General features: G+C 52.0%; 2 protein-coding genes across 4 annotated transcripts in view; one reads left to right on the forward strand and one right to left on the reverse strand.

The window, feature by feature from the left end:
- The window catches only part of Fam110a (family with sequence similarity 110 member A), a 10,436-nt gene extending 5,951 nt beyond the window's left edge, over positions 1–4,485 (forward strand). For 2 of the 3 annotated variants that reach the window (XM_057781894.1, XM_057781895.1), the window contains one exon: positions 2,987–4,485. In XM_057781894.1, coding sequence (XP_057637877.1) covers positions 3,063–3,953 — 891 coding nt within the window. In that variant the 5' untranslated portion in view covers positions 2,987–3,062 and the 3' untranslated portion in view covers positions 3,954–4,485. Of the gene's footprint in view, positions 1–105; positions 146–2,986 lie in introns of those variants that run through there. The other variant, XM_057781896.1, reaches the window with a different exon arrangement.
- A 20,944-nt stretch (positions 4,486–25,429) lies between these two features.
- On the reverse strand, positions 25,430–58,893 carry Angpt4 (angiopoietin 4). The gene is made up of 9 exons (XM_057781893.1): positions 58,582–58,893; positions 42,516–42,674; positions 40,860–40,972; positions 38,989–39,227; positions 35,379–35,494; positions 32,607–32,708; positions 30,816–30,982; positions 26,748–26,878; positions 25,430–25,590 (listed from the first exon to the last, which is right to left on the reverse strand). Exons 1-9 carry the CDS (start codon positions 58,891–58,893, stop codon positions 25,430–25,432), a joined length of 1,500 nt encoding a protein of 499 aa, XP_057637876.1.
- Between the last annotated feature and the right edge of the window lie 11,456 nt (positions 58,894–70,349).

Genomic DNA, 70,349 nt, shown 5'->3' on the forward strand with positions numbered 1-70,349 from the left:
TGCCTGGCCCTCCTTCCCACTCCTCGAACACTCCGGGCCGGCGGGTTCACCTACCAGGCCCCGGAAGTTGCGCAAATACCGGCTACCTGAGCCAGGTGGGCGGGAGGCGCGCAGGCTGCTGGCAGGAGGCGGCTTGCGCAGCCAGGTATGTTGCGGTGCTGGGGAGTGGGGAGCGCGGCAGGGATTGTGCCTTCAGTCCCCGCATGATCTGCTGCTCAGAGAGGGACAGCAGATCATGGGGGACTCACACAGCCTCTGCTCACCTCAAGGCTTGCCGCCTTAGTCTCCAGGATTTCTTCTAAGTGAGAAAGGGCCGAAACCAAACTGGGGCCTTCCTGGCGTCCTGATCAGTTCTTTGGGAGCCTGAAGGGAGGGACAAAATCCGACTATGGGCCTGGAACAGTGACCAGAAAGGCTCGAGGTTGCTGCATTTAGGGCCATTTGCGGCAGGATTTGAAAGCCCATCGTGAGAAAAGTCCCCAGAGGAGACTTTTAATCTCACTTGGCGACCCGGACCCAGGCTTCCTCTTGGAGGGGCCCCTGTGACGTGAGTTGGTGCCGGTCTGCTGGCTCATTGTGATCAGCCCCTACCAGATGTCTCCTTTGTCCCTGCTGGAGCCTAGATCCGCCCTTCTGGATGGGGCTTAGAGACCCTCGGAAGGGGCGGGTCTGCTCGCTCCTGTAATCAGAGCCTGAGTATCTGACAGAGAGCCTGGTTTATGGAGCGCTGGCCATTTTCCAGGTGCTGCAAACCCGTTTGATCTTTCCAGCGGTGACCCGAAGGCACAGGGAGGTCTATTTTTAACTGCCTTTAGCAGATAAGGGATCAGTCTGTTAAGAGCTTGTGCAAGGTGCAAGGCAGGGGCTGGTGGGAGAGTGGGGACCCGGATGGTCTGTCGCATCTGTTCCTGCCCCCATTTTAATCTAGGGTTAGGTGGTGGGTATAGAAGCAAGGTGGTGGTGGTGGGGGGGAGCTTCTGCCTTGGCCCTGCCCCTCTGACCTCCTTCCTCTTTCCCAGGTGATGTTTGGGAGGGAACTGCCTCAGCCACCACCAACGGGTTGGACTGGTTTGGGTGGCAGAGCAGATGTGGGGGTTAAGGAGGTGGGGCAGAGTCTGGCTACCTAGGCAGGGCTCTGTAGCAGCTTTAATGGCCAGACCTTTCCTGCCCAAGGTCACCTGGGGGTCTACTTGAGTGGGGCCAGCCCTCCTTTCCTGCCTATTAGGCCCCTGAGTCTAGAGAGCAGCCCTGCCCCCAACCCCCATCACTGTTCTGGGGGCTGGGGGAAGCTGAGGGAAGTGCAGATATATCTGCAGATAGGCTATGCTTGCCCAGTGCATGCAGTCTTTAAAACATGATGATGGAATTTGCTCACAGTTACAAACCTAGAGAGCACCTGCCCCTCTGGATTGCCAGCCCTGGGAACACTACCCCCTTTACCTTGGACTCACCTATCCGCGGTGGGCGGGGCTTCTCTAGTTCACTGGTGTGCTGGTTCTCAGCTAACCCTCCTAGGCATTTCAGTTCAGGACACACTTGTGGAATATCTAGCATGTATTGAGAGCCACATCATGAAGCTGAGACCCAGTGAACAAAGCAGCCGAAACCTCTGCCTTCCTGGAGCTAGTATTTTAGGGAGTGGGGGACAGCAAAGAATGAAAGAACCATATCCACAGTAAGTTCTATGCCACCCAGGACTATAACGAGAAGAGAAGCAGGGTGTGCGTGTGTGCGTGTGTGTGTGTGTAGAAGCAGTGCCACAGGAGTGGGCTCAAATTGCCTTTTTAATTTCCTCTGGGATCTAGGGAAGTCTCAGTTTCAGAGTCTCAGTTTTCCCTGCTACAAAATGGTGACAGTGGCTTCTGGGCTGTTTGAGGTGGATCAAGAGAGCGTGGCTTTGAGTGTCTGGCACACTGTGGGGAGTCCCTGTCTTGGGATGTCTGGATGTCTCAGTGACGTTTTTACTGTGTTTGGACATGCTCGGTCTCGGTGCAGCCATGGAGAACTTGAAGCATGGCTGGAGCTAGTGTTGTTGAGTGACTGAATTGCCAGAGTCCGTAGCCCCTGGGCTCAGCCCCCCCCCCCTTAGAGACAAGAAGGTTTGACATGGGTTTCGCATTGCTGCATATCTGAGGGGCCGAGGTGGTGGGGAGAACTGTGGCCCTTTCTGACCATGTTTCCTTGATCTGACTGTCGGACAACTATGGGGCCACTTGAGCACCCAGGCCTGGGCCTTACAGCCCATGAGCACTGTCATGGTGGTCGGTCAGCAGCATACCTTTGGGTGGGGCTGTGACCTCGACAGTTCCCTGCAGCTAGCTCTGGGCTGGTACTCCTGTCTGTGCGCCTTGATCTCTGTGGTCTTGGCCTTGGAGCCATATCCTGGATGCTACTCTAGTCTGGGCTCTGCGAGGGTGGGGGTGTGGGCTTTCTTTCTGCTCCTCCCCTGCAGCCTCTGCTTTTGTGCCCTTTGTGGGCCTGGCAGGCCCAGGCAGGTGGTTGGCACTGCACATCTTCCTGCCTGGACTAGTTGTGGGATGTTGGTGGTATCTGGCTCCTCTGGGCAGTTCAGGTGGGATGTGGGTGGTGGCCATTCAAGCCCAACTCTCCTGTCTCTAGTATCCTCTATCTTGGGAGCAAGGGAAGGCTTAAGCAAGTTCATTGCCTCCCTGAGCTTCAGTTTCCCCATCCATAAATGGGTCTGTTCAGAGGACCCTGAGGCCGAGCCTGGAGCCTGCTTTGCTCTCTTTAAAATGGACCTGCTGTCTCTGCCTCTTCCCTCTCACCCGCAGCTGCGCTGGTCCTCGCCCAGTATTGGAGGGAAAGGGTGTGGGTGGGGCCACAGGCCTTCCAATGGTACATTCTGCCTGATGATTGGCTCTTCGTGAGGCAGGGGCGTGTCCTCTACCTTATAATAGCGCAGGCTTCGCAGCCAGCCGAGCCTTTGTCTGAACGTGCTCAGCCTGTCTTCTTTTCTTGCTTGTAGCCGAGCCCGGCATCCAGCTGCCAACTTTGTGCCTGTATCTGTCTCCTCGCCTCTGCCCTCGGGGTATGTAACCGCCATGCCCGTGGACACTCTGAGCCCTGCAGCCCCCGCCGCTCCTGCCCTACCTTTTCGCCTGCGAACCAAGGTCCCCAGCTACCTGCTACCAAGGCCAGCGGATGGGGGAGCCCGGAAGCTGAGTGCCGTGGAACGCTTGGAGGCTGACAAGGCCAAGTATGTCAAGAGCCTCCATGTGGCCAACACCCGCCAGGAGCCTGTGCAACCCCCGCTGGCCCGACAGCCCCTCTTCAGCCCTGGTCCTAGGGGGCCAGTGCTCACTCCCAGCCGCCGAGTCTTGCCCTGTCCTGGTCGGCGGCCCCAATTGGACATTGACATCCTTAGCAGTCTCATCAACCTGTGTGATAGTCCTGTGACCCCAGCTGAGGCCAGCCGAACTCCTGTACGGGCAGAAGGATCTGCCCACAAGGTCCCACCAGCCACCCCTCCTCGTCCACCGCCTACTACGGTCGCTGTGCGCCGAGTGGATGTTCGTCCCCTACCTGCTTCACCTGCTCGTCCTTGTCCATCGCCTGGCACCACTGCCACCTCCAGCCCGGGTCGGCCACCTGGCCTGCAACGCTCCAAGTCGGACCTGAGCGAGCGCTTTTCCAGGGCAGCAGCCGACCTCGAGCGCTTTTTTAACTTCTGCGGCCTGGATCCCGAGGAAGCACGAGGATTGGGGGTGGCCCACCTAGCAAGGGCCAGCTCGGACATCGTGTCTCTAGCCGGCCCGAGTGCTGGACCTTGCAGCTCCGAAGGGGGCTGTTCACGCCGCAGCTCTGCTACAGTGGAGGAGCGGGCCCTGGAGCGTGTCCCCTACGGGGTGTCTGTGATTGAGCGCAATGCCCGCGTGATCAAGTGGCTGTATGGGTTGCGGCAGGCACGGGACCCTCCGGCTACTGAGGGCTAGGTCTCCTGGACTCAGGCTTCCCGGAAGGACATCGTGAAGAGGCAATTGGCACCTTGTCCTTTCTTGTTTTCATTGGCAGCTCCCTTGGTTGTACTTGGTGTAGAGGCCAAGACTTAGTCCTAGACCAGCATCCTCTGGCAAGCAAGGACTGACCTACAGAGGCTTGCTGTTGCCCTTGGCCTCCCCTACCCCTAAACAAGGTTTGTGACAGTGTGCTTCTGCCTGGTTCCTCTGGTAAGGCTGGATTTGGGCTGCTTCCCCTCCAATGAGTTGGGAACCAAGTACTTTGCCAAGCCTGTCTGCCCCGAGGGGCCGTTTCCTCCTTCCTTCTCTGTCCTCCTTTGCTGACTTCCTCTTCCTTACCGAATGGGCCCTGGCTTCCGGGGAACTCGCTCTGTGGAGGAGGTTGAGAGGTTGGGATCTGTCTACTGCTCTTCCTGGTCTTTGGCAGGTGGTCTGGGCGGGTAAAACTATCCCAGGAGGGACTGGCCAGGAGCTGCTGCTCAGACTTCTCTGTGGTTAATAAACACAAATGTCTGTTTCTCAAAGTCTGGTGCTTCAGACTCTTCTGTGTTCACAGCGGGAGGAGTGGGAGAAGGCTTGGGATAGGGCCTGCAAAATGGGATGACTGTTGACCCCCGATATTCAGGAGGCCAGTGACTAACCTGTGTCAGTGCAGGCAGGCCTCACCTGAGACTCGCCTGCGGGATCCTCCACAGGTGAGGAGACGGTCAGCCAGTGAGTAGGATCAGAGCTGAGAGTGGGTTCTTTTCCCCTCCAAAAGGAAGGCACAAGGAAAAGGCATGGAGCCACTCACCCTGAAAGCAGCCAGCCCTGCTGAGTTCCCAATGGAGAAGGCCGTTCAGCAAGAGAAAGCTCTGATTGTAGGTTGCCAGGACTCAGCAGGGGCTGGAGGTGAGAGTTTTGGAGGAAGAGGGACTTGGGGGAGAACAACCCAGAGTGACCCTGGACAGGCCAGTCTTACTTCTGGGCCTCAGCAGAGCGCTTGGTGGTACGGGTCTTTGGTTGTGACCTTAAATTCTGGGGCTTTTGAATTGCTCTATATCCCAGAGCAGCTAACTATGGAGCTATGGCCTCACATCTGACCAGTCTCCCAAGTTAGTATTCCCCATGTGGTGGAGTAACTGGACTCCTGGGTGCATGAAGGGTGACCTGGGGGATGGCCTGACTGTCTCCCACGGGGAGGGGGACTGGGTGGTGTTTCCTCATTGCAGGCTGCCTTGGCTCCAGTCTTCAGAAACAGGAAACATCAGGGGAGGCATGGTGTCAGGTTCGATGCTAGTTTTATTTTAAGCACAGAGAGATTTCCGTTGGGCTATTGACAAACATCTGGGTCAGCACAGCTGTCTGTTTGCCACCAACCCCCAAAGTCCTGGGTGGTTTAGAGAAAGAAGGGGAAACTGAGGACACGCTCTGCCCACTGGGGATACAGATTGAGAAAGGCACAGGAGGGCAGTCACCTGCCACTGGTGGGTTTTCATGGTCCCCATGCTGAAAAAGGAATGGGACTGTAGAGAGATCCAGGCCAGCCTTGCATAGTGATGCCTCAAGATGCTAAAGACCACTCTGCCTCTCTGGGTACCCTGTTGGCCTTGAGTCAGGGTCCCTTTCTGACTGTGATCCTCAGTGCCCTGGCCACCGAGGAGGATAGATGAGCTGGCTGCATCTGTGAAGAAATTAAGGTTCTGGCTGAGTGGCGGTGGTGCACGCCTTTAATTCCAGCACTTGGGAGGCAGAGGCAGGTGTATCTCTGAGTTTGAGGCCAGCCTGTTCTACAGAGCGAGTTACAGGTCAACCAAGGCAAAAAGAAAAAAAAATTAGAGACATTAGGGTTCTGATTCCAGGAACAGTGGGTGAACTCTGTTCCTGGAGGAGGGGTTAGTGCTGGCCACACCTCTCATTGATACTCAAGGTGATGCTTGGAGAGGCAGGTGTGTGGTCTTAGGGCAGAAAATGGAACATGAAGTGGTGGAGACTCGTGAGCCATCGCAGGGCAGGACTGCAAGACAGCCTGGGCCACAGTCTGTCCTTCCAGACACTCCACCGCCAGCATCCCCTCGCCCTCCTCCCTTGGCATGTGCCCAAGCTCTCTTCCTCACCAGTCTTATGGTTGAGCATCACCTGGGTACCTATGTCAGACACAATCCCCATGTCAGTGTGTGGAGAGGATGAGAAATCTGGTGGAATCTAAAGCAGGTATGTCCAGGAACCTCAGTTCTGGAAAGTATTACTGGACGTGGCAATGGGGCTGGACCAGGCTTGATTTCTCCCACAGGTGCTCCCTGATTTTGGGAGAGGCCCCCCAGTCTTTTAAGAGTCTGTGGGAGCAGCAGGCTCTAAGGGGCCCCTCTTCCCGGCAGCTGTAGGATCTGGGGTAGCAGCTCCTCCATTGTTCTGCCTCCATTGTAGTGTGAGAATCAGGAGTCTAAGCCCAAGTGCTACTCCTATTCCGCCCTACAGAGGCCGCAGCTGCTGTCCTGGCTGCTGGCGCTCCCAGCCAGCCTGGCCCCAGCTGCCGGTCCCTTATTAGGCAGAGATGAGCCCTCCTTTCTGGTCCTCCCATCAGCTGACATGACAGCTTGGGAGAATGCAATTTGGTGATCCACTCCAGTACTGGAGATGTAAGCAGCCCCTGGGAAAAGCCCCATAGACCGGCCTCAGTTTACCCTTTGGCAGAGAGTGGAATGTAGCTGACTGTAGGGGCTGTCTCTGGTGAAATCGTTATTTCTTCAAGCAAGGCCTCCCAGGAGATTCAGGGCAGACCTTCCCATCTGTCCTGGCATCTTTGGTGTAGGGGAGCACGGAGCAGTGAGGAGTTAGGCGATTGGCCCTTGACCTCTTGGGTTCTCAGAGTACAGTGGGGACATAGGCAGCTACCCCTCATACCCAGAATGTAGGCGGCCTATCCAGGTGTGGACAGCTCTCCCGCTAGCTTGGTATTTTGTCTTGTTTTCTTAGCTTTGTCTTTAGATTGATTTTATTTTGTATATATGAATGTTTTGCTTGCCTGTGTGTATGTGTCCTACATGGGTTCCTGGTGACTGTGGAGGTCAGAAGAGGGTACTGGATTCATTTGAAATGGAATTATAGATGGTTGTGTGTCACCATGTGGTTGCTAGGAATTGAACCCGGGGCCTCTGCAAGAGCAACAAGTACTCTATACTGCAGAGCCATATAGCTCCCGGCTAGGTTTTTAACAATATTATATATTTCAAGTAATGCAATGGCCCATTCCTCCAGTTTGTTATTAGAAAACCTTGGTATATGAAGAAATTAAACGATGAACTCACCCACCTCCACAAATGCACATCAATGTTACCCTGTACCCACCTATCCATTAAATCAACACTTCTTAACAAACTTCTCAAATTAAAGTGTGAGTATCAACACACTTCCTTCCAGGGTATGACATATTATTGTATATGATGTTTGTGTGCATGCGTTTGTACAGGTAAACTTGCCTACACATGTACACATGGAGGCCAGAGGTTCACATCTGTTGTCTGCCTCTGTTGTTCTCCGTGGTGGATTTTTTTGTTTTGTTGTTTTGTTTTTTGAGATAGGGTTTCACACTGGACCTGGAGTTCCCCATGTTCAGGTGTGCTGGCTACCCAGCGAGCCCTGGAGATTCACCTGTGTGTGTCCCTGCCATACTGGGGCTACAGACACTCATCGCCACACCCAGTGTATGTCCCCAACCACCTGTGCGTGTCCCTGCACTGCCGAGGATCCGAACTCAGGTCCTCATGCTTGTTCAGCATACACTGTACACAATCCCAAGCCAGCTCCTCAGCCCTCATGTCATTTGTGTGTTTGTTTGTTGTTTGTTTTTAATGACAGTGAAACACACAGCTCTTAAAAGGCCACCACTTTGTGAATTTAGCCAAGTGTGTCTTGTGCCCCAAGTCCTACCACCATCACCATGGAAAGTTACCTGTGTCCCCCCCCCACATCCTGCTCCCACCTGCATACTCCTCTCTGCTTATAAATGGGTTAAACAGGCACCATGAAAGCATCCTTCCCCTCCCAGCCTGGATCCTCCTGAGCAACCACTTCAGTTCTTTCATTATTTTTTTTTTTTTTTTAATTTTTTGGTATCTGCCTTTGTATTGCTAAGGAGCTTTCCCCCCTTGCTGCTGGTTGATTTGGGGCAAATAACGATTGGCTTTGCCATCTGGTGCCTTTATAGTGAGGGCAGCAGCCTGCTGGCCTGGCATGGCTCAACCCTTCCCCTCACTGGCCATGGGGTCAGTTTTCTCATTCGAAAGCAGTCCTGTTCTTTCAGGTGACTGAGCTGCTGGGAAGACCTGCATTCATGTGCTTAGCATGATGCACGAGCCTGGCAGCCGTTCAAACTTCCTTTTGATTAATACCAAGGAAGTTGGCTTTTATTTGCGTACTTCTCTAACCTGGTGTGCCCCAGTTTTTCATTGTGATTATACAATGTTTCGGTCACAGCTCTACAAAGGCTGTCTCACATCGCGTATCTCCTTCGTATTTCCTTCCATTGTTTTCCCACCAGTTTCTGTTTGCTTGGCTTTTCTTGTTTTGCCTGGTGCCTCCTAACCCGGCCACAATTCCCTCAGTTTTCCCAGAGTTGTGTGACAGACAGCTGCTCATTTATTGTTTTCAGTCTCCCTTCGGAAACTCTTCAAATGCTTTTGAACAAACCGTCCTCGTGTCCTTTAAATCGGAGCCACTCTTAAAAATAGAACCTGTAGAATACTTGTAAGAAAAGCAGCCGTGAGAGCCCACAAGTGCTAGGTGCCGAGCTGGGGACCAAGCAGATGGGTGACCATGGCCTTGGCCAGGGCATCTCCAAGATGGGTAAAGACTGACGTTGTGGCCCCTGCCCTGCTCCTCCCCATCCACCTGGAATCCCAAGTCCCCAGGGAACCCAGACACATTCATATGTACAATGGGGATTATTTAGTCGCTGTGCAAACATTCCTTGATCTCAGGATTTGGGGCTGTGTTTTGGGTGTTACATGTGTAATGATTGCCCTGTCTTTTGGGGGACCTCAGAGAGGGATGTGGGATAGAGAGGAGGCTATAAAAGGCAAGTGAGCAGGAATAGGTGGGGAATGGGTACAGGAGAACCCTGAGAAGAGGCAGACCAGATAGGCCTGAGGATTTGTTTCCATGCTAGAAGGATGGACCGACTGCTTCTTCCTAGGGTTGGAATGGGGAAGCCTGAGATATTTGAGCTAAGATGTGAAGCTAAGGTTAGGTAGGAGCTAACCGTGATGAAGGGTAGAAACAGAAAAGGATTCCAGATGCCACGTGCGAGGGCCCTGTAGCTGGAGTATAGAGGAAAGGTGGGTTTGGACCTGGAGCACCAAGCCGGGTTCTAAGGAGCTTTGGGAGCCTCTGAATAATGGGAGAGCTCATCCTGCTGGACAGCCTGGACTACACCCTCAAGTTCACCCTGTGCTTGACAAGGCCGTCATGACCTGGGTCCTGTTTCTCCTCCATATCCCATGCTACCGCCTTGCTGTTCTAGGAGCACACCAGACATTTCTGCCCAGGCCTTCGCACATGCTGTTTTCTGACCAGTGCTGGGGACCCACAAGACTCATTTTCTCCGCTGTTCAGCATCTGTCTGTGATACCTCCGCTGAGAGCCCTTCCCTGTCCACGCCTGAGTTCACAGCAGAGCTGTCAGCTGAGGCCTCTGGGCCCCTCTCCTGCTTCAGTTCTGCACAGGCCACATGCTATGGTGTGTTACACACAGGCCACATGCTGTGGTGTGTTACACACAGGCCACATGCTGTGGTGTGTTACACACAGGCCACATGCTGTGACTTCACTAGAACAGAAGCTCCATGAGACAGGGGCTTGCTCTGCTCTGGGGTCCCCAGCCTCTGGGGTTCAGATTCTATCTGGATCTTTCCTGTTTCTTCTTTTCCCAGTTGTGTCTTGAGGCGAGAGAGCAGCTCTGGACTGGGATGCTTAGCCCAACTCTGAGAAGCAGAACCAGTGGCAGAGCAGAGCTGGCTTTCTGCCTGGCCTCTGGGAGTTGAAAATAGCATGGCACGGCCCCTGGTGAGGCCCCTACCCTTCTATGGTGTCCTGCTGGAGCAGGGGAAAGGGCAGCTCTGTATGGAGCCTCCTGCCTGGCGTCGAACTGGAGCCTGCTGGAGCCGGGTCGCCTGACAGCTGCCATGTTCTGAGGCTCTGCCCAGCAAGCTGGCCTCCTCCCCACCTGACCACCTTCCCTCTGTGTCCATGAGGGGTGAGATAATCCCTCAGTCCTGAAGTTTGAAAAGTTTGCTCTTGCCTGGGGCCTGACTTCACTCCTATACTGCTTGGCTGGTGGAGACATGGGATTAGCTAGGATGTCTGCCTTATTGAAGTGGCATTCTGGGACAGAGCATTGCTACCACGGGAGCCCAGGCAGGCCTGCTCACCCCTGCCAGTGGGTGGGTATGTGTGCATGTGTCTGTGTCTTGCTTCCAAATAATGCCCTCTTCTCTGTGGTACTTGGGATTGGTGAGGTTGGGGACCAAGAGCACACGGAGTCATGGGTAGTTCAGGCTCCAATCCCATCTTGGTCTCTTCCCAGAGGGTGCACTGGCCACCCCTGCTGTCCAGCCCAGCAAAGGAGAGGTGCCACCGTCCCTGGCATTGCCAGGATGCGCATCCTAGTGCTACTCAGGGGTTTCCAACCTTGATTTGTCGTCAACATTTAATCACTTGAATTATTGGAAAGAAAACCATATATCCACTCAGTAATAAATCCCTCTGTAGTCACAGACACCCACAGAGCAGGGTAGGGACAGGATCAGCACGAAGCAGATATGGCTCCATTATGGTCTCAGAAGGGGAAGTCACAGGTAGGGCAAAGGCTCACACACACCCTGCCTCAGTTGGTCCCTCTATCTGGGTATCTGTGATCCCTCCACAGACATGGGTGTATGACGGCGGTTAATGAAGAGGCCTACCCCAGCCCACCATCTCCACCCGAGAGCACTCAGTCTCCTGAGAAGTGGGGCTTTAGAGCAGGCTCAGAGCCTGGTGTCCCCTCACAGTTTCAGAGCGGGCAAGCAGCTGAGCACAAACAGACTACAGATATCCCACCAGCAACTGTGGGCTGTTCTTCCTCACACCACCGCTGTGCTAGCAATGAAAAATGGCCGTCTCTGAGAAAATGCTAAATTCAGGCCCAGCTGTACATGAAGCCGTATGCAGCAGTCAAAAGTGCTCTCTGCACATTCGGTCTGCAACCACAGAAGACTGTTCAGGGGCAGTGTTGGATGTCTGTGGGGACAGGAACACGGCTGCAAAGGCATGGGGGGGACTCCAATAAATGCTCTCCCCCGACCCTTGGAGATGGAATTCACTGGCTGACTGGGGTCAGTGGTAGGAGGGAGACTTCTCCCTTTTGTGCCTTTGGAATCCAAATTTATATAAATTGTATATAAGTTTATTATCTACGCAGAAAAAGTAAATAGATTTCAAAGGAAGTAGCCAAGAAGCCCAACACAGACAGGCCCAGCTGGACGCCTGGGCTGCCTTTTGGGTTTGGCCCAGCTTGGCTACGCGGTTCCACTTCTAGAGTAATATTTTGGTTTTCACACCCACGGGAAAACCCAGCCAATAGGCATCAGGTTCTGTGCTGGGTGCCCGCCAAGCCTGGTTGTGGGTATGACGAAGTCCCAGGAATGGCGTGGTCTACATACCTGAGGGATGATGCAGTTTGAGCCAGAGGGATGGAGAGATGCCACTTTTCACAGGCTCCCAACTTGCCACTGTAGCTCTGTGTATGCCAGTCCTTCCTTCCTTCCTTCCTTCCTTCCTTCCTTCCTTCCTTCCTTCCTTCCTTCCTTCCTTCCTTCCTTCTTTCCTCCCTCCCTCCCTCCCCCTCCCTCTCCCCTCCCTCCCACCTCCCTTCCTCCCTCCCTCCATTTTTCCTGTCCTCAGTAAGGTACTCTCTCAAATAGGCCCCGAGGGTATAAAGCAGTGACAATCCCTGCCTGTGGAGCTCAGGTGCTAAAACTTTTGGGAACCTACATAGATGTGTGCACCAGACTTCTCCACAAGCCCCAGTTTCTACGTTTGCTAAAGAGTTGAGTGTTCGGGGTAGGACTTACCCCCCAACAGTTGACTGTCTGAAGATTGAAATTCTGTTTCTGCCTCTTGCTTGCTGTGTGGCCTTGGAGAAGTCACCCATGCTTTCTGAGTCCCAATTTTCTTCGCTGCAACATGAGATAACACCTACCATGACAGAGAGATGCAGGTCAGATGGTACGATGTCCGAAAATGTCAGCTAGCTGTGTCATCATTATCACGCCACCAGAAGGAACAATGAGCAGAACCTCCCAGGTTGAGAGAAGTTTTGTTTCCATGGTGACAAGCACCGTGGGCCGGGCTGGACCAGACTTGGGAAAACTAAACTAACTAGTTTCCTTCCAGCCTTTTGGCTGTTTGTGCGGCTAGTCTGGGATCACAGCGCGTGGAGTCAGAGCACAGGGGCAGTATGGGGGAAGACACAGACTGTCCCTAACTCCTAGACTCATCTGCTTCCATCGAGAACACTGTGTACATGCTGAACACATGGGTGGAGGTGGATGTCACCACAAAGGTCTTGCTAACTCCAGCTGCTTCACTATGACCACAGATGCCAGCTCTCCCTTTCTTGGGCACTTGAGTCTTGAGTGAGGAAGGCAGACGTGGGGAGCCATGACATTCTGGTGCCCTGCAGAGGAAAACCACAGGCTCTGGCTGGTCTCCAAAAGGGCTCCATCCTACTCTTGCCAGAGGAGTAGCCTGCTGGACCCCTAGGGTTCACCCAGATCCGTTCTGGGAACGCTGGCCGTGTTCCTGGGTTATGCCCTCTGTCACTCAACTCCCCCTGGCCAAGGTAACCAGAGAAGCGGCACTGTTGAGGGCTAAGGGAAACCTTGGTGGCCTCTGGCCTGGGTAAGCAGTCACACACATCTCTGGGAAGAGCACTGACCTTGGAATCTGATTCCCTAGAACATACCGCTGAGTGGTTTAGGGGAATAAAAAAATCACTGTTGGTGTGGAATGGAGCAGTCTGGTGGAATGGGAAAACTCAGTGAGCAGATGCAGTGAAAGATACAGGGAGGGGTTTAGGGCAGACCCTGGAGAGCCACATCTGCCTTTGAAGACCCCCTCCTGGGTTGGGAAGCTTACTCCTCTTTATCTTCGGGGCCTGCTCTTCCCTGAACCCCCAAACCCTGGTCCCTGTGCAGTTCCTAGCTCTGGCAATTGCCTCAATGTCCCATGATCTGACTGGGCAGACGGGGCAAGGACATGTTCAATGTTAAACTGCCACTTCATGGCTGAATTAGAGTCTGAGGCAAAACCAAAAAGTAGATGCTTTTTGCTCGAAACTTAAATGGGAGTTGGGATGTGAGGGGAGCTTCGTGAACCTGACCAAAGAATTTTGAAATGGTTTGTTCTTCTGTGGCGTTGATCCCTGAAACAGTAACTCACAGAGACTGTCAAGACACACCGTCAGCTGAGTGTGGGCAGATCCCATCTGACTGGCCTTGCATTTGGATTTTGGGTCCTGCTGTGCATGTGTGTGTGTGCGTGTGTGTGGTGTGTGTGTAGTGTGTGTGTGGTGTGTGCGTGTGTGTGTGGGTTAGGCACCATGCTTTGTGCCTCTGTTCTGTTTTCACCAAAGCCTTACAACCCTCTTAGACTGTTAACATTTTCACTTCCCAGATCGGGAAGTCAAGGCCCAAAGAGGTTGAGGTGCTAACATCAAGGTTCAGTAGCCAAGATCTAAACCAGGGACTGTGATCAGGCTCAAGGGTGGGGAGGAGAGATTGGAGGTGGCTTTGCTATGCACAGATGAATTCCTACTGAGGAGAAGCTGTGTGTTGCAGAGGCTGGAGGTTGGAAGACATTTCTCTGTGGGTGAGATAGAGCCGTATGGTGGAAGGACAGAGTCATCGGCACAGTTGGGTGGAAGGTGGAATGACCTGGGATAATGACCTGGGATGGAATGGCATCTTGTTGACTGTCCCACATTCACGCTACGGGTGGCAGTTCAGGTTCAGCAAAGCAGCATCACCATGGCATTGGCTAACCCTGTCACAGAGAAGATAGGGCAGCATGGTCCAATGGTCAGGGTCATGTGCTCAGGAGTTGGGACCAGTGTGTGGTGTATGTATGTGCGCTATGGAAATCAGAGGTTAATGTTGAATGCCTTTCTCGGTTGCTCTTCACTCTATTTTAATTAAGTAATTAATAATTAATTTAAATTAATAATTTAATTAATCTATTATTAAATGTGTGTGTGTGCATGTGCATGTGGGTGTGTGGATGTGGGTATGTGCCACAGTGCACGTATGGAGAGTGTCTCTGTGTAGCTTTGGCTGTCCTGGAATTCACTCTGCAAACTCAGAGGTTCAACTGCCTCTGCCTCCTGAGTGCTGGTATTAAAAGGGTGTCCCACCATACCTGGCACCCACCTTAGTTTTTGAGGTAGGTCTCCCTCTGAACTTGAAGCTTACTGTTTAGCGCCCCTGAAATCCACTTGTGTCTCTATCCCACAGTCCTGAGTACTGAAATTACAGATGTGCACCGAGCCCTGCCGTTTACGAGGGTGCTGGGAATCCAAACAGGTTTTTACGTATGTCTAGCAAACACTTCACCCATTGAACTCTCTCCCCAGTCTCCAGAGGGCTTTGGATGTGACATCCTCCTTGTCTGTGCCTCAGGCTATGGGAAAGTCACTCATTCTCTTGACCCTCAGTGTGTTTGTTCTAGTTTGGTTTCTGTTGCTATGGTAAAACAATGGCCAAGAACCAATTGGGGAGAAAGAGCTTTATTTGCCTGAGAGAAGTCGGGGCAGGAACTCAAGCAGGGCAGAACCTGGAGGCAGGCACTGAAACAGAAGTCACGGAGGAATGCCACTTAACAGCTTGCTCCTCCTGCCAGTTTGCTCTCTCAAACAGCTCAGCACCACCAGAGGTGGCACCACTAGCAGTGGGCTGGGCTCCCTCACATCTGTCATTAATCAAGAAAATCTCAGGTTTGCATGTAGGCCAATGGGGACAGGGGCATTTTCTCAGTTGAGGTTTCCTCTTCCCAGATGACCCGAGATTGTGTCAAGTTGACAAAAACCTCAATCAGTACAGAGTTCATCTCCGAAACAGATTTAGACCAGCCCTGAAGGGCTCCTGCTCGCCTCTGTGCTCACCCTGCTCTCTGTCTCTTTGTTTTCCCAAATCTGTCCTTTCCTTCCTCAGTAGACTATAGTGCTGGCCACTCTTGAAGCTACTGGCTGCCAGAAAAATGCAAATCAGTAGGTGAGACTTCTCTAAAATATCTCTAGGAGAGGCTTGTACTGCAGGAGAGAAAGCCCTTTGCTTCTTTCTCCTCTTGCCTAGGGCTCAGGCATTATGGCTAGAGCCCAGTTGCCATCTTGGATCAAGAAGTTAAAAATGGATCACTTAAGTCAGGCGGAAGCAACCTGAGGTTATGAAGGAACTAAGGTGTTGACAACACACCGAGATTGGATCAACAACTCTGCTCAGATTCTTTCTGTACTTTTTTTTTTTTTTAAATTAACAGCTGGGGACAAGATGGCTCATTGGTTAAGAGCACTTGTTGGTGTTGCAGAGGACCTGGGTTCAGTTTCCAGAACCTACAGGGTGGGGTGGCTCACAACCATCCATAACTCTAGTTCGGACCTCCACGGCACCAGGCATGCATATGGCGCACATACATACACGCAGACAAGAGCTTATACACACAAATCTGAAAACGGCAGCAATTCCCAGTGATGGACTAGAGACCTGATTCAGGGCTAAGAGCCCTGGATTCTCCTCCAGAAGACTGGGGCTTGATTCCCAGCCCCCGCATGGTAGCTAACAGCTGTTTGTAACTCTAGTTCTAGGGAATTTGATGGCTTCTTCGGGCCTCCGTGGACACCAGACACACATGTGGTATACAGACACTCATGCAGGTTAAACACCCACACACACAGAAACAGAAAGCTTGTTTTAGAGCAATTTTGCATTTAAGAGTTATTCCAAAAGTCAGGCCTAGTGGTGCACACCTTTAATCCCAGCACTCGGGAGGCAGAGCAGGTGGCTTTATATGAGTCTGAGGCTAGTCTGGTCTACGGAGTGAGTTCTGGGACAACCAAGACTATGTAGGAAGCCCCTGTCTCAAAGAAAGAAAGAATCCAGACAGACAACAACCAAAGAGTTATTTGAAAGCTAGTGTGGTTTCTGCCTGTTCCACAGCACTTCCCCCACCGTTAGCCTATTAGTATGTAAGGGCCCCGGCAGGGGTGAAGCGCTATTCACCCAGGGGTGAAACTATTCTAAGGAGAGACACCTGTCTCTCTCTTTTGGGCTGCTATACTATTAAATTCATGGCCCTTAAGAAATTGGGATCTCCTCAGGAGTCCCATGCTGGGAAAAGGACAAGGGTACAGGCAGAGTAGCTGAGGAGGAATTGTCTCCAGGAGAGAGATTTCACTGCTCAGTTATGCGTACCTCTGCCCAAATCTGAACATAAGCCTCATGTCGGGACCCCAAGAAGGGCTCGTGGGGAGGGGACCATAGTGGTCCCTGATGTCTTTGTTCCTCTTCCCAGTGGGAACTGAATACATCTCCTTTCTCGGCTTTTCACTATGACTTTCTCTTTAACTGGTCTGTTAAGAATGGGGGTCCACACCTGACTCGTCAGAACCCATGCTCAGACCTTAAGAACCCATATACTGTGTCCATCAGGAACATCATATCACATGTATCCCAAATAACCAATACTATCACATTATCCTTAGCTTGTAAGCTCACACCACAACACGTTTATGGCCCTGGGTCTTGGGCTGCTTCCCACCCAGCTGTCCTGTCTCCTTTGGCTCCTCTGGTATGTGGCATACTTTGTGAGCTTTCAGATTACTTCCCGGTGTTTGGGCTCTGTGATTGGTGAAGGGTACCAGTGCTGGCCACACCCTCCCCTCTTGCCGCCTTTGGGTGTGCTCTTAGAAGGACTTACTAGTCCTCTGGCAGGTTGTCTGTCACAATTGCCACTCTGTTTTCATCCTCTTCTGTCCTAAGTGCAGTCCATGTTTTGGGAGTGGGCAGTTCCAGCGGACTGGTCTGGGTAGCCCCTTGTGCACACGCAGAATGCTTCTTCATGGGAGTTTATCTCTTCTTCATATCTCATAATTGGTTTATGTAGACAATGACTCATACATATTTATCTGGAAAGTTGGAGTCCACCGCTGCCCTCAGGGCTTGTGCAAATGATGCTGTCTGGTCTTTAGGGCTTCGACTGGTTCTACAGACTCCTTGACGTGGGAGAGCAACTCTCTGAGGTGGGCATCTCCCAGCAGCCGTGTGAGAGTCCTTCCTCTCCCCTACCATGGAGGCCCCTCCAAGCCTGGCATTTTTTATCTCTTCCCTCTGACCTTCATATTATCTTGTCCTGACTAACAGGAGGGACCAATCGCCCTGACTAACAGGAGGGACCAATCGCCCTGACTAATAGGGAAGGCCAAAGCTAGACCCAGGCAAGTACCATTAAACCCAGCCAGGCTGCTGGAGGATAAGGCTACGCAGCAGCTGAGCTGGCCCATGGTCAAAACCTGCTGGCCCCTCCCCTTCAGATCCTGTCCACACAGCCAATAGGACCAGGCAAATCCAGAGGTCAGACCCTGGACCTCACACACACTCTAGCACCTTCTTTTTGTTTGTTTGTTTGTTTTAAACACCATAAACCATCTAAGTTCCAGTGAGGCAGGTGATTTTTTTCTTTTTCAAATATAGCAAAAGTGTAACTGTTAAAGGAGGGCTATTTGAATTTCCCTTTTTGTTTTGGAGACAGGGTCTCGTTATGTAGCTCTGATTAGCCTGCGCTGTGATCTTACTGCCTCAGCATCCTGAATGCTTGGGATTTCGGGTGTGTGCCGTCACCTTTGCCTTCATGCTCCATTACATGCGACCCAGCCTAATGGTAAGTGGAGGGGATTGCATTCCCCCAGGGAGGGCGAGTTCTGAGAATTGACTTCCTGAAGCAAGGAAAGTATGAGTGCAGAGGTGAGGCGAGTCAGTAATGATAATTATCCATAACTATGCATACACTTTTTTCTTTCTTTCTTTCTTTCTTTCTTTCTTTCTTTCTTTCTTTCTTTCTTCTTTTTTTTTTTGAGACAGGGTTTCTCTGTGTAACTTTGGTTCCTATCCTGGAACTTGCTCTGTAGACCAAGCTGGCCTTGAACTCCCAGAGATCCACCTACCTGCCTCTGCCTCCCGAGTGCTAGGATTAAAGGCATGTGCTACCACTGCCCGGCAATATAGTTCTTAATATATATTAATTACTTTAATTTATTTTCAGTCTAGAGAGCTCTAGCCTAAAACCCTGGGGAGCACTCTCACAGTTTTTAACAAAGATCATTGCAGCTGCAAGCGGCTGCTGTCTGGGGACCTGTCAGTGGCCATAAGACAGGTTTGTGATGGGATCTGGGCCAACTAGGTGACTGTAAAGAGGGTTTGCGGATGAGCTTTGCTCTGGGTTGGATATTGAGATTTGGGGGAATGTGGTGTCTTAATAAACCTCTGTAGGGGAGGCAGACAGGACAGGATCTAGACCAGCACTAACCCACATGGAAACAGTGGTCTCTCCTCTTCGGCACGATTTGGAGAAATTGAGCCAGGTTTGTGGCCTAGACACGGTCACGTTGGGTTTTGTACAGACACAGTGACAGAGAGGATTTGTTTCTGTCCAGTTTCATCAGTCACAAAATGGTATCTCTTTTGATGGTGTTGTGTGCCCTTGGCACTGCCCTTTTCCTTTTATGTGAGGTACAATGTGATGGTTGGAGCCTAGCACGAGGGGATCTAGAGCTACGCGGAGACAAAACGGTAGTAAAGGTTTGGGGTTCTTTTCATGGAGGAGCTGACCTGTCAACCTTCGCCCACCTTACACGAGAGATGGGTTTTTGCCTCATTTAAACTGCTCTGACGAGGCACTGTGGCGGACACACGTGCATCCTCTCTTGCCCTCCATTTTCTCGCTAGATCAGCTCTGCCAGCTGGGGGCCTCCATGATCCCTGGCCTTGCACCAGGCAGGAAGGGCCGTTCTCTTGTTTTAAGGCTCTCTTGTCATCGTGTGGAAATTCTTATATTGGAACCCGATGTCGGAAGTGAGGTCTGATCAGAAGACGTGATGTGCGCATGACACGGTAAGTGGGTGCCTGCAGCTCACAGGTGGTGTGCACGATTCCCCGCGAGCATAGAATTGTGGGGAGCTCATGTGCCTGAACACTTGGCAAGACCCAAATCAAGCACAGGGTAGTGTGTGGTGGCCACCTAGGCTGAGGTTGCTGTGCTGGAGCCCATGGGTTCTCCTTACCACGGAACCCATCAGTGGGACAGGATACAGAGTGCTTGCTCTTGCTGCTAAGACAGGAGTTCTGGGATATGCACAAACAGTATAATTTATTCATCTTGGTTGAAGCCAATCTTTTCTTACCAGAAGCACAGTGTGTCCATGAGGTTTTGGGAGGATCCTAGAAGCTGGGATACACACGTCACAGGGAAAGGCACATAGAGTGTAACTGCCTCAGAATTCCTCTACAAAATCGTGTTTTCCCCAGCACGGCTTTCTTTTCAGTTTTAGTGTGTGTGAACACATCCGGTCTCTCCTCCTCACATGCCTGCCGTCATATAGAGGCACACTTAGGGAAAAGTGTAAGCTCGCTGCGTGACCTGATGGGGGTCCCGCAAACTGATCACAGCTGCAGCCCTCATGGAGGTTGGGAGGCTAAAGTTCCCAGGACCCTGGGCGCTGCCCCAGAGCCTCCTCCCATGGGCACCCCTTCTACTGTCTGAATTGACCACCATTCACTCATTTCCTCCTGTTGCTTCTCAGCGGCTAATGTGCCTTCTGCCCTCTGGCTCCTGTGTCCCTTAGGCCCAGGGACACAGAGGTAGGGGTGTTAGATAATCTTTGACCTTTCTATTGAGCTCATTCTCAAACGGTGTTCCCATGGAGCCCTGAAGTCCTTCCCCAAAGAGCAGGAGAAGAGCAGGTTCCCGGATTGGCTTCTGTGCTTGAAATGGGCCCAAGGGCATTTGGGGACCATATCTGAGACTCAGTAGTGACAATGAGCAAGAAGAAGGAGATGATGGGGAAACACAGCTGCACCTAGACCATCCTTAGCACAGCAGTCACCAATTGCATCTCGGTGTGGGTCCTAGCGCACTGTTTTCTTAATCTACTTTATCCCAAGGCACAATGGCTCCCAGATCCTGGATGGGAACAGGGCAGGTACTGGCCACCCAGGAAAGAACTGGACCAGCCAGGAGTCATTCAGGATCCCACAACCCTCCCCTGCTCCCTGACCAGAATCAACACATAGGCTGCCCAGGGAGGGCTGGGAACATAGTGCAGTAGCAGAATTCCTGCCTGGTGTGTTCCCGTGTGTCCTGAAACCATGACAGGACAGTCAGGAAGTCAGAAATCCAAACAAGGACCCAATCTCTTGTGAGGCAAGAGGGCCCGGCAGTGAATTTTGTTTTCTGTGGCAAGTTCCAGTGCTGGTTGACAAGCGCCCAGGGAACACTCAGTGTTCAATTACGTCCCTTTCAGCAGGTCACAGGGCAGTGGAATGGAGATAGGACCTGCTCTGGAGCAGCTGGGTTGGGGCTACAGTGTCCCTGTAGCGCCTTGCATGAGGCTTTAGCCATGTGACATCACTTTCCGTGCCTCAGTTTCCCCCATCTGTGAAAGAGGGTATACTAGGCTATCACTGAGTGGTTCTAGGGCTTAGGGATACCTGAAGGCGGGTTCCTGTGAAATGTTTGACATGAAAAATGCTCTAAGATGTTGTCACAGGGAATGGGCAGTTTGTGGCTCTGTTCCCGGGCCTGATGACGCACTAGATCACAGGGTTCTTACCTGTGTTTCTTGTAGCAATGCTGTACCTGAGGCCCTGAACTGGTGCCATGAGGACATGAAAGTCAACTGGAAATGGGAAACGCTTTCAGGGTAGCAGATAGCCACCTGGACCCTTACTTCTTCACAGTAGGATTCCCTGGGTAGAGGCTGGTCACAAAGAGCCCTGGTTATAGGCCAAACATAAGAATTTCTTCTCAGAGTAGAGAATTTCTACTCTAGAGAATCACTGAGGCCTTTAGTCAGGAGGAGCATAGGGAGACAGGGTCCTGTTTGGAGGCTAGGGGATGAGGCTGGTTGGGAGGGTGGAGCTAGAGGTAGGTACATACATGTCCTGCTTCCCCTCCTGCCAGTGAGGAGAGGGGACATGTCAGTTCTTCTGCCCAGGGAAGAGAGCTCTGGCTGGGGACAGCAGAGCTACACACTAGGCATGGTGATTCTGTTCCAGGTCTATTGAATCTGCTGAATTCTGGCTCCATTAGCTTAGCCTATATCCAAAAGTCTCTGAGCTTCAGGGCTCATACCTGGAATGCAGGACAATAGACCCCACTGGGGTTGAGGTAAGTGATACCTTGATAGAGGAGGAAGAGGAGGAGGAGAAGAAGGAGAAGAAGGAGAAGAAGGAGAAGAAGGAGAAGAAGAAGGAGAAGAAGAAGGAGAAGAAGAAGGAGAAGAAGAAGAAGAAGAAGAAGAAGAAGAAGAAGAAGAAGAAGAAGAAGAAGAAGAAGAAGAAGAAGAAGAAGAAGAAGAAGAAGAAGAAGAAGAAGAAGAAGAAGAAGAAGATCATCATCTCCTTAGGGCTGGGGAGATGGCTCAGTCAGTAAGGTGCTTGATACACAAGTATAAGGGCCTGAGTTCAGATCACCACCACATTGAGAGCTTGACATGGTGGTGCACGCCTGTTATTCCAGCACTGGCAAGGCAGAGACAGAAAGATTTCTGGTGCTAATTGGCCAGGCAGTCTGGGAGCTCCAGGTTCAGTGAGAGACCCTGTCTCAAAACAGTGTGGAGAGTGATTGAGGGAGACACCTGATGTCATCCTCTGGCATTCCCAGAACACACACATGAAAGGGAACACACACACAGACGCAGACACAGACACAGACACACACACACACACACACACACACACACACACACACACACACATCCTATGTCTCCTTAGAAGTCCCTGAGTTGTTTTCTCTGTAATTCTCTCTGGTCTGTCCTATGTATTATCTACATTTGTGGTGTATTATTCACTTCATCTTGACTACGTTTAATTTGCTTCTTTGCTGTCTGCCCTAATTCTGTTCAGTTCAGCGGGGTGGGCTGTAGACATCTGTTCACACACTGCCCCAGCCCCACCACCCAGCCAGGCCTTGGTCCAGGTGGGTCTTCAGCCAATCACAGCTGTGCAAGTGAATTCACCCGTGAAAGAATGTGTGAACACTGATGAACCTACCAGGTCCAATGCTGAAAAGCTGCTCTGCTAAAGAGGCTGCTGCTGCTGCTGCTGCTGCTGCTGTTGCCAAGGCAACAATGCCTGCCTTCCAAAGCATCTTTACAAGCGAAGCAAAGGCTTACACAGCCTGTGATGGGAAGGAAAACCCAGAGAAGGCTCCATTCCTGAACCCTTCCACGAGGGCTGCCTGCTTCCTGTCCCACTCCTCCAAGGGCCACCTTAGCTGTTGCCCCTTGTTAGGTCCCTGGCACGAACACAGTGAACCCCAGTATAGAAACAGCCTTTTCTGGTCCCACACGGTGCTCTTAGGAACAGTGTGTGCTGCCTGGCTGGCTCCACCAGGACCTACCAGGACTCCCCAGGCACCAGTAAGGACAGGCTGGTCTTGGAGGTCTTTCTAGAAAGTTCCTTTAGCTCTTATGGTGGGCAGCAAGGACAGCACTTTAGCATCTTTATGGTAGGTGGCCACATGTCTCCACAGAGCTCAAAGGGCACAGCTCAGGGCTGCATGTGTGCCAGAGTGAGAGGTTATGCACCTAGACAAAGCTCTCTTCCTCCACCTCAGACATGGAAGGACTCTGAGCTGAGGCAAAAAGAGGTGACAAAGATTTTGGGTAGGAATTTCAGGAACAAATATCCCCGATCCAGTTCCGAGAAACTGCAGCCCCAGGAGATGGAGCCTGATCCCCAAGTCACCTCTGTCCCTGCGGGGTTCCTTCAGCAGCTGTGGTGAGCCAGCGCTGCCGTCCTCGGGCTGTTGGTGGGGGCTTCATGAGACACTGATGCTCAGAGAGGACCAGGGCTCTTCAGAACCACATCTGCATCTCTGAGCCGGATGCTCCGTTTGCTGGGATCAGGAATAAGTAGCACACACTGGAAAGAGGTAGCCTTCCTCTCTCTTTTGGCCTTTTGGGGAACTGGCGTGGTGTGTGTGTGTGTGTAGGGCAAGGCCAACCTCAGATGTCATTTTTTAGGAGCTACCCTTTTTGTCTTTCACTCAGATCTGGAGCTTACCCAGACTGACTCTCCAGTGAGCCCCAGGGACCCTCCTGTCTCTGCCTCCTCAGTGCTGGGATGACAGGAGCAGCCACTGTGCCCATTTTCTCATATGGGTTCTGGAGATTAAGCTCAGTTTCTCATGATGTGCCCACATGAGCACTTTACTGACAAGGCCATCTCCTCAGCTCGGAACTAACATTCTGCCAGGAGACCAGGACATGTTACGTGTGGCATCATTCCTCCATAGTACAGCACAGCTGGAAGGGAACGTTACTGGGTCCATTTCTCAGGCAGGAAAATAAAGGCCATGGGAAGCTGAACCACTGGCTTAGGGTCTCAGAGCCAGTTTGACCCTCCCCCTACCTTTCCCAGTCTCATGCAGTAGGTGCTAAGTAAAATTCTGCTGGGTAAATGTGGAGTAAGATGATTTGAGCTTTCTGTGCAGCAGCCTGTTCCTAATTCTTTTCTGGTTCTGCCAGAGATGCCCCTGCATTGTTGAACTCCAGGGAGGATGGAGCCTATGCCTGCAGGCCTAGCTTGCCCGGGAGAACTCAGAAAAGTGGTTCCTGGCTGGGCTGGGTGTCAGGGGTGTTAACAGCTCTGTGAGGACTGTGGAAGGGGGCACAGTGAAACACCAGGCAAAAGCACGCTGTGTGTCCCCCTTTTCAGTTAGAGCATCTTAGAGGCCATGGGGGCACTGTGACTGCTGAGGCCTCTCCTCCTCCAGGGACAGAGGGACAATGCTGTGTTGGACGAGGCAGGAAGGATCCCTTGGCACAGGTGTCAGGCCTGACAGTTGCCGGAGTGAGCCAGGATGGCTGAGGAGCCCCAAGGGCAGCTTCTTGGGGTCGGAAGGAACCCTGGAGGAGATGAACTCCTAGCACAGAGAGGGTCTCTGTTCTTGAACCGTCTTTAATGGCATGTGTCTATTTCAATGCAAGGTTCCTGCTAGTTGTATTTTAGGGGCTGTCTGAGGCCTCCCGATGGTCCTTGTAGCCAGCGAAGGTGGAGCAGTGAAGTGGAGGACTTGTCCCTAGGGACCCTCCCCATGTCAGGTGAGGGCCAGCTTTTCCAAGGGAACTCATGGCCCTGAGATAGAAAGAATATGACTTTATTTAAAAAAACATACATGTGGAGGTCAACTCAGGTCTTCCTCAGCCGCTTCTCCACCTTATTTTTTTCTCTCACTGGTTCAGCTAGGTTGGCTGACCAGCAAGCTCCAGAGAGTCAATGGTTTCTGCCTCCCCAGTGCTGAGTTCAGGTCCTCATGACCACACTCGGCTTTGTACATGGGTGCTGGGGGAGTCCGAACTTGGGTCCTCATATTTGCAAGGTAAGAATTTTTACCAATGGAGCCATCTTGCCAGCCCTCATTTTCAAATAAGTACATTTGAAGAGAGCTGCTTCCCCTACCCGCTTCATGGGTGGCCACAAGGCTTGGGAACACAAGATTCTGACAAGTAATGCAGTTAAGGAAACCTATTCTTTTTATTTGACCTGCTGGTTCTCTCGCTTCCTCCTACGTACTTTAGAGAGGAGCCTTGGTTATTACCTGTGGAACACACTCTAGGGCACGCTGGAGTTAAATGATTCCTCTCGTCCTTCTAGAACCTTCTGAGAAACCAGGTCTGACGGTTATCCATTGAAGTCCAGGAGTCATGGAACACTGGGAAATAATGGCTAGCACCAGGGGTGTGGATAGGGGAGTTGGAACAGTGTCTAAGCCTTGGAAAGAGTCTGCAGTCATCTCAAGGCTGGAGAAACTTGGAATTGGAGAAGGGGACTAGAGGAGGAGGGCACCTCCAGTCTGCAAGCTTTTCCTATCTGCTCTAACCCCGCCCTCTGAGGTGTCAAGTTCAGTCTTCCTCTGGTTGTGGTGAGGAGTCCCTGCAGGTGGCAGGAGGAAGTAGTGTATAGTGCCTCAGGCACCCAGCACTTTACAATGGAGGCCACAGGGAGGCAGGCGACTCTTTGTAATTTGGGGGCAAGGTAAGCTGGCTCTGACGTCCTAGAATGTCAAGGATGAGCCCTGAGCACTGATTTCTGGGCGGGGCCAAGCTTGCACAGAGCCATCTGGGTTGAGCATCCTCCGTGGCATCAGTCTCTGCAGGGCTGTGTGTCAGGCACCCATTGGCCGCAGCATCATGCGTGTGCCTTGCAATGAGTAGCTGGGGCCCCGGAAGTAGTGCCAGCGGATGCCATTGAGCTTGTGCAAGTGTTGACGAACTGGATAGTAGATGCCATTGAGGTTGGAGAGGCCACAGGCATCAAACCACCACCCTAGTGGAAGAGGGAGGATAGAGTTTGGAGGAGGTGGGATGTGTTGGCCTAGATTCTAGGAGGGTAGGGCTGGTGGACTGTCATCTTGGGGTACCAGCTTGCTGAAGGTCATGGACTGGGTATGGACAGAGGTGAAGCCGGAGCTTTGGAGGTCAGCAGAGGCTCTGGCCACAGCTCAGGCTCCTCGGTGACTTCCTGCTGTCTTCCTGACACCCTATCTCCCTCTTCTTCCCTTGATGAGCTCCTACCATGCTCTATCACACCTTTCTGTTGTTCTCTCTAGAGGTCTCTGTTTGTGGATGTCCCTCTCTGTGTCCTCTGTCTGTGTCATCCGGCTCATGTGGTTTCTGTCATTGTTGAACTGTCTTCCCCTGGGGCTCTGTCTCCAGTGCACTCTGCACACCTCCTGGCATTCCTCTCCTCCCTCAGTCGGCTGTCACCTGCACCTCTCTGCCTCTACCACTCTGTGTCACTCTTGGCCTCCTCTGGCCCTTGTCTCTATGACTTGAGTCTCTTCTGTTTTTCCCCTTCCCATCTCCGTCCTCTGATTTTTGACCCTACTAGAGCACTATCTGACATAGACGTGTGGAATGGACCTGCTGTTCCTGCCTCTAGTCTCCCCGATGCTGTCTCCATCTGGCCCGGGGAATGGGGAAATCCTCAGACAAGAGAGTGGGATTGATGGGCATTGTGCTTTCCTTGAGCTCCTCTTGGTGTCTCCCAGCTAATCTCTAAGGAATTCTAGGGGTGTTGCTACAGAAGTACCCATGGGGACTCTAATGATCTGGAAGAGGGAGGGTTGGCTAGAACCTCACCAGGAGTGCCCACCTCCAGATAGCATCTGAACATACCCTTCCCCCCCTTGAGATGTTATCTGGGTACATCTACCCCCAGGTATCATCTGGACACACCCACCTCCAGACATCATCTGGACATATCCTCCTCCACCTCCAGATGTCATCTGAGCAGACGTCATCTGGACACACCCACCCCCAGACATCGTCTGGGCACACCCACCTCCAGACATCATCTGGAAATACCCTCCTCCACCTTCAGACATCATCTGAGCACACCCACCCCCAGACATCATCTGGGCACACCACCTTCAGACATCATCTGAGCACACCCACCCCCAGACATCATCTGGGCACACCCACCTCCAGACATCATCTGAGCACATTTGCACATGCAGTTATCATTGTCCATGTCGCTGGTGCTGAACTTGGTGCCCTGCGGAGACAGGCTGTTCTTGAACCCTGATGAGCTGCTGCTTGCATTTACAGAGAGGCTAGAGGCCCGGGAGAAGGGAGTAGGGTAAGAAAGGGGTGCAGAGTCAGGTTGGTGTTCTCCAAAGGGTTTTGTTCTGGCAAAGTTTCCTTCCTGATGTTTTTGCAGGGGAAACAACCTGCTCTGATGCCCAGGCCATTGTCCCTCCTCACTTGCTACTCTGGGGTCACAGCACTTACTGCTGCTGGCTCTTCCTTATTTATTGAATTTGAGCCCTAGAGAGCTCTGGGTGAGAGGCACAGAATAAGGACAGCAGCTAGAAGCCTTTTGAGCATCCGCTCTGGGCCAGGCATTGTTACAGTGTCTTGAGAGAGCCAACTTGTTTTCATTTAAACCTCACAATACCTTGTTCTACATGAGGATGTGGGGAAGCAAGAGCCAAAGGAAGCTGTTCAGTTCTCAGAATCAGTAGCCATCAGAGCTAGACTCTTGTCTGGAGTGGCCTGGTATGGGCACAATTACATCCTTTGCCTACCAGCTGACAGCCCAGCAACCTCCGTGTACCACAGCCATTCTATCCCACACCTCTTCCTGAAAGCCTTCCCTGGACAGGACACACCAGCCCCCATGGATCAACACTCAGGAAACCCCCAGCTAGGGGACAGAGGGCTTTTGTTCGTTGCCAGACTCTCTATCCCTGGTAACTATGCCAGAGCCTACAGTGTAATAATATAGCCATGGGAATGGGGTAGGACAGAGTGCCTGGGTTCAAACCCCAGCATGGCCAGTTGGTCACTGCCTGACTTTGGGAAGGCATCTTCACCCTACTGAGACTGGGTGTCTTCACTTTTTATGGAAATGGTGACAAGAGACTTACTGTGACTTTGTTCACCTTGTGATTTAGTGACATCAGCAGGCGAAGTGTGCTGAGGGATTGGGGGGTGGTTAGTGAGAGCCCCATACATTCAGGACTGGTGATTTAGTCCTGGGGACAGGTCAGCCTGACTGAAAAATGTAGGGGAAGCTTGCTTGAGCAGCTGAGGAAGGAGCTGACTTGAGAATCACTAAGACGCTTCTGTACTAGAGGGAAGCAGATGGAGGGGCCAGCCAGGGCAGCTTGACTCAATCCATGCCTCTCACCCACAGGCTCTATCTGTCTGTGGCAAGGCAGGGTATTCATGACCAGCCATAAAGGCCCAAGTGTGCCCTTAATCATGTTACTCTAGCTCCAGGGACCAGTGTTGTACAGAGGTGTGACCGGCTAGGGGCTCAAGGGTGGAGACTCACAGGCTGCCCACCCGCTGGTAGGCTCTGGCTTCTTCCTCTGGCCATTAAACTTAGGGATGTCCCTCTTCTTTCTGGGAACCAGAATGGGAGTCAATAACTCTCTGGGTACCTCTACCTCGGGGTCTGGGAAACCTCACTTTGATCACGTGTGTCTGAAGAAACCCAGATGCTTGAGTCTCTAGTGAATCCCTAAAATGAGAGCATGAAGGGTGTCCCACTATGTTCTGAGCATTCCTGTCCCTGCATCTGACATACAAGGGCGCCTCCTGCCTGTTGCTGCTAGCCCTTTCATCCCTCTGGGCTCTCCTGCGGGCCCTCCCACCTTAGCTGCTGACCTGGGTTCCACTGCAAGTGGTCATCCTTTTCCCCTGCTCCTCCTTTGGTAGTTTCCAGGCCTCTCAGTAGTTTCTAGGACCCCCATGCCCAACCTAAGTCAGTCTTCCTGGCCCCAGAAGCCCTAGTGAACATCTTATTCGGGTTTGGGGAATGTGTAACCTAGATGGATGTCAACTCTTTGCCTTTTTCAAATGTGTGTGTGTGTGTGTGTGTGTGTGTATGTGTGTAGATGTCTCTCTCTGTGTGTACAAGCGCACATATATGTTTGTGTGCATATGGAGGCCAGAAGACAATCTCGGGTGTCCTTCCTTAGACGTTTTATTTTTGAAACAGGGTATTTATTTCATTAGCCCTGTGAGCTTCAGTGATCCTTTTGACTTTTTCTCCAGCACTGGGCATATAAGCATGTGCCATCATGCCTGTCTTTAAAAATTTGGGTTCTGGAGACTGAACTTGGGTCCTTATGCAGGAAAGGCAGGGGCTCTATTGACTGAGCTACCTCTCCATCCCTCTCTGCTGTTTTGGAGAAGATCTCATTTTCTGAGATTCCCCTCCAAAAGAGACTCTTTGAGTGTACAGGATCTCTAAGGCCCTGGATATTGTCCCTCTCTGGAGGAAGTGGGTTGCCTGTGGACATGTTTATCCCCCACCACACCATCACCACACTGGGATATGAGCAACATTGAGGAAGTCAGTCCAGGCCGGAGTCTTTCCTAAGTGACCAGCACATGCCTGGCACAGGGCAAGTTTCAATACCCTGTCATTAGGGCTCTGCAGCTATCAAGTACATGTTGCTCTTTGAGGCATGACAGAGCTAGTAGCAGGGAGCTCTCCATGGTTCAGAGGCGAAGCCGGAGATATATAAAGCACCCAGTTTACATGTAAGAACTTCAGGAGGGCGGAGACCTGAGCACAACTTTGTGTGGTAGGCGCAAACCTCCTCCACTGTTAGACAGATGTTGGGGTGGTATAGTTCTGCCTTTGAATCGAGCATTTACCCAGCACTCACTGTCTGCTAGGAGCTTTACCACAGGTTATGATGCCAGACTCTGGCTCTCACAGAGCAGGCCAATGGCACATGAAGGCTGCCAGCAGGAACAGCTGTTACAACACCATTTACCTGCCAGGTACTATGAGGGTGCTTTAGTTGGAACCCCACACTTGAGCCTGCATCCCCTGAACTGGGTAGGGAAGTAAGTTCAGAGTCACTCAAAGGGGTGCAGGTGGGACACGGCTTTTCTTTACAGGTCAGAGGCATCAGTAGGCATGCGCAGGGCATGCCAAGTTTCCTCTGGAAAGCCCTGAGGATCTGGAGCTCCTGGTTCAGCCCTGCGCAGCTCAGCCTTAGGGATGCTCCATTCAGCTCTGCCTCCTGCACCTCAAGCCTCAGGGTGGGTCCCACAAGGGAGGCTGGCAGGCCCACTTGGCTGGAGGAAGCAAGGACCTTTCATAAGAAAAGGAAAGCATGGGGGAGAGATGCCAGGGAAGGTTCTCAGAACTACATTTCCATGAAGAATCATTTAGAGATTTCCCTGGGAGGAAGTAAGAGCCTCCCCAGCTTTCTGGAAGCTGTCTGCAGCTGTTGAGGCGCCAGGTGTCAGGGGACATCCTTGTAACCCTGTGGGCGAGTCCATAAGCTTATTCTAGCCTGATCCAAAGTTAGCTAAGATACTGGCTTCATTTGAAGATCAGTGAGTGCCCCAGAGAGGCGACATCACAGTGGAGACACAGTGGGTTTGATAACAGCAAGAACTAAGTTCAAATCCCGGATCCACCTAACTTGTCACTTTAAAGATCCAGTTCCCTCATCACCAAACCATAGAAAGTAATGTCTGCCTTACTAGCTTGAGGAGAGAGCTAAACTGTGCCCAGAACACAGCAGGCGCCTGGGAAATGCCTGCTGCTCTTCCTGATCACATACCATAAACCAGGCAGAGGGAGGGGCAGGAGACTCTGATGACGACCATACCCTTGTGCTCAGCACTGCTAAGGAGCTCAGAGAATGCAGACATGGATGGGCCCAAGTTTTATTCAGAGCTGCAGATAGCAGTGCTGGGAAGTGTTCTTTCTCCCAGTGTGGGGACTTTCGCACCTCACCACAGGGCACAGACTGAGAAGTCAACCCCAGGCCTGCTGCCTGCAAGTGGGCTGACTAACCTTGGAAGATCCCTTCTTGCTCTGACAGTCTCTTCACCCCACCCAGTGGCTGAGATGTGCTGAGTGCTAAGCAGCCACCTCCAGATCCCGTGACGTGCGCCCAAATAGGGGCCAGATGGTGGAAGCAGGAGACGCCCAGGGAATGACCCGTGGTGCCGACTCTGCAGCCACTTGCCTTGGGCCCCCGAACCACCCACAAGCCTGGGCCCCAAGCCCACCTGTACCGCTGCCTCTCACTGCCCAGCTGGAAATGCTCATACTCAATGGAGGTCTGGCGGCCTTCCCAGTCACGGAGCTCCACACGCAGCAAATAAGCCTTCCTGCTGGTGAGGTGGTGCACAGCCTCGTTGCCCAGCCAGTACTCTCTAGCCACGTTACCAAAGCCCTGTGGGGGAGGAGAGGAAAGGGTGGCTGTGTGCTGAAGAGGGAGGTGGTGTCTGTGGCTGAGGAGCTGGGCCAGTCCAGGCTCCATGGCCACTTATCCGAAGTCAATGCCTAATGACCAAGTTCATAAGAACAGTGTGCACAGCCCTGGGATAGGAGATCCCTCCAGGGAACAAAGATAAAGTGTTTGTAAAATGTAAGCCCATTAAAAATAATTGAAATCACATTCCTCTAAAGCCAGAAACACCCAAAACTCATTCGTGGTGACAGAGATAGGAATGGCTGGGGGAATGGCTCAGCGGGGGAAGAGCAGATGCTGTGTAAGAATGCGGGCTTGAGTTCGAACCCCTGACACCCCTGGACAATGCAGAGACAAGAGGATCACTGTGGCTTGCTGACCACCGGTCCAGCTCTAGGCTAGTAAGAAACCCTGACATCCCCCATTGGCCTCTTAGCATGACTGGGAACACAAACCCACATGTGTGGGTACTCCACACAGGTAAACTCACACCCACAGACAATAAGATAAACGTAAGAAAGGAATAGCCACTACTTTGGGGACACACCTAGGGAGAGGAGGCACAGGGGGACTTTCCAGGAAGTTGGGTATTTAGCTGTGAATGGAGATCACATGGGTGAGCCTGTGGGAAAATTCATGGAGCTTTCTGCTTTCTAGTTGTGGACTCAGTGCATGCAGGTTAAACCTCAGCAGGAAGGAAACGGCTGAGCGGCTGAGCCAGCTGCCGGGCAGGTGTGGCAGGAGCACATTTCCCCAGAGGCAGTAGAGAGACCCGACAGTTTCAGTAACAGAGAAATGCAAGGCTACACGTTCTCAGAGTGTCTTTGTGATCTGAGCTCCAGGGTAGCAAGAAACCCATGACCCTGGCAGAGAACTCTCTCAGGACCAAGGACAGGGCACACAGTGTCCTTTGTGCCCCTGATTTGCTGGCTGCTTAATGCCAACTACTTTAAGTTCTTATCTGGAAGATGGCTGGTGGATACCGATTGCTTGAGTCCTTGTGAATATCTTTTTCTGTTTCTTTTGCTTTTGAAAACTTTAAGGGCTTTTAAGTCAGCTTGCCAAAAATCCTGTGTTCAAAATTTAGCTGAAAACATAAAATTGGAAGGCAGCTGAGCCATCCTATATAGTGTGTGTGTTCCTTGAGGCAGCAGTCCCACCTTGAGGAATTACCCCTATAAGCCTAGCATTGTGAAGGTGGAGACAGAAGGATCAGAAGCTGAAGGTCATCTTAAACTACAAAGAGACTTTGAGGTCAACTTGAAATACAGGAAATCCAGAAGAAGGTGAGGAGGAGGAGGAGGAGGAGGAGGAGGAGGAGGAGGAGGAGGAGGAGGAGGAGGAGGAGGAGGAGGAGGAGGAAGAGAAATTTGTCTTGTAGATGTGTTACAGATGTGTACAAAGATGAAGAAATTTGTAGAGTGCATGAGAAATGTCAAAAGAGGACTCAGTTTGAGGCCGGAGTTTGGAAAAACAAATGAGCCAGGACAGTTGACTTTAGGTGAGCAGGGCGTTCACCCTGGGGAGAGGTAAGGGCGTACCAGTCCCCACCCACAGCATCCCCTGCGCAAACTCTGGGCTGGGAGCCCCCGGGACAGCATATTACCTCTTTGTACTCCTCCCAGGTCTTCTGGAAACTCATGCTTCCATCCTGCCTGCGCTGGATGAGAGTCCAGCCGCCTCCATCAGTCTCCATGTCACAAAACACCTGGCGGGGAAACAACACAGCTGGAGGCTCTTGGAGGAGCTGCGAGCCAACTCTCAGCCAGCCTAAATGTAACTCAACTGAACTCTCTTCTTCAGCAGCAGTGTGATGGAGAAGTTACTTTCATTTAATAAAGAAACTGCCTTGGCCCATTTATAGGCCAGCCCTTAGGTGGGTGGAGTAAACAGAGAGAATGCTGGGAGAAAGAAGCCGAGTAAGGAGTCGCCATGATTCTCCTACTCCAGACAGACGCAGGTTAAGATCTTTCCTGGTAAGCCAGCTTGTGGTACTACACAGAATATTAGAAATGGGTTAGATCAATATGTAAGAGCTAGCCAATAAGAGACTGGAACTAATGGGCCAGGCAGTGATTAAAAGAATACAGTTTCCGTGTAATTATTTCGGGGCATAAGCTAGCCATGCGGGCGGCCGGGTGCCGGGGACGCAGCCCCGCCGCTCATTATTACAACAGCAGTGAACCTGGGGTTAAGGGCATCAGGAAAATACAGACCCAGACTCCCCACCCAACTGCCATCATCTCTCAAGGAGGCAGGTGAGGGACACCCTCTCAGAGCCTCCTCCTCGTTTGCCAAGCGGGGGTGTTAATACTGTGACCTCTTCACTTCCCTGTTCTCCACAAATGATGCAAACCATCGCAAACATTCTGAAAGAGGCTGCACATACATGGGTGCTTCTCAGTTGTTAGTACTGCAGGGGTGCAGCCAGGGTCAGAGTTCACACTAGACACCTGACAGAAGCAACTCAAGGGAGGAAGGACTTATTTTGCTCGTGGTTTAAGAGTGTTTCCAGGGACACAATTGCTTGGCATTCTGTCCTGGGACAAAATGCAACAGGTGCATGTGCTTGTGTGTACGTGTGCATGTGTGTTGTGTGTTTTATGTGCGTGTGTGTTGCTTCAATTCATGGTAGACAGGAAGCAGAGAGTGAAGAAGGACTGAGGCTTGACAGGTGTACTCCTACTGACTTCTTCCAACTAGGCTCTATTGCCTGTGCTTTTCAGAACCTTCCAGAATAGCACCACCAGCTGAAAACTAAGTACTCAACTCACGACCTCATGAGGTCAAACCATAGCAAGCAGAGGGAATTTGGATACAGGGTAGACTCCTATGGAAAGACTGGATGAAGGTCTTCTGAGCGCCTTCATGCTAACCTCTGTTTAAGGCAGGGGTGGACCTTTCTTCCAAAGGGCTTACAGCCTAGCACAGCTGACTCTTTCAAGCCTGACTTTGCTCACACACTCTTCCAATTGGTTCAGTCCATGTTCATCAAACAATGAGCATGGGTGTGCTGCCTGGTCTTGCACTAAGAGAGTTATTGGTAAATAGGAGATAGATAGATCAACTCGCAGGGTTGGCTGCTCTGAAGGAGGCTCTGACAGGGCAGGCTGACTACTGGGAGTGGGACTGCTTGAGTAGCTACAAGGAGACAGTCCCTGGAGACTCCTGGAAAGCTTCCTGGAAGAGGTGCTTCTGGAAGGGGGAAATCAGATGATGATGTACTTCTAAGTAGAGATGGATGGAGAGGGAGAGAGAGAGAGAGAGAGAGAGAGAGAGAGAGAGAGAGAGCGCAGGAGTGGGGCTCAGCAGGTCCACAGAGGGAGGGAAGGAGGGAAGGCAGGGCATGTTTTGTGGTGAGTGCGAAGGGTACAGGAAGCCCAGAGAGGTGTGCAGCTATGAGACCAAAGACACACCGAGGTCTAATCTCAGAAGGCTTCCCTCCCAGGCCAGCTCCTGTGTCTCCATCAGGGGTCCCAAATTCCAGTCATTTGCATCTGCCCACATTCCACCACAACTTACTCAACTTTACATGACACATTTACTTTCAAAGCGCTGGCATTTCTGGGCTCACACCCACAGGGTAAACGCCCATTGGAAAGGAAGACTTATCAGCATTGTAAAGGGAAAGCCAAAGACACTGGCTTTGTCTGGATGGCAGTGAACAGCGAGGAAAGCAAGAGTGTTGTGAAGAACCAGCTAGATGCTGCCAGGGCAAGATCCTTGGCTTGATCTCTGTGTGGAGAGGGGAGTGTGGCAGGTTATATAGAAACACAGAAGTCAGTCTGGGGTCAAACCAGGCTACTGCCCCCAATATATGCTGAAAAGTCAGTTTGGTACTGCAAAAGGACCACTCCCGTTCCCTCTCGCCTGCCCCGAACCTTGCTCCTGACATCTGTACTTCCTCTGACCTTCTATTGTGGATGAGTGTCAAGCTCAGGGCCACCTTGGAGCCTCTCACCAGATGGCACCCCGCCCCCAGTCAGCCCATCACCAGCTTCATAGACATAGACCCAACTCCTGCTTCTCCTGGACTGCGTAAATGGAATAACTTGCTTGGACAAAGACAAACAGGAGTGCCTAGGGCTGTCAGTTACACGAGCAGCTGGCCATCTTTACCAACAAAGAACAGTTTCCTGAGATTCTGCTTAGAAGCCTGCTTCAGGAGAAGATGGAGATAAAGGCTATACTGCCGGCTTTGTCAAGGTCTGCTTCCTCCTTTCCTCAGAAACCTGCCTGGTGAGAGTTTCCAGAAGCAGGGTTTCCTCCTTCTCTGGGCTCTCAGATGGTGATAAAGCCAAGTATTGATGGGGTGGGTGGGGCGGGAGAGTCTGTCAGAGAAGCCCTCAGTTCAGCACCATCTCTAGGAGCCCCTAACCTTGAGAGGCCTTGTCATGTTGGCCACACGGATGGTGTAGACGCCACTGGCGTTGGCTCCGGAGCGCTTGATCTCTGCACAGTCCTGGAACAGCTGCTTAGGGACCTTTAAGGAGACTGCAGCGGGACAAAGCAAACGTCAGCTGGAGGGCCAGGCATGGCAGTGCACATCTGGAACGCCAGCACGTGGGTAGCAGAGGTAGGAGCATCTTGAATTTGAGACCTACCTGGATCATAAGATCTTGTTTCAAAATAAAGAAAGGACGGAAAGGAAGAAGAGAAGGAGAGAGAAAGACTGAGAGGGAAAGAGAAGAAAACATCAGCTGGAAGCGAGCGAGGAGAGAGAGGAGACCAGGCTGCCACACCTGCCTGCTCTGTGCACACACTGGCTGGGGTGGTGTGGAGACAGGAAGATGAAGGTCTCTTCCAGCAGGGGATGGTGAGCTGGGACCATCCACGTGAGGTGGAGGGGTTTGTGGAGGGGAACAACATGTTATCAATATCCCCACATAGGAACAGCTCTCAGTGCAGGGGATGGGGCGAGGGAAAGGTTATCCGTGTCCACCGTGGGATCAGGGGACACTGGCACAGACAGGGTGAGGAAGGAATGGACAGCAAGAAGCCCGGGTTTCTGCAGGCTCAGCAACTTCAAATGCCAACCAGAGAAACCTGGCTGCAGGGCTGTGGCACAGTGCTCTGTCTGGGTGGATTGGCTGGAGCAGGATGCCCAAAGCAGGCAAATTGGAGCTGGGCTGCCAGGTTCCAGCACACAGAGAGGGCAGGTGACACCTGCCACCCACTAAGACACTTCCTACATCCCAGGGCAGGAAGCTGAAGTACACGGGCTCTCAGCCTCTCCCTCCTGTGGGGCCTGGGCTTTCCTGTGGCCCACAGACAGGCTGGATCCCCTGTAGCCCCAGTTAGAGACCACTCACTCTGCTCTTCCTGTCTTCAAGGGCCCAGTCTACTCCCTAAGCAATGTGTTCTTGAGATCAGGAGGCTATTAATTTAATGACTGCAATCTATCATGACCCTCTGGACACACAGGGAGTTAAAAATCATCTGTCTGTCTCATGTAGTAGGCTTGGAATGGGATTCTACTAGATCCCAATCTCTCTGGGAGGCAGGTACCTAAGGATGAAGTTAAAGTTGTGGAGGGGTGGTTATCAACACAAATAAAAAGACAGGATGCTACTGGGGGCGGGACTTCCCTTTTGGGCCTTACACCTGCATGGTGGCTCCCAAATTCTGGCATTGGAAGATATCCGAAGGAGGCTGTTCCATACCACAGATGAAATCCCAGAATGTTTCCTGAGCAGGGGTCTCCAGTGCCAACATGTCAGCAGCCCCCAGACCCTCACAACCCATGGGAATTGGGAGGCCAGACAAATACAGGGGAGGTATTGCCTTAGAGGTAAGCAGGGACAGGACATGCTGTACCTAACACATCAGGGCAGAGCTGGGAGCTGGTCTGGGTTCTCCAGCTATTCTCTCCAAGGTTCTGCTCACCCACCATTTCCCCAGTGAGCAAGAGCAACAAGAGCAGCCGGATGACAGTGCCTTTGCTTGGAACCATTGTGCTGGAGGGTTTCCTAGGAAGTCAGCTTCTGCAGAGAGCATCTTGGGGTCCAGAAAAAATGATTCAGGGGACAGCATAAAAATAAAATGGGACTGATATGTCAGTGAAACAGTTGGGTCGAATGTGTGCCCGGTGCTAACGCTACCCGGTTCCACCCCCTTCTGGCTCTAGGCACCATGCGAAGCCCCTGTGGCCTTTGGTGTGTTCTCTGCACAGACGTGCGGGAGGCTTCTGGAGGCTCCTGTCCTATCATGTAAGTGAGAGGTTGGGTGAGTTATGAGGTGAGGGAAGTAGTAGCCAGGCTTGAACTTTGCTCCCTCTACTGGTTAGCCCCTCCCCTCGCCACCCTTTCCTGGGGTTGGATATCTCATCTGAGTACAGGGAAGCTGGGCAGATGGATTGCTGCACTGGGGTTGCTATCACATGGACGGGGCTGTGTCCCTGTCCTCACTTTGTGACTCTGACTCTCTGAGATAGCTAGGATTTTCCCCCCTCTTCTCCACAGCCGTCACTGGCTGGGAGGAAGCTCTGCAGAGCAGGACGCTGGCTGTCCACCCAGCTTCAGCTCCTGCTGTCCCAACCTTCCCTCAGCTCCTATTCACTCAGCCTCCCATGGGTTCTCCATCCGTACAGAGGGCAAAAGCAACTCCCAGAAGTCTTTTCCTGGTGACAGTCAGACAAGTGGGCAGGTGTTTGGATGGCGAGGGATAGGTGCTTGACATACTCTCCCCCTGGGCTCAGGGAACAGACATTCAGCCACAGCGGGAGCAGCCGAGCTGTGGGCCTGCAGGGAAAGGCACCAGCCCTGGCCCTGGCCCTGGCTCTGTCTGTGAGAAACCCACACATGGGACTCATTCAGATTGTCTCGCTGCCAAGGCTGTGCACAACCCCATAATGGCTCCGGTCATTGCGTATCCTGTGGGTTAGAAGGCATCTACTTCTCCCACTCATGGCTTCCCTGGCCTGCTGGGCTTAGGGAGAAGCCACGGAGGATCCTTTGCCCCACTTCCCTACCAGCCTGGAACTCCTTCAAGTGCTTAAGCTAGTACCTTACCAAAGGCCCAGCCTCCCCCAGGGTGGTTGCTGATTGCCCTACAGCAGGAGGTCCTTTGGTACCTCGCCCGCCAAGCCAGTATCTACTCCATACAGCCTGTGCTTTCTGAAAGAAGTCCTACCCCACCCAGCCCCTCTTGGGCCCCTGCTGGCCTTAGGCTGAAGTACCCTCTTCCTGGCTCAGCCCCTTAGCCTTCTGAGCTGTGGAAGCTGTCAGTGGACAGCTTAGAGTACCTGGCATACAGTGGGCCCTCAATGGAGAAGCGCTAGTCCTCCTTCCCCTGAGACCTGCCAAGCAGTAGGAAATTTTGCAGGAGTCGGTGACCATGACAGCTGTGTGCTGCTGAGTTCCTGCCACCCAAGGCTCTGCCTGGCACACAGTGGGTGCTCAATAAATGCTTGTTGTCTGGGAGACCGCAGATGGAACTGGACGTGCTAGAGAGGACCGTGGAGCAAGGTGGGCATGCTTCTCGTTTCTGTGGCAGCCTGGGTTTGCCAAATTCTTCCCAGCTCCATATGGCTCTCCAGGCCTAGCGGCAGGAGCGCCAAGGGGAGCAAACTCTTGGGACTCATTGTGTCCAACCCCTCCATTTTATGGGGAAGCTGAGGCCTGGAGAGGCATGTATCAAGCGAAGCAAGAGGAGCTGGGTGGCAGTTATAGTGGCACATGGCTTTAATCTGACACTTGGAAGGCAGAGGCAGGTGAATCTCTGTGAGTTTGAGGTCAGCCTGGTCTGCATAACAAGTTCCAACCCAGAGCTTTCAGTTAAGAGTGATTTTAAAAGAAAAAAGAAAGAAAGAAAAGGGGGAACCGAGACACAGACTAGTCCACATAGGCTGTGGTTGTCTGTGTTGTTACCTCACTTCTATTCAGCAGATGGGGAAACTGAGGACAGGAGTGGAACAGGGGAATAGCTAAGGTCTCTTCCCTCCCGACCTTGGATCTCTATCCCAACCCATGCACACCCACTCCGCTCACCAGTGCGCTGGTTCTGGGCTACAATGCGGGCCAGGCGTCGTACTAAGTCCAGCAGCTGCTGCTGCTGCTGTTGCAGGGAGCTGGAATTGCTGCCGAGGGCCTGCAGGTTGTTCTTTAGTTTAGTCAGGGTCCCGATCTGCCGGCCGAGGAGGTTCTGCAGTTGTTCCCTCTTGTCTTGGAGGCTGTTCATCTGGGCCTGGTGCTGAGCTTCCAAAGCCTGCAGCCTGCTCTCCAGTGCCCTGCCAGGTGGGACACAGGGAGGCTCATGTCTCTTGGCAGGGATGCAAGGTCTCTTCCCCCAACGCTCATCCCACCCACTGCTTCCTTGGGGCTGAGTATGACAGCTACACACACAGCGCAGTGGCTCAGACTGCTGCAGGATGGCACAGCCCTGTAGTCTGTGTCCCCTGCAGCTCAGATCAAGGAGGAGAGAGAGGCCATGGAGTCACAGGAATAGGAGTGAGTGGAGGGACAGGGACACGTGACTGGGGGGCATCGCTAGTGTTTCTTTAGTTCTTCACTTGCAGTCAGGCCCTGGGTCATACTAAGTGAGTATTCCACTTCCGAGTTGAGCCTCATACAGCTCCATTAGCACAATAAGCCCAAGGCACATCCTGGTATAAAAAACAAAGACACATTTAAGAAAAGAAAGCTTTCCAGTCATCCCTTCCTCTCTAGGAGTTCTCTCCTGTCTGTGGGAGATGAGGTACGAGAGCACTGGTCGCATCTCTGGGCGGCTTAGTAAGAAGCTGGAAATGGGGACTGGGAAATAGACACAGAACAACTCTGGGAAGCTGGAGAAAGGAACAACATGCGCATCACTCAACTGCAGAACCACGCTCTGGGCTTTGGGCGTTGGGTTTCCCTGCCTTGTCTCTACCCCAGCGCTGTTTTTGTCTGTGTAAATTCAGGTGTCCCCAGTGCACATTAGTCCAGAGCACCAGACTGACCGTGAAGACAGATGCTGGGGACTGCTTTCTCCAGGACAGGGGCGTGGATGGTCAGGTCAGGTTGTGTACTGACAGTTATGGCAGCCAGTTGAAGTTCACAATGTGGACTGAAAGGTGTGAAAATTCTATCTTAATAAAGTAATGAAAATCTAAAATAGGCCAGATAGTAGTGGCGCAGGCCTTTAATCCCAGCACTCGGGAGGCAGAGGCAGGTGGATCTCTGTGAGTTTGAGGCCAGCCTGGTCTAGAAAAGCTAGTTCCAGGACAGCTAGAACGGTTACACAGAGAAACGCTGTCTCGAAACCAACAACAGCAATAAAAAAAAAAAAAATTAAAACAGGAAGAGAGAGATGGGTGTGGTGGCACAAGCCTATCATGCCAGTACCAGAGGCTGAGGCAGGAGCATAGTAAGTTTGAAGACAGCTGGGCTACATGGTGAGAACCCACCTCAAGCAAAACAAACTGACAACCAACCAACCAACAAACAAATAAACAAAACCAACAACAACATAAACTCCAAACAAGGGAAGTGTGTGGGGGCTGGGGGAGGAGACTGAGGGTTGAAACAGGTGGAGAGCTTGTTGGCATGTGCAAGGAACTGGGATCTATCGCCAGCACCACGACAAGAAGGAGAGTGGGAAGGGAAAGAATCAAAGGAAAATGACTGTCTCTGTCAATACCAAATCTGGGAGCCAGGCCCGCTGCCGCCTGGGCTTAGCCCCGCCCTAGCATCACCAGGGCTTGTTTGGATGCCAAACTTAGTTCTGATCCTTACTTAGCCCAACCTCACCCCAGCTTTGTCCCTCGTCCTGGCTCCATCCCACAGTGGTCCTTCACCCAAGTGCAAATCAAGGCCCCGGCCCCATCCCGATGTTGGGGAGCTCTAGATTCTCGCCTAGCTCCAGCCCCACCCTTGCTCACCTGTTGTGACTTTGTAGCCGCTGCAGCTCTTGGCTCTGCATCATCACCTGTCTTTCCAGCTTGTTGTTGGATAGTGAGTTCTCCAGCGTTGTGTGTGATGTCTGGTTTGGGACCTGTCTCAACAAGCAGGAGGATTGTGGGAGTATTGATATATAGGCCGAAGGGCCTGCTGCCACTCTTGAAACTTGCTAACCCACTGCAACCTAAGCTATGAGTTTCTATAGCTACTAGCTAACTACTATTCACAGGCTCTCCCTCATTTATCCAGTTTCTGATTTGCCCTTCCTCATTACTGCTATTGCACGCCAGTGCCAATCTTCTAGCCGTCTGGGCTCCAGAGGCATATCCTTGACCCCACATGAAATCGGTCTATCAGCCCCATCTTCCAAATGGCCCCTCACCACTTCCTTTTCACCTAAGGCCATATCGCATCTTGGCTTCTCCTAGTTAGCTTCAGCTGTCAACTTGACTGCCCAGAGTTCTCGAGGGAGTCCCAGTTAGGAGAGTGCTTCTCTCAGATTGGCCTGAGGGTATGTCTGTGGGGCATTTTCTGGATTGTTGATTGACTTAGAAGGGCCCAGCCCTCTAGGGATGATACTACTCCTGTGCAGGTGGTCCTGAGCCGAATAAGAAAGCAAACTGGGCACCGCTGTGGACAGCAAGCCATTGTGCAACCTTCATCCATGGTTCCTGCCTCTGTTCCTGCTTGAATTCCTGCCCTCATTTCCCTTGATGATGGACTACTAACTGGAAGCAAACGTTAAATAAACTCTTTCTCCCTATGTTGCTTTTAGTCATGGTGTTTATCACAGCAACAGAAAGCCAGCTAGCTCGCTGCCTGCTGCCTCTCATCCAGTGTCCTGCGCTGGCTTCACTGGGCTCCTTGCTCTTGCCTTTCCCCCTTCATCCCTTTCCTACAAAGCAGTCTGAGGCAGCCTTTCATGCTGTGGCCCCTCTGCTCAGAACCCTTCCATGGAAAGCTCATCCTCACTGGGCCCCTGACTCAGTTTCCCTCTATTGCTTCCTTGTTCTGTCTCTCAGGCCATTGCCCTCCTCCATATTCCTGGAGCAGCCCAGCCTCTACCTCTGAGCTTTTATGCATGCTGTTCTCCCTGTCTGGTATATTCTTCCTAGCATCTTGGTCCATATCTTATTAGCACTACATCCCAGTGTCCTTCTGACCTTGCTGTCTGGATTCATAGCCTCCCATGCTACCCATGCCCCCAGCACACCCCTCTTTCTCTCTGTGCCATGCTGGCGTCCTGACACAGCCACTGAGTAACACACAGGGGCAGTGTATCCCGCTTGCCTTTTTGGTACGGTCCAGGGCAACAGAAGTTTGACTGTTTTGCTTACAGCTCTAGCCTGGATCCGGGGTCTCAAGTGGTATCTACCACACACGAGGGCTTTAGCAAGCAGTTGCTCCTTCCTCCCCACTCCCTTGCTCCCTCCTTTGCTCCCCAGTGCCCAGTCCAGTCTTGTCACTGAGCTTTCACAGAGAAGTCGGACCCAGGACTGCAGTCTAGAGCAAGATGACTGGCTCTGTGGATGTGTCATCAGAGAGAGGAGGCCAGGGGATCTCAGGCCCAGGGAAGGCCCCTGACCTCACTGGGACAGTGGCAGAGAAAGGAAGCCCTCTGGTGGTTCTCCTGTTACCTGGGCTTCCACAGCAGTCAACTTGTGGGTCTGAGCCATGGTCTGGTTCACGACTTCGGCACCCAGTGCTGCTAGCATGGTGCTTGTCTGGTTCGGGACTGTGTGCTGTTTGGCCTGCACCAGGTTTGACCTCAAACTCTTCAGGATGGACTTCTCCAGCTGTAGGGAGACAGAGGGCTGCAGTGACAGGGCAGGGGCTGGGAGGAGCCTCCTGTCGCTCCCTCCCACAAAGCTCCATGGCAGAGTATGGATCAGCAGCTAGGGTAGACCCCTGGCTGAGACTGTGCCCTGTCAGGCCAGTGTTTCCCTTCCCTAGGTTTCCCCCACTGGCCTCTGTCTTTATTCTTGTTGCAAACCATCTGTCCCCCACTGGGCAGCCAGAAGGGTCCTGTTGAAACTAGGTGAGCCACCCCTCCTTTGCTCTACGTTACCCCAGGGTTCCCATCTTACAGGAAAAGCTAAAAAATCTGGATTTGCTGTTTCCTCCAGAGCCAGTCCACTCCCTCCTCCATCCTTCCCTTCATCTCTCGTTCTACTCCAGAGGCTGTGCTCCACACATCCCTCCTAGACAGCCATGCGCCCACCTTAGGCCTTTTCACATGCTACGTCCCCTGTACTCTCTCCAGAACCTCTCCACACACACGGTCACTCCCTCATGTCATCTCACTGACGTCACACTTACCAGTCGTTAGTTTCATGACAAGCATTTCTTTTGATCTCTCTCACCCTCCAGAGTGTCAGTTACAGGAAGCCAGGGATACAGTCTTGCTCAATATTTCATCTCCTACATCTAACACACCACCAGGTGTACAGTGGCTACTCAATAACTGTGTTCGAGGAAATGATAGGAAAAGGGGTTCAGCAAGGATCAGAGTGTAGCCCTTATGTCTTGCCTTTCCCCAGCTTCCTAGGGGAGAACTGGCCTATGGCAGAGGAGGGATGGGGTGGGCTCACATCTTTTCTTTGTACAGGTTTCCGTGTCCATCTGCCAAACCGAACTTTCTTTTAGCCCTGCTGTCTGCCAAACGACTGAACTCATAGCATCCAAGGAAGGGCCCTGGACGCCTTGAGCTGGCTTGCTTTCTTTGGCAGGGCTGTTATTCTTCCTGAGAGGCCATGGCGCTGGTGTGGTGGGAAGCCAAGATCAAGCTGGAGAGGTGAACAGCGAGTCCCCAGGCTGAGCCTCTGCTTCACTGCTCCAGAAAGGGGCCCTTGGAAGGCCAGGGCTCTCAAGGAGGGATGGGGATCTTGAATGGGGGTCTGGCTCCCTTGGGTTGATTCTTTCTTCATTCTCCGACTCCTCTGCCCACCCATCTCTTCCTGCCATGAGCACTTCCGGTGTATGCTCCACTGCCAAGACCCAGCGGGCATAGGGAGAGCACTGGGAATGCCTAGAGAGTGGTCCATGGATCAGCCTCACCTGGAGCTGGTTAAAACGTGGGTTTCCAGACCTCGTCCAATACTACCGAAGGTGGAGCAGCTGTGTGTTCTTTATAAAACTGAGACCTTGAAGTGGAGCAGCCTGGACCATTGCCAGGCCTCTGCCCTCATCTTCCTTCTTCCTCTGCATCATCACTTTTTTTTTTTTTTAAAGATTTATTTATTTATTGTGTATACAACATTCTGCCTCCATGTATGCCCACACGCCAGAAGAGGGCACCAGATCTTATTACAGATGGTTGTGAGCCACCATGTGGTTGCTGGGAATTGAACTCAGGACCTCTGGAAGAGCACCCAGTGCTCTTAACCTCTGAGCCATCTCTCCAGCCCCCCCCCCAACCCTTTCTTGCAGCACATGGAGGATATATGCTCACAGATCCATCTAATAACTAGGACCCTCCCCCTCCAGTTGCCTCCCAGTTTCTCTATCCCCGGAATCTTGGTCTTTACCTTCGTCTTGTTTGAGACAGGGTCTCTTGTCCACCCCTGCAGATTAACTGGCCTGAGAGCTACTGGGGGATTTCTCCAGTCTCAGTCTCCCATCCTGCAGGAGGGCTGGAATTGCAGACATGTGCTACTAGCACCTTGCTTTCCTTGGGTTCTGGGGATCCAAACTCAGGCTTGTGTGGCGAGGGCTCTATCCATTGGGTTCATCACTAGTCCTGCCAAGATCCTTTAATTCACCTTGTTGTGATCTCCTTGACCCCTTGTCTCATATTGTAACTATCACCAGCATAGCTGCAGGACACACACACAATCAAACACACTCTCCTCTTACAACCTGGGCACTGCTGAATCCTCTTTCTTATGGTTCAGTCTTGGTCTCTTTGCCTTTTTATCCCTTCTTTCCCTAGGCCAGGGGTCCTCAATAGGGGACCAGACTGTCTGTGAAGAGATTTCAGGAGTCCCTGGCATTGAGTGAGTGCAAGGTGACACTGGACATGGATTTGTGATTGCAATTTGACATTTTCATCAACTTTAGCCCAGGCCACAAAGAAGAGCTGGCCCAGCGTGTCTTGTGGCTCCATGACAACGAGAAATTCTGAATGCTTGCATCCTTAGCCTGATATCTACAGAACCCACCCTCTCCCCACTCAGTATGACTATGGAATTATAGGAGTTACCAGCTCATCACTGGATGAGGCAACAACTTCACTGTCAATTTGGTCTTTAATATTTAGACTATAGCTACAGTATTAGTAGATGCTCTTCTAAGGGCCTTGATTTTAGTTTTTCTTTTGTGTGTGTGTTTGTGTGGTTTTTTGAGAGAGGGTCTAGCCCAGAACTTAGGAGACTGGTCTTGAGTTCACAACAACCCTCCTGTTTTAGCCTCCTGAGTGCTGGGGTCATGGACATGTACCACCATCCCTAATTGACTGTATATGTTTCTAAGAAAATGCATAGGCTCTCTCTGGGGCCAGACATTGAAGGACTCAGCGCTCCAAAGCCCTGGGATATTGCACGTGTGCTTTGGCCACTCCTGAGACTTTCATAGTTCATGACTTACCAATTCCTATGAGAAATTCTTCCTGGGAACCTCTCCATAGCTACACAGGTTTCAGACAAGCATCTCTAAAACTGGATATGGGAATTCCAGCACTTGGAGGTAGGCAAAGGGCTGTGTAATGTAAGGGTATCTGCAGCTACCTAGTGAATTCAAAGCCAGCCTGGGCTACTTTGAGACCCTGTCTCAAAAACAAATGAGTAGAGAGAGAAATAAGGAAATGAGCACCAGACAACTAGCTTTTCCCATACCCAGCAGAGGCCCGAGTCCTCCCTCTTTCCCCGTCCCTGGATCTCAGTCCTCCCCCATTTGTTCGTCTCAGCGAATGGCCCCACCCAATCCTGAAGGCCCCAACCCAGACTTTAATCTTGACTTCTTTTCTTTTATCCCACAATCCTGCTATTAAGTCTATCTGCTGAGCTCCCAGGAAGAACTTACAGTCTGTTCGCCTCCTCCCTCAGTTCCCCAGGGACACTACTGGGTGGCTGGCTGGGCCCACCAGTGGCTAGGGTGCACGGGGCAGTGCCAGGTCTGCCTGATGACTCTGCTCAACATGAACCTTCTAGAACTTGGGTCAGATGCAGACTCCAGGGCCCTGAGCTTCTACTTAGACAGTCAGCAGCAAGCTCATTTCTGAGTAGAGAACTTTCCAGAGAGCTCTCTACACGTCAAGGCTGATGTGGATTCTACACACTGTAGGTTTCAAGTTAGAACCCACATATAGGAAAGCCCAGGTTCCATGAGGCCTCCCTCAGTCTATAGAGCCAGGCTGAGGACTCACGGTGACTTAGGGCCCTCTTGAGTGATCAGGGCTCTCTAAAAACAGACTCACTGATTTTCCCCACTGGGCCTGTGACTGTAAGTAGTTGGGCGGGGCTTAAGCCATCCACAGCTGGATCCTGTTATCCAGTGGGCTAGCCCACCCACTGGCCTCGGCCCTCGGCAGATAATCCCAGCCAGATGGCCTGGTTCAGTCAGGTTGGGGTTCTGGGTACTAAAACCAGCCTAGACAGGCAGCCAGGGCTGGCCCAGGCCGAGGCACCAGTCAATGGATGTGGAAAGAAACCCTCTTGAGAACCTGACCCAGGCAGGGTTCTGCTGTTATCCGGGTATCACTCCACTAGGATCAGACCATCAGAATCTTTCCTAGCCCCTTGGAGCAGCCAGTTCTCAGACCTGAGCCACAGCATTCCCTATCCCCAGTGTGCACCATTCCTTCACCTTCAAGCCCCCACTCTGCTGCCTTCCTGTTTGTGCGCCCTGGAAGCGTTCTGCATGCTCCTGGACCTCACTTTCCAAACATGTTCTATGAAGGCAGTAATTACAATCCTCTCTTTGGAAGAAGGCATGTGGAAGGAGCAGAGGAGAGGAAGGAAAAGGAGATGTCTCAGCAGGCAGAGACTCAGGAAGAAAGGAAGGGTCCTCCATGCAGACCCCAGTATGTAGTTTTGGAGACTGAGCAGGTCCAAGAGAGCCTGCTTTATTGCTGTTATCTATACAGATGGATCTTAATTGGCAAAGAGCTGAATAGCTGAGCCCCAGTCACCCTGTGGGCTCCACTCCAAGAGAAGGAACAAACGAGTCCTTAGTGTACCCAGCCACAGTGACAGGCTTCCAAAGCGAAAAACACAGACTCAGTTTCTGCAGATGTGGGACCCCACCAGTGGGGCATTTGAGCAAGTCATAATCTCCATTCACGAGGCCTTGAGTGTGCATGTGTGTCTTCAAAGGGACACGAGAACTTTTAGGGTTGCTGGCAATACCCTATACCATGAGATGGCAGTACATGGATTTTGCTATATGTGGATTATGCCTCAATAAAAAAGAAACCCAACACAAGGTTCTAGAGAATGTCCCAGAAATATGCATTATAATTTGAACTGTTTTCTTATACCAACATGGGATCTTGAGTTTCGAGCACATACCCACTCAGGAGTATTTGTTGAACCCTTGCTACATAACCAGCCCTGCCCTTAGTACAGGGAGTCAGGGATGAACAAAATCAACAAGTATTCTGTTTCCAGGGCCCCTACTAGGCAAACAAGTCAACCTGCAGTAGTGATATACACCATGAACAAAACCAGGCAGGACAAACACTCAAGGCAAGCTGGCCAGGGTCATTTGGGCTAAGAGGAAGAGATCCCAACAGCCAGAGGAAAGCCAGGATGGAGGTGGAGGGAAGGCAAGGATGAAGGCCCCAAAGCAGATGGAGGTATGTGTGGGATTTAAAGGTCGAGGCTGGTGAGAGCAATATACTCCATGTGTCTTTCTGGGGTGCATGAGGCTCAGGGTTCAGAAAAGCCACTGTTATAGAAAGGGGGTCAAGCCTTGGATCAGCGGTGGCCACCACTTGGCCTCAGACAAGTGTCCCCATCTACCTGAGACTGTCCACTGAAACAGGGATAATCACAGCTTCTACCCCCAGGGTTTCTAGGAGCGCTGTTGAGATGACTAGGTAAACAGCTTGGTGTGGTTGTGTAACCAGCAGATGACAACCCTTAGTACACGTATGCTACAGTTACCTCCTGGCAATGCTGGCTGACACCACAGCTGAGCCTCTTCCTTGTTCCATTGTTTCTCTTCAGATGTGCGCGAGTGAGCATCGCCACGGCCAGACCAGAGTGCCATCCACAGTGCGGACTCATTCCTGCCACAGTGGAGATCCACTCCTGTGTGACATGACCCTACTCTTGTGGAAGGAAGATGCGGGTGATGTGTGCTGTGTGTGCACAGATGGAGGACAAGGACAGTAAGCTGTTAGCCAGCGTGACCAACCTCTGGGAGGAGTGACAGTGGGGGACAGCCATCTTCTGTTTGTATTACACATCTCAAATATGTTTGTATTTCAAAAGCGCAATGAAAGGCCAGAAAGATGGCTCAGTGTGTAAAGGAGCAGCCAAGCCTGATGACCTGACTGTGATCTCGGGAGCCCTCATGGCAGAAGAGAACCACCTCTTGCAAGTTACATTCTGACCTCCACACATATGTATATGTGTTCGTGTTTACATGCATGTGCGTACACACTGAAATAAATAAACATCAAAATTATATTGTGGATGAATACAAGTATAATTAATGTATTTAGCAGCTAGCATATATGCCAGGCATTCTTCTGTTCCTTTGAGAAGTCTCACTATGCAGCCCAGGCTGGCCTCAAACATGTGATCCTCCTGCCTCTGCCTCCTCAGTGCTGAGATCGTAGGAGTGTCCCACCTTGCCTGACACTACCAGGTGTTCATTTTTTTTTCCTCAAAGATTTATTTCTAAGTGTGTGTGTGTGTTTGTGTAAGTGTGTGTAAGTGTGTGTGTATGTGTGTAAACGAGTGCTGGTGCCCACAGAGGCCCGAGGAGTTGGATTTCCAGGTAACTGCGAGCTGCCTGATGTAGGTGCTGGGAATTGAATTCCGAGCCTCTTGGAGAGCAGTTATGCACCTTTGTCCGCTGAGCCATCTCTTCAGCTCCTCCACCAGTTAGTTTTCCCTTGTGTCCTTGGATTCCCAAAGGATCTCTTAGTAGAATTCAGGGAATCTGCACACTAAAAAAATGATATTTTCCCTCCAAATAATCTCTTGCTAAAGTGAACTTTTCTTATATGGATGGGATTAGGCCAGGAGCGACCAGAGGAAATGACAGATATACTCATGTGTCACATACCTGTGGGTATTTACAGTGGAGGTGTGTCCCCAGCTCCCAGTGACAGAAGGGACATGAGTCCCTTGCTAGATCACTGTGTGCCTGTGATATTGTGCACAGAATGGAGCAGCTCTGAGACCAGATCCACGCAGTCCAAGGATGAATAGAGAAGCAGGATTGGCTGTATCAGACACAGATCTGTTTCTAGGAACTCACAAGGCAATTTGTTTCCTTTGTTTTGAAACATTTAATGTTGTGTGTGTATGCACCTGGGTGTGGAGGCCATGGGTCAACTCAGATGTTTCTCCTCAGGTAATTTTCTTTTCCTCCCTCTCTCTCTCTCTCTCTCTCTCTCTCTCTCTCTCTCTCTCTCTCTCTCTCTCTCTCTCTCTGTGTTTCAGTTTCAATTCACATGTCTCTAATTTTAACTCTTTAATATGTTCCTTTTTAAAAGTCAGGTTCTCATGTAGCTCAGGTTGGTCTTGAACACCCAGTTCCTCCTGTCTCTACCTCCCAAGTGCTAGGATTACAGATGGGCTCCACATTTGGCTACAATTTTAACTTCTTCTGAAGGCAGATATAAAAACACACGGTTTAAAATTCCAGGGAGCCAAGAGGAGTAGTGTGAACAGCAAGTCCTCCATCGCTGTCCAGCTGCAATTCCTCTTGAGAGAGGTCCCAGTGGCCATCTGCATAGCTGAGTCTATTTACACCCCCTGCTCTGAACTCACTCAGTACTTGCTTCCAAGGGGAATGGCCGAGTTACAGGAATGCTCCACCAGGCCATGCTCTGCAAGGGCCCCTGGGCCAGAACCACTGAGTGCTACAGAAGGAAGGGAGCATTTCTCTCTGGAATCTGGTAGAAGCTTTCGCCTCCTACCTCCCCCGAGAGCCGGCAGTTCCAGCACAATGAATATTGACTGTGCAGGCTGCCAACACACAGACAGTATTCTCTAGATATCAAGATGTTTTCAAAGAAGAACGTCAAAATAGCGATGAGTCACGCTTAAGGTCTAAGCACAGAAGACCTCCCTCCTTTCCACACTGTAACCTGCAATTTGTGAGGAATCTACAAGAAATGCCATTTACAGTCAAAGGAATGTCTTAGGCCCCTTTCACCCGTATGACCCATGGTTTTATCTTATGAGATTGTTTCCCATTCTAAGAGCCTCTAGAACTACCCTATAACCCCACTTTTTTATAAAGAAGGTAAAAAGAGAAAAATTTTCTTAGCAATCTTTTGAGATGTAACCCTAGAGTCATTAAAATCAAAACCGAAAACATGGTTTCTGCTGAGACGCTTGAACGAGACCTTAAGGATCCACACTTGAGGGTGCCGTCTCCTTTTCTAAAGTGTGTCTTTCTGCTAGTCCCATGCTTGAAGTTTCTTATTAAAATAAAATCCAACTGTAGCTTCATTCTGAATTCTTTCCTGCAACAAAGTCAAGAATCCAAGCTTCCCCTGAGTAGGTCTGTGAGAAGGAGTCTCTTGCCTTCCCTCACACTGCTTGTGATATCACCTGTAGTGACATCACCTGGGCTGTGATCTAGAGAGCTGCTTTCCTCACACTGTGATATCACCTGTAGTGACATCACCTGGGCTGTGATCTAGAGAGCTGCTTTCCTCACACTGTGATATCACCTGTAGTGACATCACCTGGGCTGTGATCTAGAGAGCTGCTTTCCTCACACTGTGATATCACCTGTAGTGACATCACCTGGGCTGTGATCTAGAGAGCTGCTTTCCTCACACTGTGATATCACCTGTAGTGACATCACCTGGGCTGTGATCTAGAGAGCTGCTTTCCTCACACTGTTTGTGATATCACCTGTAGTGACATCACCTGGGCTGTGATCTAGAGAGCTGCTTTCCTCACACTGTGATATCACCTGTAGTGACATCACCTGGGCTGTGATCTAGAGAGCTGCTTTCCTCACACTGTTTGTGATATCACCTGTAGTGACATCACCTGGGCTGTGATCTAGAGAGCTGCTTTCCTCACACTGTGATATCACCTGTAGTGACATCACCTGGGCTGTGATCTAGAGAGCTGCTTTCCTCACACTGTTTGTGATATCACCTGTAGTGACATCACCTGGGCTGTGATCTAGAGAGCTGCTTTCCTCACACTGTGATATCACCTGTAGTGACATCACCTGGGCTGTGATCTAGAGAGCTGCTTCCAGCCCTCTTCCTACCCGCTCAGCTACAGTGCATGGCTCTTCCCTAACCGGGTCCCCAGCATCCCAGAGGGGAGTGTGATGGTCCCCCCAAATGAGTAAGCCGAAGCTGGGAGAGCCCAACATTGCCCCTGAAGCTGGTAAACAGAATTGCTTCTGCAGGCCCGGCCTGAGTCGTTAGCAGTCTGAGGCAGACTCTGAAGACGGCACGGGAGAAGAGAGCAGGGCCAGGTACAGGGTCACGGAGGAGGTTGATGTGACCGTATGTGGCAGAGGATGTACAGCTCACAGGCAGGGTTTGGGTCCAGCTGTTTGCATTTCCTGCTTGGAGGAGACAAGAAGAGGCTGTGCATCCTAGCACAAAATACAAAATGGCTTTTTATGCTGGGAGGAGGGGGCAGAGGCAGGAGCATGATGGCCTTGGTGAGGCTTTGTCTTTGTAGCGGGATGCTTCCTCTCCCTGTCTTTTTATATACACGAACCATTTCAGCAAACACTTAAAGCGCCCAAAGGAATGTAAGGAAACCAAGCTGGAGCTGATGAACAGGCCCAGAAAGGCTTTCTGCGTCTCCAATCAAGCTGAAAAAAATGGACGAGAATGCTGGCAAGGAGCAGACTATGCCAGGCTGATGGGCAGTGCTGGCCCCTCTCTCCTGTCCTCTCCCTCTGAGATCAAATCACACCACTGTAGAGCTTCCTGAGGGAGGTGCCCACAGTTGCTCAGAAATGATCTTCCTTCATTCACCCCTGCACGGTGGACCTGCTGTGCTATGGACCAATGGAGGCTGGGCTAGGGCGAGGAGTAGGGATCCACAAGGCTCTGCTGGCCCCACTGCCTGAAGGAAGTGGGTCCCCAGGTATCCCTTTATCTTGAGACCCCACCAGATAGTTTTCGGGTCTCATTTTACTTTGTCTTTACTGGAGGAATTTATTATAATCCCCACTTTGCAGATGAGGAAACTGAGGCTCAGGGAGTTTTAAAAAAAGGCTCTGTGTAAGTGGAGAGACCTGAGTTGACCTGGGTACCGACTCCAGTGCCAATCCCCTGCCTTCTCCAGCTCCACAATGGTGTTTCCTGGGAGACAAGCCCTGCCGGTCCATCAGCCTTCTTGATACCCACACTTTAGTGCCATCTCTCCTTCTGAAAACAGAACAAGTTGCTGCAAAGACAGTTGGCAGGCATGCAGCTGAGATCCCCAAGTCATCCTGTGGCCTGGCCAAGGATGGAGCGGTACAGCCGGGATCCCAGGCAGAGGATCTGCACCCCCTGGATTTTAAGCCTCCACAGCTATGGGAAACTGGCCTTGGTACTTAGAGCATGGCTCTCCTCTGATCTACATTCCCTGACCCTGCGATCATGGATGGGTCACCCCATCTCCCGGTGCCTGTTTCCTCATCACTGTCTCATCTCCTGGGGTCACCATGAGAATGAAATGCTAAAATCTACACAAAGTACACAGCACAAATGTGTGCTACACAGAAAGTGCCCAGTGAATGTCAACCTTAATTTCTCCTGTCCTTGACCTTGGTTATGCTGGGAGTCAGGGTGTACGCTTTCACTTCCTAAAGAAGCCAGCCATACAGATGATTTCCCCCAGAGGCCCTCCGCTGGTCAATGCACCCTCAGGACATGCTCCTCACCACAGCTGTTCCAGGTCCTGGGGAGCCCTTGAGGTCAGCACAGCTGTATTCCAGGGCCCCTCGGAGGCTGAAGTAACCGAATGTTGCTGAGTTTGAGGTGACCGAATGTCGCGGAGGAAGTACAGCTCATGGAGCCGTCTGGGGCTTGCACTTCCTGTTGTCAGGAAAACAGGGAGGATGTGCCTCCTAGCCCGAGCTCTCTAGGCACTGGAGGAGACAGAGCTAGATACTCGTGGCCCTGGCCCACAGGCTGACTGGCCAAGCCACATGAACAAATAAACCTGTCCCTCTGGGGGCAGGATGAGCCTTAGGCAGCCGCTGTTGCTGCCTCCGGTTGAGTATCAGCCAACTGCTCGTCCTGGGCCAGGACTCCCGGAGCAGCTCTTGAACCTTTCTTGGAAAAGTCATCCTGTTCCTCTCAGAAGCAGAGGCTGCCACTCCACCCCATCCCCCGCATCGACTGCCCAGAAAGCCAGTGGAGAGGTTAGGAAACCAACCCCAAGCTATTTCATTCGGCAACCAAGATTTATTTCTTGTGGCAACTGAGATTTATCTCTTGTTTGCATAACCGAAGACTGAAAATGCCAAGAATTTACAGGCAGCCTGGGGAGGCCAGGGCTTCTGGGAGCCCCTGTCAGCCTGGGAGGGTCTTGGGTGGGGCCAGGACCCCACACTAGGTTCCTGCCAAATGCCCTCCTGACCCTTGGCCTGCAGGCCAGGCCACCGGGCTGAGGGGCCCAGATAATCTGTTTGCTGCCAGGAGGCTGCACACCAGTGGAGCCGACTTCTCTCCCTGTGGCTGCCGACAGAGGGGGCAGAGGGACTCAAGCCAAGCAGCTTGGCTGAGGGTGGGCACCTTGGGGTCCTGGGTCCAACTCTCCAGATTGGACATCCAGAGAGGTAGAGACAGGAGAGGTGGCTTAGGAACTTTGGTGGAGAGCCTGAAGGAGACAGGAAGCGACAGGGAGAGGGAGAGAGAAGCGCAAGGTGACGGAGGAAAAAAAGGAGGGATGGAGGGAAAGAGGCAGAGAGACATAGAGAAAGAGAGACAGATAGAAGACATACAGAGACAGACCAGACAGACAGAGACAGAGATAGAAGAAAAGCTAGGAACAGGGAGGCAGAGAGATCGTGGGGCAGGCCTCAGAACCCTATGGCAGTGCTCACACAGAGCAGACGAGGAAGCACCGGACCTGAGTTCCATGGGTGATGTCTGCTCTTCCCCGGTGGCCTTAGAGACTCGGGAAGACATGCTGTTCTCTGACAGTGGATACTGGCTAGGGCCCAGCCCTGGCGTCTGGAGTGGGTGTTCCTCATTCATAGACAAAGAGATGAGGGGACAGAGAGAAGCCAAGGAAGGCACTCTATGGCTGGAAGACCCGAGACTGGTAAACACCGTGAGAAGTAACAGAGAACCCCAGTAAGGAAAGGCGGGGCTATGGGGTATCAACTGTGGTCAGGCATTCTCCTTCTAGGTCTCAGGCGAGGAGATCTTTCCTGCTCTGCGTTATATCCGCTGTCCAAGCAACGGTCCTGGTCATCCTGGTAGGTCTGTGGCTAACCATTGTGCCACACTACTCAGCAGGTCTGTGGCTAACCATTGCGCCACACTACTCAGCAGGAATTCCTTTCATTCACTGTCCATGCCCGCCCCTCATCCCTCCTGGCCACAGCAGTTCATCCAGGTAGAGAGGCACGGAGCTGAACTGAGCATCGTCCAGCCCACGATAGGCATTGTGGGTCATGAGCCACTGAACAGAAGCTTTCTGGGAGGAGAGAGGGGTGGGGTGAGTAGGGTAAAGAAAGGCAAAGGAGGGGTGCAGGGAGGAGGAGTGTGAGAAGGAAGGTGAGGCTGGGGCTCACACGACTGTGGGTGGTGGAACCCCAGCAGCCACACAGTGGGGAGGTGGTGGCTACAGGCTCCCTCTAGCATTGCCCTCCAGCGTCCAGCTTCCACAGTCAGGAGAAGACATATGCAGTTGGACGTTCATTTGCCGACCCCTCCTGCCTCAGGTTCCTCATAGGTAAACTGCAGGAACAGACAGGGAACTAGAGATATGCAGGTCGGTGCTGGCTGCTTAAACCTGCACCAGGGAGGGGCTCCCTTGCAGCTCAAGAGAAGGAACTTGTGGTGGAGCGCTTGGGTAGGCTTAGCAGCGCTATGTGAAGATATGATCAGGGAATGTTTCCAAACTCTTAAAAAAAAAACCCAAAAAGGAAACTTGGAGGTTTGATGGCCCCGAAGCAATGCCAGGAAGGGACAGGAGCTTAAAGAGAGTCCCAGCTGCAGCCACAAAAGGCACAACTTCCCTGCCTTGGATGAGAAGCATGTTCAAGGGGTATGAATGTGTATGGGACAATGGTGTGTGTGTGTGTGTGTGTGTGTGATTATTCAAAGGAGGAGGAGTACACATCTCAACTGGGGGCAATGAAAGGCTCAAGCCTTTCATTCAGGGTTCACGTCTGTTTGCAGAGGACCCTAGAGCAAATACCCTGGACTCACCGAGGAGCCACTGAGAAGAGAATGCCCTGGGCATTGTCTGGCTAAATCTTCCTAGAAGAGGGCAGTGCTATTCCTTTTTGAGGCCTGGGGAGGCAAGGCCTCTTCTCTCAGTCATGAAGGGAAGGAGCAACTGAAGCTCCAGGGTCAAAGTTCTCCCCTCTGGGCTCTGCTGCCACCCAAGGAGGTAACATTCAAGCCAAGAAACTTCTAGGCAGGTGGAGGTCCACGGGTCTGATGTGTAGTAGGCTTTACAGGGGTTGGGCGACCAGGTGTGAATGCTAAGGGCTGCGAAAGCGTGTGCTCAACCCAAGAGGCCCCTTACCCAGAAGATGGCAAGACTACCCACCAGAGACTGGCCCAGGTTGGGAACCTGTTGAGAATCCAGCATGGGTGGCTGACATTCCTTGCCTGAAGGCATGCTCACTGCCCTTTGTTCCATGTGAGTAAGAGGGACCGTGACTGAGTTCAGAGTTGGGGTGACTCAGGTGTGGACTGTGCTGAGAGCCTACAAACCCATCAACCCACTGCCGCTGCACCAACTGCATGGTGCCGGTGTCGTTCCTGCCACTGGGACACAGCAGAAAGGGTGCCTGAGAGTCTCATGGTGTTCTCAGTGCCCCCCTGACCTACTGTGAGATAAGGAAATGAGCTTGTTCATCCACAACTAATGAGGGATTCCTGGCCCACCAATGTGAGGTCAGGCTGGAGGACTCTCCCATCATTCCTCAGTCCCACAGGACTCCCTGGATTATGAATTTAGGTGGGTGACACCCAGGTAGGATCCTGTACCTGGGTCAAGTGACTGGTCTCAGTGATCATCAAATCAAAATCTTCTACTGACTCTGCTGTTTCCCAGACACTAGTACTAGGGGGTTCAAGGACGAAAGATTGGGACCTGGGGTAGGGAGCTAGCAGGAAGTAAAGGCAGTGTCTAAAGGAGCAATGGAAAGTCCTGTGTAAGCGAGCACAGAGAAGCCAACAGCTGGTACAGGTGGAGCTAGGAGAGACAGACTGGGTGTAGGAAGAGTGCTTCTGGGCAGACCTGGGAGAGAGGATGCTGCTGGCCGCCAGCACTGTCCTGAAGTCTAGGAAGTTGAGCTGAGTTGTGGGCATAGGATTTGGGACCTGGGAAGTGACTTGAGGAGGAAGAGGAGGCAGAGTATGGGTTATAGCTGCTGCTGTTCCCAATACCTCCAACTTCCTGAGCATGGGGGATGCTTGGGGGATGATTAAACGCGGAGGAGCAGACCAACAAAGAGAGGAAAGTCCCTAGGGACGTGGGGGTGGAGATGAAGAGGGTGAGGGACCCTATTCCCTCTGAGCCTGAGGAAGGTCTAGGGACAGGGAGGCATGGGACAATCCCCATAGCTTCTATGGTTTATTAGAACAGGGGACACATCTGGTGCGAGGTGGATGGGGAGGGGAAGGGGAAGGTTAGAGAGGAAGGCTTGACTCAGACATCTCATAGACCTTGGGGACAGCTGCCCACAGAACCATGCTCCGTGCAGCATGGAGCAGCCAGTGTGGGAAGTCGAGAAAGCCTTCCATGGGGACAGGGACACAGGATGGGGGTGGGCTAGAGATGCTGAGGGGCAGGAGGCAAGGAGCAGCATCTGGGATGCAGCAGGGACCGGAGGCTGCATGTGTGGTGGGGGTGGGCATGTAAAAGCATGTGGGGACAGGGCTTCAGTACATGTAGCATAGCCTGCTCATTACAGGGGGATCATCCAGGTGCATTATACTGATATAGGCTCGTGTGTGTGAATCCCAAAAGTGCATCTTCTACGCGAGAGCAAACCTTTCCTACCGAGTGTATGATTTAAGAAGTCCAGGGTCTAGCAAGACGGCTCAGCAGATAAAGATACTCGCTAATATGCCTGATGACCCAACTTTGAACTCTGGGACCCAGGTGGTGGAAGGAGAGACGTGACTCCCACAAGTATCCCTTGACCTTTACATATGTGACATGTACATACCAACATGCATGTACACACAGATAAGTTAATACATGTAATAACAATGTAAAAAAAAAAAACCAACAGTCTGGAAACCACAGGGGTGAGAGAGGCGTTCTGGATGCCATTGTCCCGTTTGGCTCATTGTCTACCAGGCACGTCCACTGTCTGCCTTGTTTTAAACCTCCATGGATTGGTTCAGTCCACTCCCCCCACCCCCAGTGGCTCTAGATCTCCTTCTCTTTCTTAGTGAGTGACCGCATCCAGGTCCCACAGGACAGGATCCTGCCCACACGCTCATAGACCAGTTTGTCTTCGACTCTATACCCAGTGCTTACCTAGATTGACACTGCTCGCACCATCTCCTGGAAGTGCAAGAGGACCTGTCAGGTACCCTTCTTCCTGGCCCCAACTGCAGCGATGTACTCACCTTTTGGTTCTTGGTTCCAGTTTATCAAGGAGTCTCAGCATGAATCAGAACCAGATAGCCATTCTATAGACTCCAGACCGTCATGTACGGAGCTTGCAGTATCCATGGAGACCTCACACCTGACCTCCCAGAGGCCACTCTACGCAGTATGACTTTTACTTAAACCAAATCTACTAGTCTCAGCCTGCTCACAACACTGTGGTAGCCAAGTCACTTAGACACCAAAGTTCCAGAGGGCCTTTGCGGCCCGATCATCCCTCCATGAATGCCCCTTCCCCACCCCAACTTAAGTGCTCTTCTTGCCTCACCTCTGCTAGGATGCCTTCCAGGTACCCATTTGCTCTCTTCACTTCCTCAGAGATTCTCCAAGGATCTGACTGAGAAAGCCAACCTGTGCCTTCTTCCTGTCTCTGCTTGTGTGAGGACCCACACAAGCAGACAACGTTTTCGCGCCCTTTCCTCAGCCCATTAGATAAGAATGTACTGTCCTGTTCCTGTGGGGATGCCCATACTTAGAATGGTCCTGACTCATATTCAGCAAATTCCTCTTAGATGAATGAATGAACATCTGACTTCCCGGCCACATGGAGATCAGCCTTGCATATGAGGCCTGATAGCCATCCTCATCCCACGTCCTCTCTGAACCCCACATCCCAGTGGCTCTATGCAACATAAAGCCCCAGCCCCTCTGGCTTGGGATGAACATCTCTTGATGTTCCACCTGATAATAGGGCAGTCTCCTAGCCGCCCACTAGCCCGCCACACAACCCCAGCTGTACCTTCAGCAGCCACTGCGTATTATTCGCTAGTATCTTCTCCAGCTGGCTCACACGCTGGGCCCGCTGGGCTCGCAAGTCTGCTGGGGGCAGCCTGGAGGCAGTCAAGTCCCCCTGGAGGCTGTTGGTCTCAGGTGCCACAGGCACCAGCTGGCAGAGATCAGGCTCAGGCAACACAAAGGTGTAACTGCACTGGCCGTGCTGGACCCGGTAAATATTGCGGTGCCCACCGGCTGCTGACCCTCTTTGCCAGGCTGTGGTCATGGTGGTCAGCAGGAGGAGGCCACCTAGCAGCATGGTTGGTTGGCAGAGCATCTCAGAACAAATGGTGATGAGAAGATCTTGTCAGAGGTACCAGGGTGGGCACCCACCCACAGCCAGCACTTGCCCAGATGTGCTGTGCAGCTGGGCAGCTGGGGCCTGTGAAGACAGACTGTGGCTGCAGATTCCGACTGCTATAAGTCCTGAGGGCCAGCTCTTCTGGGCTATTTATACTCAGGGCAGTCACAGCTGCTGGCTTCCCCTGTGAGGCCTCGCCTCCTGCTCCCCCCCAACCCCCCAGGCACCTCTGTCCTCTCTCTGTCCCTTTCTGCTTCTGAGGCTTTGATTGTGCAGTGGGGCCTGTCCTCCCTGGCCAGACTCAAGGCTGCCCATACACACACACACACACACACACACACACACACACACACAGGCATGCACATGCACACACTGGACCACAGCTCTTGCAAGGCTCCCTCCCCAGTGGGAAGCATCTGAATCTTCTTCCTCTCCTCTCCCCAGTTTTTTCTTCCCTCCACCCCCACCCTTGTCCCCCAAACACTGGTTCTCAAGTTTCGGCCCCTCCACCACCTTCCCCCTCTGATTCCAAGTTAGGCTTGGAACACAAGCAGTGACCTCCAGAGCAGCCTGGGGAAGGAGGAGCAAGGCGAGGCTGGGGAAGCAGCCTGGAGACAGAAAGCCTTCCAAGCCTGGAGGAGAGTCCTGTGGGTGCCCAGCACGATTGGCTCCTGGCCTCCCTTCTCCCTTGGGGCCTGGGGCAGGGGCATTCTGCCCTGTGGTGGTTCTGGCTTCGTGGTGGTGCCAGGAATCAGAAGTCTCCTGGGTAGGTTGTCCCAGGACTTCCTGTTCTGGGTGGTAAGTCTTGGACTGGGGAGTATCCTGGCCAGTACCCCTAGAATCAGAGGTGGCTGTCCCTAAATCTCACACTCCTGCTGCAAAACAGAGCAAAGCCCAGCTCTTGTTTGAGGAATGCTTTAAGTCCTGGCTCACTGAGGAATTTTCAGTTTACAGTTCAAAATCTAGCCCTACCGTTTACCAGCTGTGTGACTGTCACCAAGTCGCTTAAACTCTGTGCCTTGGCTTCTTCTTGAGCAAGAAAAATGCCAGTACCCACTTTACAGAGCATGAAAGCCATCGAGTCAGGCCATACCGTGCAGGGACACACTAGGGAGGCGTGGTGTCACCACATGCTTGTGTTTCTCCCTCCTACGGATATTGCAGTCAAAGTCTGAGAATGCAGAGCTTTGTCTCTGGGGCCATGGCCACTGGGGACTGATAGCTGTGCTTATGGGCTGTCCTTGGGTCCTGCCCCTCAGGGTGCAGCTAGTCCACCTTCATGGTAGTGTTTCTTCTCTTTTGTATTGTGAACTCCTGGTAAATGAATGAATGGATGAATGAATGGATGGGTGGATGGATGAATGGATGAACGAACAAAAGCTCATTGGGACCTGGACCCTGGGCCAGGTGTGAGGCTCTGGTAGGAAAAAGAGCTGTAGATGAAGACAACATTCAGCTTTCAAGATGCCTGCTTAGCGGGCCACCTCTGCCTTGCTCACCTTGACTGCAGATGGGGCCGTGGAGGAGGAAACCTATGAATTCAGACTAGGAGCACAGCTTCATACGTGTGCCGGATACACAGGAATGTAGACTAAAGGGCAGCCGTCATCATGACTCTTGATTGACAGGCTTCTTGACCCCAATGAGGCCTGCAGGATTCCTCTCCATTTTACCACAGAGAAAACAAAGCCTGGCCCAGGGCAATTGAGTTACTTGTTCAAAGACACATAGTCTGAAAGGCCTTGTGCTAGATGGGGGTAGGGAGGGAGAGGAGGTCAGGCTCGGCAGCCATTGCCTTTCCCTCTACCCCTGCCCCTCGCCAGTCCCACTGTTCTCTGCCTCTTAGCCCTGGCAGCGGGCAAGACCCTCCGCCACCCCAGCCTGTCTGCAGTCAACTTGGGAAATAGTGCTCACATCTCCTGTGGGTTGTGATGTGGACTCCAGACGACAGTGAAAAACCTCCTGCACAGGAGACGCCTTTGGTGATGGAGAGAACAAATGAATGAGGGAATGAAAGGAACACAGCTTCACTCCCTGCGCAGGGTTTGCCAAATAGACCCAGGGCTATGCTAACAGCTCTCTCTCAGCAGAAAGAGGAGACGGTCATACTTCACAGAAGAGCATCGGTAAGACCAGACGAAGAGCTGGGTCTCCGGTGGCTGTGCTGGGGTGGCCACCTGTCGGCCCCACTACCTGTGACACATCCCTTTTTCTCTGAGGGCCTTTGCACATGTGTACATGGAACATTCTCTGTCCAGAGCGCTGCCACCCACCTACTCTGCCTCTCCATTCATCACAGCACCTACAAGGGGCCCGAGTGCTTGGTGGCTTTTACCACAGTGACTGGTTTCATCTGTCAGGTCAGGAGTGTGGGTGTTCCCTGAGGCCTTCTGCTCCAATCCTCCCCACAGCATCATGATGGTTGGTCGGGTTTTATCTGAAGGTTTCCTCTCTCACCTGTCAGCAGCTGATCTTCCGGGTCTCTTCAGAGTCGTCACCAGCATAGTGGCTTCAGGTATGCAGGTTTCTCACGAGGCCACTGAGGGATACAGAGGCACACAGATCCAGAGAGCCAGGTGAAAGGCCGAACTACTTCTCACCATTGGGCTTCATTCCAAGATGATTCCAAGTGTTTCCACCAAGCTGGGCATAACACCGTACGATGTCTTAAAGTTCTCAATGGATGCACAAAGAGCTTGGCTTGTGTTCCATGTGGGAGCCTGGGCTGTGTAGCTGGGCTTGATCAGGAGCCATGATCTCCCTCTGTGTCTCTGCATGGCCCCACATCCAGCCAGCTTTGCTTTGCCCTGTTCTAGTTCTGCGTGTCCTGAGCCCACTGACCGGTCTGACCTGTATGCAATTCTAAATGGCCTGTGCATCTCTGTCTGTGGCCATGGCCAAGTTAAGTCACCTCACTGACTCTTTTTCTTGTCTTATGGGGCTAATAGCCACCATTGCCTGATAATGTCAGTGCACAGTGCATGCTAAATGACCAGCTGTTACTCCTCCCTGTGTTATGGAGATGGACTGTCCCCAGGGTTTGTAGGTAGGCACCTCTTCAAGTCTATGTATCAACTGGAAAGGCCTTGGGAAGGAGGCTAAGGGAGGGGAGGGCAGGGCAGGGCCCCATGGACAGGATTAACACCCTTGGAAGAGGTCCAGAAGGGCGTGGTAAGCTTAGGGTTTGGTTCTTGGTGGTGGTGGTGGTGGGGGTTGCTGAGGAGAGAGGTGTATTGATTTTGAGTGGCAGGTGGGGTGGCTGAAAAGCAGAACGTTGTTCTCAGATGGCTTTCCGGCTAGCCTCTTGCTTTGAGTTTCCTGAAAGAATTCCAGAACTGCAGCTCAATGATTTCTGCTCCTTCTCAGCCCGTGTGGACCAGAAAACTGATGTCACTGTCACAGAGGGAGGCCGTCTCTTGCTGGGAAGGCATGCCAGTCTGTTTCCAGTGTGGCAACCAAGTGCTCTCTCCTGCGCACTCATGGGCCCACCCTCTGTCCTCAAGTCCAGACTGGTGGCTCACAGACCCCTGTGGGACGGTCTGACACCTGATGGGGTCCTCTGTGTGTGCTCTGCCACCTGAGGCCTGAGGCTCACATTTCTGTGTGAAGTTGTACGGAAGTCACCCCATGTGCATCCCGCAGTGCCACTTCCCTGCTTTGTCCATCCCTCTTATTACTGCTCCAATGGCCCCGGCCACAGTGTCCCTACCAAAGCATTCCCCTGCCTCATAAAGGCTTGTGCTTGGACCCAGGCTCAGCACCCTCTGGCTGTGGCCATTCTTTCTGCCTTAGTGCCTGGTGCCTGTCCAAGGTCAGCTTCACAGAAGCACGAATAAGAGTTTATTGAACAAATAACTCCCACCGTTGGGTAGGAGCTGGCTCAGTACAGTCCCAAAGAGGAATTTGAGTGTCAGCTTTCTCCTTCAGGACTGGGGTGGCAGGAAGTTCCCATTTGGGCCATTCTAAGTGTCTGGCTCCCAAGTGTAGAAGACTAACTGACTTCTAGGTGAATTTTCATGTTGCCAGCATAGGGGCAGAGCTTGGAGAACACACTTTTGATATTTAGCACTTCGACTTTTGTTCAAATAGTTTGTCAAAGAGAGAGTTTGGTGAGCAATACAGCTGAGAAATCAGGGTCTAGCATTAGAGATGGTTGGGTCTCAGAGCTTAGACAGTAGTGGGGATTTTTTTTTCCTCTTCTTCTCCAGGATGATTTTGTCTTTTGGCTTCATCCTCTGACAATTCCCACCACTGACACTACTGTCTTCTTCTTTTTTTTTCCATTATTACTATATAGTTATTTTTTTTTATTGAAAAAAAAATTTTCTGCCTCCTCCCCGCCTCCCATTTCCCTCCCCCTCCTCCCGCCCCTCTCCCCCTCCCCCCACCCCCCCACTCCTCTTCTCCTCCCTCTCCAGTCCCAGGAGCGGTCAGGGTTCCCTGCCCTGTGGAAAGTCCAAGGTCCTCCCCCCTCCATCCAGATCTAGGAAGTTGAACATCCAAACTGTCTAGGCTCCCACAAAGCCAGAACCTGAAGTAGGATCAACACCCCGTGCCATTGTCCTTGGCCTCTTGTCAGCTCTCATTGTCCGCCATGTTCAGAGAGTCCGGTTTTATCCCATGCTTTTTCAGTCACAGTCCAGCTGGCCTTGGTGAGCTCCCAATAGATCGGTCCGACTGTCTCAGTGGGTGGGTGCACCCCTTGTGGTCCTGACTTCGTTGTACATGTTCTCCCTCCTTCTGCTCCTCATTAGGACCTTGGGAGCTCAGTCCGGTGCTCCAGTGTGGGTCTCTGTCTCTATCTCCATCCATCGCTAGATGAAGGTTCTATGGTGATATGCAAGATATTCATCAGTATGGCTATAGGATAGGTTCAATTCAGGTTCCCTATCTTCAGGTGCCCAAGGAACTAACTGGGGACATTGCCCTGGGCATCTGGTAGCCACCCCAAGTTCAAGTCTCTTGCCAACCCTTAGGTGGTTCCCTTAACTAAGATATGAGTTTCCCTGCTCCCCTATCCAACCTTCCTATATCCCCAATCATCCCGTTTCCCCAAGTTCCCCTCATCCTCTCCTTCACACTTTTCTTCTATCAGTTCAGCATCCCTCAGAAATAGAAAGCCACTTTCCCAAAGGCTTTGGAAACATCCCAGCTCAGGGCACATAGCTATTCCTGGCCCAATTGCTATAGCTGGAGGACTGAATGGGTTAGTCACACTGCCCTGCATGCTAAAGCCTGGAACAGTGGAACAGGGTCTGGTCTCTTGAGACCCTGGTAGTCTTCCAGGAAACCCTAGGGGGCACAAAGTCCTTGTCCCACCTGTCCACCTCCGCCGGAACTCAGACATCCAAGTGAGCCATTGCGCTTCCCCGGTGAGCCTGTGGGGTCCTGGGCCTTGCCTGGCACTTATCTCACAGGGAACCGACACAGTGCTGGAGAGGAAAGTCACCACCAAAGTCAAACGCAGGCCTGAGTGGTCCAAAATAGCTGATTTTTTTGCTCTCGGGAACTCAGGTGAGAAATGAGCCATTCCTGTTAAATCACTTGCTAATTTGGTCCCCTTAAATACTGGAGCATAAAGAAGATGAATATCACCCATCTATATCCCTACTGATGGTCACCCTGCACCTTCCAGATGACATCCCCCAGATTCTTGCTTTTCACCCTTTGGGTAGTGAGTGAGGGCTGCCACCAACCTGGCCTCACAGTGCTACTCACCTCCCAGAAGTCATTACCTGGGCACTTCCCGCAGCACTGGTGGGCATGGGGAGGTCTTGGCAGGAAGCTCAGGGGATGGTGACAACCCAGAGGATGGTTTGTTGGTGTCCCCAGGAAGTCAGGGGCCAAGTTTCCTGCAGCAGCCACCAACTTATGCTTAACAATCCTTCACCCAAGACAACAATATGTCACATGCTTTCTACTCCAGTGCCGGGCACTCAGGGATGCAGAACACAGTACATTGTGCGCACGTGCGTGCAGGCACACACACACACACACACACACACACACACCACACCACACCACACCAGAAAGAGAGAAAAGAAACAGCATTTCCCTCCCTCACTACATGCAACATTAGCTCTGACTATTGGTTGAGACAGTCCAGTCATGGAGAGGCTTGGGCTCCATATACATGGCAACCCTTTGGTTCCCAAGGCAGAGAATCCCAAAGTGGGACAGAGAGCACCCAAGTCCGTCAGGCCCAAGCCTTCAGCATTGTAGGCAAGGACAGGCCGAAGAGATCCCCCTCCCCCCCCCCCCCCCGCTTACTGAGGAGCAGGATGTGAGGTACTGCACCTGGGTGGTGTGTTGGCCACACACACACAGGGTGGTGTGAGGCAGTACAACTTAAGTGTTAGCACCAGAGAACTCCGAGTGGCCTACTGTCACCTGTATTGATGTTGGAAAGAGCCAGCGTCTCTTTGCATCAGATTGTCCCCGTGACATCGAAGGTGCGATAGAAGGTAGGATTCTTTCCATGCATGCTGCTGGAGAAACTGGTCCAGAGACTGCACTGACTCTGTCCCAAGTCATCCAGTGTGTCAGCCCCATCCCAGGAAGATGAGCCTCAAACACAACTACCTCTGTGGTCAGACACACGAGCTCCATGTAAGGTCCTCCTGGCCTCTGCCTTCCCTTCTGAGCTCCTGAGCCATTGTATTACCTCGGTCCTGTTAAACCAGGGACCCTGAGGACCACAGTGGAAGATGTGTGTCCTTTCGGCCCTGGATAGCCTGGGCCACAGCCTGCCTGTCCTTTCTCAGGCCAGGAGCTTAGCCCAGCTTGCCTCTGGCTCTCCTCCAGAAAGAGGGGACCAGGCCTGCCAGGTCGGGGTGGTGGTGGGGGTGTAGATCTATTTTGGAACCTGGGACCCTGCAGAGGCCTGGAGGAGCCTGTGACCCAGAGAACCAACAGCCCCTTCTGGATTCTGTTTATTTTCATTTAACAAGCACAGTATGTCCCTGGTGGAAAGTGCTCCCCAGCTGGGGCAGAGTCCACGGTCAGCTCCACAGTCATTTCCCTGAGCAATTTCTACATGTACATAGGCTTTCAGTGATGTTTTCCTAAACATGCATACACACACACACACACACACACACACACACACACACCCATGAGGGCTAGTCTCTAAACCATTTTTAAACTTTATTTTACTTATTTCAGATTGCTTTTGGAAAAACGTCATAGCAAACCACCCCACAGTGCACACACCCCTCATTTAGATCAAGAGTTTTAAAATTTGTCTTCAGCTTTGAGAGGACTGCAGCAGCCAAGGCAATGCAGGCATGCACCTTTACAGGCATGCTCGGTTCCTATGGATATGTACAATTGATACAGGCACTTTTCTATTTTATGAAGGCAGGCAGGCAGTTTTCGGTGGGATATGCTTTACTGCCCGCTGTATCCAGCTCACTCTTTCCAGGTCTGTCTAGATTGCATATCCTGGCTTGGTCTCAAGCCTAGGTCATTTTCCCTCCTGCTGGGAGGTGCTGTGTCTTGTAATTATACCCCGTGTTCCTTCAGCCCTGCAGAGGGATGCTGGCTCCATTCGGGAGCATTTGCTTTTCCTAGTGAATCTGTGTCTCTCCTTCTCCAGAGCCTTTTGGTCCAGAGCAAGTGTCCAGTGTCTAAGGGACCGAGTGAAGGGTGTCCCTGCTGAGATGTGGCTTTACAGGCTGCTTCCCACCCATCTGGGTCACACCTCCACCTGCTGCTGGTATTGTCCAGTTTTACTTTTGTGACTATCTGGGGGTTGGGAAAGGATCTGTGCACGTTTCTAACTCTCTCTTCCTACTTGATGACACACAAGGATGACACACTTTCCTCAGCACAATCTTCTGTCATAGGCCTCCGCACAAGCCCAGGAACGAGTTCCTCTCCCATGTCCCCATGCCCTCAGCTCAACCTATGAAGAGGTAAGCTCTCTTCCACAGCCCTTGAGTCTGCTTTTGGCCCTGTGACCTGCATTGGCCAGAGAGACACTTTCAAACAGAGGCCTACAGAGATTTGGCCTGGCCTGGGGTTTGTTCTACTTTCTTGGAACCCTGGGGCCACCTTGGGCGTGAGACTGAGCTAGCTCACTAGAGGACAAGACATACGACCAAGTAAGTCTTCCTGTCCACCTTAGACCGACAGACTGGATCATCCTGGACTCTGGAGCCCATGTGAATCACAGAGGAGGACACTGGTTCTTCAAGACACCCACTCTGGGGGTTTGTGAGGAAACAGGAGCCAAAGCAGCTCTAGTTAGCCAGTCCACAGGCTGTGAGCCTCAGACTCTAAACGGGTGAACACGAATGTGCCTCCATCCTGTCACTGGGATGAAATGAGCGGTGTGTGTGGGTGCCGCGCAGGGAGGACTCAATCCCCACAGTTCCTGCCACTGTCGGGTCTCAGACATGACCAGTGACCTCTCTGCTTCTTTTTGATTACTCTATTCTGAGCTCTCTAGTCTAAGTATTCTGGAAGATGTGGATATGGGACTGTAAGGCTGAGTGTGACAAATCCTCCAGCTGAACAGCCCCCACTCCTACTGCAGAAAAGCTCCCTAACCCTTCACCTGGTGTCCTTACAGAGGACACCAGGCAGGGCTCCCTGTGAAGATGTCACCAAAGATGGAGCAATGTGACTGCAAGCTATTGGCAACCAGGAGGCAGGGAGGTACCGGCTGAGTCCCAGAGGGACACATATAGTGATGACAGGTTTCTGGTCCTGAAGCTCGGGGCGAGCCCACTTTTGTCATTTCAGGTAGCACTCCAGTCACATCAGGTAGCCTGGGAAAGGGACTTACTAAAATCCACTGACTAATAGGGCTACCAAGGGAGGCTTTCTGGGCACTGGGCACATGCTCGGTATATCACGTCCATTTGTTCCTGTTTCTGTCTGATTTGTGCTCAGCCCTCTCTCCAGGCAGTGCCCACTCTACACGGATGGGAGGGGCAGGCCCTGAGAGACATCTGTGTGGTGGATGGTCCCAGGGAGACTCTTCAGCTGTCACCTGAATCTAAAGGGGTCCCCCTACCCCCACCACTACCCCACCATGGATTGGTTGAAGTCTGCCTGGAGCCTACTCTTCCCAGTGGGATAGGGAACTGGAGCAAACCCAGAGCCTTCAGTATCCCAGAGCAAGACTCCAAGTGGATCGATCACACAGTTAAAATCCTCATTGTTTAATGAGGCAGGTAGATCTCTGTGAGTTCAAGGCCAGTGTGGTTTACACAGTAAATCCCAGGACGGCCAGGGCTGCAGTGTGTGTGTGTGTGTGTGTGTGTGTGTGTGTGTGTGTGTGTGTGTGTATCTTAAACAAACCATAACCAACAACAATTTGGATCACATATCCCAGTTTGTAAAGTGCCCCACGGGCTCATGCTTTGAACGCAGCTGTGCTATGTTGGCTGTGGGGCTTTAGGCGACGTGGCCTGTCTGGTGGAGGCAGGTCATGAGGGTGGAGGGAATGTCTGTCTGACCGTAAGTAGTTTCTGTCAGGTGTGATCTCAGAGTTGAAAAATCAAGTCACAGGACCTGTGACTCAAGACAAGAGGCTCATGAGTTGAACTTCACCAAACTTAGGCATTTTACATTTTAAAAATTATTAGTGTAAGATAATAAAAAAGAAAACCACAGAAAATTTTGCAAAATATGTCTCTGACGGGAGAGTTAGAAACTTATGAAGAGGCATCCAAATCCAATAATAAAAAAAAAAAAAAAAACAATAAAACAGGCAAGCCGGGTGGTGGCAGCGCACGCCTTTAATCCCAGCACTTGGGATCTCTGTGAGTTCTAGGCCAACCTGGTCTACAGAGCAAGTTCCAGTATAGCCAGAGCTACCCAGAGAAACTCTTGTCTCAAAAAACCAAAACCTAAACTATTGAGACTTCTAGAAATCTGTCCTGGGCTCTGGCTGGCCCAGTGAGACCTGTGGTCTTGGGTCCCTGCAAGCCCTACAATGTGTCCTGCTTTCAAGCCCTGGAGCCTCCCGCACCTGCCCAGGGGACTGTACTGTGTGCTCTGCCCTCACTGCCTCTTAACAGACCATTTTCTCTCTCAAAGGCTGTTGCTTAGCTCTTGGGGTCAGTGTAGCAGTGCCAAGGGGCTCAGAGGCACTGACATCTTCCAGCTCCTGGCTCTCAGATGACAATCTGGGTGTAGACACTTGAGGCTGGTGTTTACCATACTCCCACAGTCAGTGACGGACACTGACAACAAGACTGACAGGGAGACAGTGAAAGGTTTGGTGTCCATGACCCTCAGTTTCCTCACCTGCAAAATGGGTCTAGTCTCATACTCACCAACCACATATTATTACAGAGGGATGATACTAGATCTGCATTCAACACCATCAGTTCTTGGAACAAGGGTTGGCCAGATTCACACTGTGGGCATTGTTATCATTGTCGTTTGGATGCTAAAACATTTACCAAGGACTTCCCATGGCCTAGGGACTCTGTGGCTGAGGACAATGCAGTGACCTGATGGAGTCCTAATGAGCCCAAGGGGTAGCACCAGCTCAGTCCACATCACTGACTCATTGCCAAATCTGTCCACACCACAGACTCTGTGTGCACTACCGAGCTGGTCCACACCTCTACATGCCATGCCAGCTGCCGATAGTGGCGAACTTCAGGCTCTGGACTCACACAGTCTGGTTCATCATCCGCCCCCCAGATTATTAATCCCAGGGAAGTCACCCCATCTCCCACACTCGTCTCCGCCTGCTACAGAGTGTGGCTGGTCCCACAGTCTGCAGGCAGGTGCAGCAGCCGTGCAGAACAGGGGCACCATAAGCTCTTGGAAGGCAGATTCAAGCTCCATGGGCTAGAAGTTCAGACAGACAAATGTTTATCTAAGGCTCACCTCTGTGGCATCGGTGGTTTTCTGAAACAGAAGGCAAAATCTTGTGGACCCGAGCTGCTCCAGCTGCCTGTTTTCTTCCGTTTCCCCATGGCTGAGCATCGGCTGCTGCAGAGCCCTGCTCCTTGGTCCATCGTCTCCCACCTCAGGCTACTGACACCAGACTGGGCTTGCCATTGGCTATGCTCATCATGGTCCTGCGTTTCTCCTGCTCCTCTACCCAGGCTCCCTGTATGCTCTCTGAGAAGCCTTCTTGAATGCCCAGAGACCTGCACCCTGGAGTGGGACCCAGGCTTGGCTAACTCAGAGCACACTCCTCCTCCGGGGGCTGTGCAATCTAATGTGCCTTTTCCTGATGTCTATATGACAAGTCAGCTTGAAGATGTGGGCGAGCATCACCTTCATGGAAGACATTTGCTGCTCAGATCCAAGGGGAGGTGTGTCTGTGCCTTCCTGCTTCCTCTTGCTTTGAAGGTGAGCGTGCAGCTTGGATTGCACACTGTCGTGCAACCCTGACAGAAAGCAGGATTGGTGGCAGTGGTTGTGTATGTGGGGGTGGGGGGGTGAGGGCACATAAAAAA

The sequence above is a fragment of the Chionomys nivalis genome, chromosome 9 (genome assembly GCF_950005125.1).
Source record: "Chionomys nivalis chromosome 9, mChiNiv1.1, whole genome shotgun sequence".
NCBI classification, from domain to species: Eukaryota; Metazoa; Chordata; class Mammalia; order Rodentia; family Cricetidae; genus Chionomys; species Chionomys nivalis.

Coding starts and splice junctions, on each gene's coding strand:
- Angpt4 (XM_057781893.1), bottom strand. CDS start 58,893: ATGCTCTGCCAACCAACCATGCTGCTAGGTGGCCTCCTCCTGCTGACC. Junction 40,973..42,515: donor TGACTGCTGTGGAAGCCCAG/GTAACAGGAGAA, acceptor TTGTTGAGACAG/GTCCCAAACCAGACATCACA. Junction 32,709..35,378: donor ACATGACAAGGCCTCTCAAG/GTTAGGGGCTCC, acceptor TTTCCCCGCCAG/GTGTTTTGTGACATGGAGAC.